Source organism: Sphaeramia orbicularis, chromosome 12 (genome assembly GCF_902148855.1).
Source record: "Sphaeramia orbicularis chromosome 12, fSphaOr1.1, whole genome shotgun sequence".
Classification (NCBI taxonomy): domain Eukaryota; kingdom Metazoa; phylum Chordata; class Actinopteri; order Kurtiformes; family Apogonidae; genus Sphaeramia; species Sphaeramia orbicularis.
In genome coordinates this window covers 41,665,523-41,737,611 of record NC_043968.1, presented here as the reverse complement: position 1 = coordinate 41,737,611, position 72,089 = coordinate 41,665,523, and the positions used below count along the sequence as shown (strand labels likewise).

General features: G+C 38.0%; 4 protein-coding genes across 13 annotated transcripts; 2 read left to right on the top strand and 2 right to left on the bottom strand.

The window, feature by feature from the left end:
- Positions 1–1,125: 1,125 nt before the first annotated feature.
- Positions 1,126–2,769, top strand: lepb (leptin b). The gene is made up of 3 exons (XM_030150094.1): positions 1,126–1,247; positions 1,504–1,648; positions 1,929–2,769. Exons 2-3 carry the CDS (start codon positions 1,505–1,507, stop codon positions 2,247–2,249), a joined length of 465 nt encoding a protein of 154 aa, XP_030005954.1. The 5' UTR covers positions 1,126–1,247; position 1,504; the 3' UTR covers positions 2,250–2,769.
- Positions 2,770–4,337: 1,568 nt separating this feature from the next.
- Positions 4,338–13,599, bottom strand: LOC115430616 (uncharacterized). 2 transcript variants are annotated; one of them, XM_030150723.1, is made up of 3 exons: positions 13,378–13,599; positions 11,899–12,542; positions 4,338–5,037 (listed from the first exon to the last, which is right to left on the bottom strand). In XM_030150723.1, exons 1-3 carry the CDS (start codon positions 13,401–13,403, stop codon positions 4,676–4,678), a joined length of 1,032 nt encoding a protein of 343 aa, XP_030006583.1. In that variant the 5' UTR covers positions 13,404–13,599; the 3' UTR covers positions 4,338–4,675. The 2 variants fall into 2 exon arrangements, with proteins under 2 accessions (XP_030006583.1, XP_030006582.1); XM_030150722.1 differs by lacking the exon at positions 13,378–13,599 and adding an exon at positions 13,246–13,336 and having other exon boundaries at positions 11,899–12,595.
- An 11,478-nt stretch (positions 13,600–25,077) lies between these two features.
- On the top strand, positions 25,078–47,350 carry prrt4b (proline rich transmembrane protein 4b). Of its 2 annotated transcripts, none has more exons than XM_030148289.1 (4): positions 25,078–25,156; positions 30,839–31,980; positions 37,164–37,307; positions 43,822–47,350. In XM_030148289.1, the coding sequence occupies exons 2-4, from the start codon at positions 30,930–30,932 to the stop codon at positions 45,885–45,887; spliced, it is 3,261 nt and encodes a 1,086-aa protein (XP_030004149.1). In that variant the 5' UTR covers positions 25,078–25,156; positions 30,839–30,929; the 3' UTR covers positions 45,888–47,350. The 2 variants fall into 2 exon arrangements, with proteins under 2 accessions (XP_030004149.1, XP_030004150.1); XM_030148290.1 differs by having other exon boundaries at positions 25,081–25,152.
- Positions 47,351–47,385: 35 nt separating this feature from the next.
- Positions 47,386–65,170, bottom strand: impdh1b (IMP (inosine 5'-monophosphate) dehydrogenase 1b). 8 transcript variants are annotated; one of them, XM_030148295.1, is made up of 16 exons: positions 65,053–65,170; positions 59,639–59,737; positions 59,404–59,484; positions 55,788–55,836; positions 54,181–54,282; positions 54,008–54,082; positions 53,671–53,877; positions 53,497–53,584; positions 53,191–53,390; positions 52,470–52,560; positions 52,224–52,319; positions 50,654–50,797; positions 50,323–50,467; positions 50,071–50,214; positions 49,887–49,970; positions 47,386–49,175 (listed from the first exon to the last, which is right to left on the bottom strand). In XM_030148295.1, the coding sequence occupies exons 1-16, from the start codon at positions 65,133–65,135 to the stop codon at positions 49,154–49,156; spliced, it is 1,710 nt and encodes a 569-aa protein (XP_030004155.1). In that variant the 5' UTR covers positions 65,136–65,170; the 3' UTR covers positions 47,386–49,153. The 8 variants fall into 8 exon arrangements, with proteins under 8 accessions (XP_030004155.1, XP_030004152.1, XP_030004153.1 ...); XM_030148292.1 differs by having other exon boundaries at positions 64,217–65,167; XM_030148293.1 differs by having other exon boundaries at positions 59,404–59,481; positions 64,217–65,167.
- Positions 65,171–72,089: the final 6,919 nt, after the last annotated feature.

Genomic DNA, 72,089 nt, shown 5'->3' with positions numbered 1-72,089 from the left:
TGAGAGAATGCAGCTAATGCTAGCAAACACTGAGATGAAAGGAACCAACTGCACACAAAAATCCTAATACAAGTAAGACATTTCATTTAATAGAGGTTTATGTAAATGTGTGTACTGATATGGTATACTCTGAAAAACATATATGTTTTTCAGTGCTTAGGCAGTGCAAAAAGAGACATCATCTACCATGAAATGAAGGTTCATGCTGCTGCATCTCTGCATTCTCCCCCAAGGGGAATTCCTTAAGGGGAAACACTGTGTTAAGTTACAAAAAGTACATTTCTGCAGAAAGTTGTAAAATGGAGATGGTGGTGGGAGGCCTTCAGACAGATTTGGAAAACACCTCTGGAAACCGCATAATCCACAAAGTGCGTTTTAGTTTCGACTTTGTACCTTTCTGTTGCTATTGTTGCCCTCAGCAACGATGAATAAAAGATACAAATGTAATTGTTACCACATTTCATAGATTTCAGTTTTGTAAAAACAAGGTGAATACATTGAAATGCACACAAAAATCATCTGTACAGCACCGCAAACTCCTTTTTTCATGTATTGTGTATTGACTAGGATTCACGTGTACATTTCAAACACCATTTCCTTTTCTAAGTGACTGCTCCTTATTACTACTATCTAACTTTATCTATACAACCTCATCTATCATAGCTACTCAAATGATGTTTTTTCCGTAGTTGAAAAGTTAAGAAGAACATCTGCAGACATGCACAGATTTCACAGGAAAACAAAACTCAGAAGACGTAGTATATGTTGAATCCAAATGAGTCAGATGCGTCTGAAGTTTTTAAGGATTTTAGTAGATAACTGATAATAATATCAGTACCAGTACGAGGGCCGTTCAATAAGTTCATAGCCTCACCCAGAAATACTGGTTGTTATAATACAGGATGTTACATTCTTTCGTGATGGGATAGTGATGCTTGAACATCGATGGACCAAGTGCATTGCTGTAAATGGAGATTATGTTGAAAAATAAAATATAAATTATCAGTCTGTGTTGTTCTGTTCTGGGTGAGGCCATGAACTTATTGAACGGCCCTCGTACTTCCCCCTGGAACTGATAAAGTTTAATAAAGTGGCATAAAATGGAGCTAGGGGAGGAGAGAGGAGGGGGATGGAGGCAAGAATTAGTCTCAGAGCAGACTATTTAAACGGGGAAAATATTCAAGAGGCTTGTGTCATCTCTCTGTCACTGGGTTTACCAGAAAACAGCCACAAATCCAAAACCACAGGTAAGACGATATCAGTGATTGTATTATATATATATACACACACACACACACACACACACACACACACACACACACACACATATAGATATAGATATATATATATATATATATATATATATATATAGATATAGATATTTATTTATTTATTTATTTATTTTTAATTAAATGCAATTATTTGCGGACCAGCAAAATAAAGTTTACCTCACTTATTTTTTCATTGTGTTATTCATTTATATAATGTATTTTTTCCCATCAGGATGTCCATCCTTCTGGCTATTCTCTACATTTCTGTTGCTTTGCCTCCCGACTGCACTGTTCTGTCCACAAATGGAGATTCCATAGACAGCATACTGACCATAGCTCAAACAACACTGGTCCACATTGAGAAACTAAGGATGACGGTATGACCATTGTCTCATGCAAGCATAGTTTAACATTTTTGCTTTTAGTGCAATGAGCCAATGTGCTTTAGGAATATGGTTTTATTGTTTTTGTTCTTTTCCATGAAAAATGGAAGATGTAACTTGTTAAATCTCTGCAGATTACTCACAACACAGTGATGTAAAATCTGGAAATGTATTCATTTTAAGTAATTGTATATGTGTATTTTTGTAACATTTTAAATCATCTCCGTCATAGCTCTTAATAACGTTAAAGTAACTCACATGTTCTTCTCTTTAGCTGCCAGTGACTCAACCTAAAGTGCCAGTGAGTCCTCCCATTAAAGGTCTAACTAGTATCACCCAATACCTTGCAGTCTTGGATAATGACCTGAAAAACCCTTCAACAGATCATCTCATCCAGATTCAGTCTGATGTCTCCAGCTTGGAGGGAAGAGTGCGCTCCCTCGCTGTTACAATGAACTGTCCCGTCCAGGACAGACCAGCACCACAGACCCATGGGAATATATTCCCTGAGACCCACTTCCATCTGACTCTGGCAAAGGCGCAGCTCTACTTGGAGAAGTTTCTCCGCAACAAGGACAAGCTTAAGGTCTGCTGAGAAGTTTACTTATATCACACATATGCTAGTTCTTACCAAAATGCACAAACAGCTCAGTGTAATCTACACTCCTATCTACAGTGTAAATTTGCACATTATTTACCTTGACTTTTGTCACTTGCTGCTGTTAAGTATTTGCCACATTATCAAAGTAGTTAAGAAAATGTATAATATGTATGAAGCAATAATTATGTTGTGGTTTAAAAATTGTTTGGCAGTGTTTACCAGTATATACTTTTATTTTCTATGCAAATATGTATATATATTTAACCTAATATATATATTTTAATCTGTTCACATTTTAAAACCTAAATAGATGAAGCATGTTTTTCTAAGCTGTGGTTATGGACACATTAGGCTGCACGATTTTAATGTATGAACGATTTTATGTGAAAATGTGTGTAAACTATATAAAAAGTATTTGTTTGAGTTGTACTGACTGACCAGAACAATACCAGCACTTTTAGTAATAAAGTATTTTTTCATACAAAAACCTGTAATAAAGAGTAAAAAATCATATGTACTGGATGTGTTTAGTGCACTTACCGTCACTGTCTGTAAATATAATAACATCAAGTGAATGTAGTATTTTATCAATTGCATGTCTGGAAAATGAAAAATATCAAATGATTCTCAAATCTAGGTAACTGCAGGGAAATAAACAATATGCAATATAGCACATGTAACGGATTTTATTTCAGAATCGCAATTTAGAATGCATTGGAAATGCAGTTTAATTTTATTAGGGTTAACCAAAATAACAAAAATGTATATTAAGTAAAAAATGTACATCAAATTACATATACTAGTGTTAATACATTATAATATGAATTATATTATATTATATTATATTATATTATATTATATTATATTATATTATATTATATTATATTATATTATATTATTGATTTTGTAATGAAAAAAGACTAAGCTGACTACTAAATATATATGTATATATAGCATTGTAGCACTTTTTGCAACGTTTCAAATAAAAATCAAAATTTTAGGTGTTGTAATTACAAAAAACACACATGGATGTAAATAACTCATGCATGTCAGCATGTCTTTGGTTAAAGATTTAGTAGGAAACATATACTTATAAAGACAGCCTCAAGATAACTGTCAAAATATGTCACACACACACACGCATTAATGCGCTAACATCATCATTCAGTTACATTGTCACACATTACACCACTGTTTAGTATAAAAACACTGAGTAATACACATACCTCAGTGCTGAAACAATATACTGTAAAGTAATAGTTTACGGTAATATGCATGACACACATACAGTAAAAAGAAAACAATTCCAAGTCAAACTCAGAGTCAGAGTCTACTCTGGCATTAACCAAGTCAATACACAAAAACATTTCAGCACAGAAGAAAATAAATAACAAAAGAACTTATGTTTTTAAAGTGTGTGTTTATTTGAGAAATTAGTGTAAAAGTGGTTCACTCTTTTGACAGAACTAGATCCATGAGACCAGATCTGTTCTGCCTTTGAGTTTAAGACAACTGAATACTAGTTAAACAGAAATCATTTCCATACAGATATGGAAAGGCAATGAATGAGTAGTACGGCACTGATATTAGCTCTGTGTCAAGGTCTGACTCAGTATATTTACTTAGTATTAATCTAAAAATTTAGAGAATGGAGAGAGGGAAATATACTTTTGTTGGGTTTAAGTCTAAGATGATCACATTTGAATTCAACGTTTCATTTAGTTTTTCTTTTTTAAACTGATGTCTCTCTTAGTTCTCTGCCATTTTCACAGAAATAATACAGGCTGTCTGAAATACTGTACCTCTATCAGCCCTTTAGCTACAAAGCGCAAACCTTAATATTTCTGCTCTGACCTGCTTTAATGCATTATGTAAATATATTAGCCTTACAGTTGACATTTGTTAATCCTAAGCATGTGATTAACATAAAATCACTGCAGCTTAATTTTTTCTGGTCACCAACAGTCCTATTTTCAGTTTAACGCAAGGAGAAAAAACCCCACAGCATTTGACAAATTTAACAATGTACTTAAGTGTTTTCATGTGCATAAACCGAACAAAATGTAGGTTGTAAAATTAAAGTTCACAATTTGTCTTTCAATGTTTTATTTCACTGAAGGTGCAAAACCAGACATTTGAGATCAGCAGTTCCAGTCTGAAATGAGCGTCACATTGCAGCTTTAAAATAGTAATATATACCGTAAGTATAATTTTAAAGATAAATACACAAGTCAAACAAGTGCTTATAAGAACAGGAAAAAACATACTCCAGAAATATCACTGAAACAAGACAAAATAAGGAAAAAGCATTCCTTTATAACTGATGCAATAACTGGATTATTTTAGGTCTATTTGAAACTTTGTGCAGCTTTAAATATTCAGTCAAATCAGGCTTTTAGTCCCTGGTGTGCAAGTACCGTTTACATTTTTGCTCTAAAGGAGGCCTTTGGTAGTGAGTTCAAGTATTTTTCCAGCGCTGACAGGTAGTCGTCCGGGTGGCATCTCATGTGGGCTGCATGGATTGACTCCTTCCACTTCCTGCTCTGTACAGCGACGCCCCTTCTCCTCCACAGGTCGATAATCTTTTCCATCATTACTGGGTCGCACAAGGCGTCATTTTCGCTGAAGTAGAATAGAGCTGGTGTGGTGATGGGACTGTTGTGGAAAATCTGAATGCTGTTTTTGTAAAAGTCAGCAGTGTGGGATTTGAAGAGCCAGAAGTAGAGCAAGGCGGTGTTTTTCACCAGCCCTTCCAAACATGGTACCAGTGTCTTACCCAGGCCTGGAGAAATAAAAAAAAAAAAAAAAAAACAGAACAGAGACATCATTTACCTATTCTATATAATACTGTATTAAAGGTGATATTTTGCATTAAAAAAAAAAAAAAAAAAAAATGGAATTATGCATTTTAAAACATTTCCCTGTGGTCTACATAAACTGTTGAGTCTGAATTCTTCATTAATTCAGCTCCACAGTTCCATCTTCAACCCTATTTCTGAGTAATGACACCAGAAAGGTTGTTTTGAGCGCTGGCCCTTTAAGTGCAAATGAGCCACTTCATGCCCCACCCCCTCCAACAACTGAACATTTTAGGTAATTGGCTCAAAGTTTGGACATATTTTCAGTATGGACTACAACTGCTGCTGCTGACAAACAATTATGTCGTACTCTGAGAAATGTTCATCTGGAGTCTTGACCTTATATGTGCAAATGTTGTGACGTAACTAGTTATAGACGCAACAAATTAAGAAGGAATTTAAATGGGTTGTAGAAATCCACTCGACTTTTGCCAAAATGAATATAAAGATAGCTTTGCAGCACCTGGAGGGTTCAAATTCAAACTTTATGAACTATTAGGGTCCAAATACAAAAATAAATGTACCAAAGACTAATTAAAGTGGGTTTAGTAAAATATGATCCCTTTAAGGCTGGACTATATGTATGTAGTACTACTACTCTCTAAAAGGTAATACTTGTAGTTGCTTAAATCAGTGATTTTCAACCTTGGGGTCGGGACCCCACGTGGGGTTGCCTGGAATTCAAACGGGGTCGCCTGAAATTTCAAGTAATTGATAAAAAATTAAAACTTACTAATACAAATTTACATTATATAGCAGTGGTTCCCAACCTTTTTTGGCTCATGACCCCATTTTAACATCATAAATTTCTGGTGACCCCAGACATTCAAAACAGACTTTTTTTTGCTAAAATTAATTTGTTTTTGATCATGTAATAGTTTGCTACACTATGTTGCAGATAAAAGTTAATTTTAGACAACATTTATACTATATAATGCAAATTTTTATAAGTTTTAATTTTTTATCAATTAGTAGAAATTTCAGGCAACCACATTTGAATTCCAGGCGACCCCACGTGGGGTCCCAACCCCAAGGTTGAAAATCACTGTTATATAGCCTAAATGTTGCCTAAAATTAACGTTTATTTGCAACATATTATAGCAAACTATTGCATGATCAAAAACTAATTAATTTTAGCCCAAAAAAACGTCTCTGTTTTAAATGTCTGGGGTCACCAGAAATTTGTTATGTTAAAATGGGGTCATGAGCTAAAAAAGGTTGGGAAGCACTGGCTTAAATCATATCAGCATACTTTACTTATTTCTCACTGTCTTGTTAATGTAACTCATGTACTTAGTACTTACTCATTTTCTCCTAAAGAAGCTAAAAACTAAGTTCATCTGAGAAAACTGGACTTGAAACTTTATGTTCACGTATTGAACACCCTCTTGAATCATACTCCAGTCCAGTCGGTGGCATTAATTTACTTCTTAAAGCACCTTTAGGGAGGTTTGTCAACTGTCAAAAATGCCACAGAAGAAGAAGACACGGGTAGTGATGTTCAATACCACAAATTTCCTTGGCGACCCAAAACCAAGTAAAATTCAAGCTGGTATCAGTGATATCAATCCGATGCTGATACTATCTAAAAAAAAAAAAAAAAAAGTGTATTTCAAATCATAATTTCATAAAGAATACAAGACATGAGGGTAATTATTGTTTAATTATTAAGAACTATTATAAAAATGAAAACTTGCAAATTAATCATCTTCTTGGCTGTTTGTGGAGCTAAAATTACTCCACACATGACTCCTTTTCCATTCTGCCATTTTTTTCCTACAGACTGAGTGAGTCAGAGTTGACTCAGAACTCACTTATCCAGGCGGAAGAAAAAGTAGTTCCCACCAATCGCGTATCATTTGGACAAGATCCCAACAGTTTAGCTACTTTTCACTGTGTTCCTGACATACATTACCTCAAATGACTGAAGGATCAAAAGTATCCATATTTTGATTTGTGAAATGATTCTAGAGTGTAAAGTTCTGGTATCGGAGATATCGGTATTTCAGTGTTGATCACTAGACACGAGGCGTTTAGTTAGTTAGTGACTGTCGATGAGCAGGAGAGGAGCACTGAAGTTTTCTAAAGCAATGTGGAAGGTAATTTTAGATGGAAATAAGCATTTGGATTCTCAGAAACCCCAGAAGTAAACAAACACATGCTACAGTGTTGTGACATTACATGCACGAACACACTGATTTGAACCACTGTTTACATGTCAGTGTTCCTTACTTGAAGTTTCACAGAGCAGTCAGGCTCCACAGGTGTGCTTAAGCTCTTCCACCACTGTGGTTGAGGGTGGAACCAGCCAGAACACCTGGTCTTTTGAAACACCATGAGTCAATGTGGCCTTGCTCATTCTAGTGTGGAAATCCTACTTATACTAAACCTTTTGGCCTCTCCTTTAGGGAAGGCCTTCCTCTCTAATATCTCATGATGAGAGCCTCTTGTGAAAAAAGAAAAATCCAAAACTAAATAGAGATCCATTCCAAGTTACATTAAAACTATTTAAATGTCCTGTTCCCTTCACTTCCTTTTCTACCTCTGTTCTTGTCTGGCTGTATAAAATTACCCATGTACTGCTTTCATGTATGTGTTGCTGTTACAGAATTTTGTTTAATAAAAAAATAACCCTGCAAACTAATCATTCTTGTTTGAGTCTTCAGTTATTTAAGTTTCTAACACTTAGATCAATTTAATTATACTTGATGTTCTTAAGTAAATTAAATAAACTTAACCAGTAGATATAAAGTAAATTGAACTTAAGACTAATGATTGTGTTTGCTTGCCTTTTTTGAGAGCAATCGGTTTTCTAGATTTGATTAAGTAAGATCAACTTGCCATATTTTTCAGTGTAGGGCTATAGTCACTGTTCATGTCCGCATCAGCATTTCAAGCTGCTAGTTTACATACGGCTGAAGCATTGCATTAGGAGGAAAAACTTTTGTTATGGAGTGAACCATGAAAAACTATATTTCCCACCTCACAGCCACCAAAACTACTGACTACTGTCATTCAAACACACTGTAAATCATTTTGCTGTAATGTTTTCTGCTTTTTCTATTGTTGCAGAGGAGAGAACAGTAATATAACATTAGTCTGAGTAACTCTGACAGTATCGAAATGCAGTTATTATTAGTTATTCTGTGCATGAACCATACACTCCTGATCAAAATTTTAAGACCAGTTGAAAAATTACAAGAATTTACATTTTTCATAGTTGGATCTTAAGAAGGTTCTAAGTAGACTTTCAAAATGCAAAAAGAAGAAATGGGAGTGAGAGAGAAAAAAAAAAACGGAGTAAGCAATTTATTGAAAACAATTAAACTGAAATAGTCTGTTCATCCGCCAATCAAAAGTTTCAGACCACAGCCTGTAAAAGCCAAAATCTGTGCAAAAATGTGCATTCAATGAAATTTTCTGTCAGGTATTCACACTGTCATGACTAGGGGTGTAAGTAAATATCGATTCTGCAATATATCGCAATATTTCATGTCACAATGCTATATCGATATTAAAAAGTACTGTATCGATATTTTTAGGTATTTATTCAAATGTAGATATTATGGAGGTTCTTTTTTTTTTGGAGGGGGGGGGTTGTTTATATTTTATTTATTATTATTTAACACTCTTTTATTAAATAATGTTAGTTCCTGTGTTGGGATTGCATAAAAATAATATTCTGATGCTAGTTCTGAACTACTAGAATATAAACATTTGAACAGGATCTTAAACTGTAATGTCTGTAAAACATAATTTAAGTTTGAACACAGGAAAATTTTGTGATATAACATTAGATCCTGTTCTGATCAAATAAAAATGTGTTTAGTATTTGTGCATATTTCTGGTGTAATTCAATTCTTCAAGGAAATAATCATTAAAAAAAAAAGAAACAAACAAAAAATTGCCTTTTTACCAGTATCATGATATATAGTGATATATCATATCGTGATCCCAGTATTGTGATTTGTATCGTATCACCAGATTTTTGCCAATACACACCCCTAGTCATGACCTCCTGATGGAAAAGGCAAAAAAAAAACTTCCTGTCTTTGAACGTGGTCGGATTGTTGAGCTGCATCAGCAAGGCCTCCGGTAACGCTGAGGTTGGACATTTTTTTTTGTTGTCTCACTCCCTTTTCTTCTTTTTGCATTTTGAAGCTCTACTTAGAACTTTCTTAAGATCCAACAGTGAAAAATGTAAATTCATGCAATTTTTCAACTGGTCTTAAAACTTTGATCAGGAGTGTATTAGACTGGTGTGGTAGAATTAATAGATGTTCCGTAGGAGGTCAGTGTCAGTATTACCTCTAACTTTAGATGGAGTTGGTTTGTAACTCACATCTGTCTCTTTTCAACTCTCAGCAAACACGTAAACTATGAGCTCATATGTTCATCCTCAGCACTCATGGAAATGTCATCCTACTCCACTCAGTGTCCACCTACAGGATTCAGTTTCAGTGACCGGACTAAGTCGACCTGATAACACCTGAGTGAGGCTGTGGCTGTGTTGACAGTGAAAACATATCCTGGTTTAGGAACGTTCAGTAAGTAAATACAGCCTTAAGACATTGGCTTTGTCTGTAGCATTCCAGCCAATCAGAGGACAGAAATAGTGTCGGTTTATTCTGTGCTGTTTTTACATTAATTGAACTAGTTTAATTTAAAAATTTTGAGCAGAGACCTCCCCTTGTCCTCAGGCTCCACTGGTCTAGATATGAACAGAACATTAGAAAGTATATTAATGGCGGTCCATATTGTTGACATAATACCGTATTGTTATATGACTACTATTGATATATCACATGAAATAATTCAGCCTCTAGTGGGATATTTCAGGTGGCCATGAGCACTTTAGTCTTTATTTTTCTAGTTTTGGGACCAAAAAGTCACGGAATTTATAATACGACACTAATTTATAAAATACTAATGTTTAGTTTGCAATAATATACATTATAAATGCTCAAGATTTACCTCAGAAACATAATACGGGTATTAAAGTTTATGTACATTAAAAATTTTGATCATTTTAACAGTATCTTTTTCGGTCATTGTTTCTAGTGTATCTATAGTTAAAATGTGTAAATCCTGCCATGTGAAATGAGTGATCAATTGAGGGGTTTCATTGCTTTATAGTAATAATAATAATAATAATAATAATAATAATATGAAGCAAAAACATAAAATATCAATATCATTTGTTGTTTCTGAGGATTTTGGGAAGCGTTGGGAAACCAATCCACTCAGCTATCTGTGAAGCAACATGCTCCTTATCTTCTGTGAATAAACAAAAATAATCTGATATGAGGTGATATGTTTGACAACATTTGGGCCTGTCTTCTTTCATTCGGGGCAATTGACTTATATGATACTGTGTATATTTCTCTTTATCTTTCTATTACATGCGTCGTATGCACTTCTGTCCTTTCTTAAATCTTTTGTGATACACATTGTACTTAATTAGCCTTTGTTTTAGTTTTGATATGATCTAATGATTATCTAACAAAAACAAAAACCTAACATAAAATACTATATAGTTGCAGGGTCAGAGCATTTGAAATATTTTTTTCATACTTTTTTTTATTGATTCTGTGTTTTTATTATTGTTTTTGTATTTCTAATATTTCTAATCTATTTCTTTCTATAAAAGTAGGTAGATAGATAGATAGATAGATAGATAGATAGATAGATAGATAGATAGATAGATAGATAGATAGATAGATAGATAGATAGATAGATAGATAGATAGATAGATAGATAGATAGATAGATAGATAGATAGATAGATAGATAGATAGATAGATAGATAATTTGTATAATAACAGACTGTTTTTCTAGTTTTTTGGGGAATATTTCTAGGCTAAAAGTATCAATTCAGTCCTATAATGTATCACTGCTTGAAAGAATAAAGAACCCAGTATAAGCCATCCCAGAGAGCAAATATTTTGGCAGTATTATGGCATACATTTGACATTTTTGGCTTTCTTTTGGCATTATGAAAACCTTTAGGCTTAACTGTGGTATGGTTAAGGTTATCCATAATAGATATGGAGGCACCAGCAATATATGGCTGAGTTACGGCATATGTGTGGTTAACCAAAAGACTGGGCAAAGAGCGGGATCAAGTATAAGGATGGTATGGCATGTTTATGGCATGCCAGAAGATTGACTAAAGAGCAGCAACATCTTATTCCATGTATGGATGTTTTTTGGTTGTTTTTTGGCATATTTCTGTAAAGCCAAAACACTGCGCAAAGAGCAGGAATTTCTACCCAGAAGAAAACCCCACTTCATTTTAAAGCATGATCAACACAAATTTTGGGTGAATGTTGGCCTCCTTTTGGCCTCTCTTTGGGTCAGTTTTGGCTACTTTATGGCTGGATTATGGGGATTTGGGGCTTTTCTGGGACAATTATGGCTATATTTTGGAAGTCCGCAATTAGTTTTGGATGAATTTTGGCTTCCTTCTGGTTTGATTTTGGCTTGCCTATTTTGGGTCATTTAGAGCCCATACATCTGCCCAGAACTTCGCCAAAATGGCATGCCACTTTTGGGCCAGATTTAAGCCATAATGAGTTTGCTATCTGGGATAGTTACCTGTTTTCTAACAAAAACTGTATGTGTGGACATCAGTATGGACATAGGCCAAGACAAAGAATTCCTGGACTCATGACAAACTGGAGCAGTGGGTCAGCTGCTGATAAATTATTTAAAGATCTGACACACATACGCCACACAAAAGTAATCTGAGCCCCAGTGGGACTGTGACTGATCACTCTCACTCACCTACTGCCATATGCTCCAGAGTACCAACCACCAAGCTGTCGTAGATGTGCCCTATCACCCTCTGAGCCAGGGCGCCGTGCTTTTTTGGATGCTGTGCGATGTGAGTGAGTATCTGAGAGAAAGTGTAGCCACCAATGGAGGAGGCATGGACAAGAACAGACCTCCGAGAGAACTGAGGTCCCTCCAGAACCTTGAGAACCTCCAACCCGTATTCAAGCCCCCACCGAGGCCATAAGAAGTGCATTACACTGCTTTGAACCACGAGGACGTCCATGTGGTGGTCCAGGTAAAGGTCCCTGTACTTAGCCACAGGCCCTGGCTGGGCACCCAGCCAGGTGAAGAGGACCAGAAGAGGAGGCGGAGCACAGGTGCAATCAGATTCATTTTGTGAGGAGAGAAGTGTGTGTGTCAATGGATCTGAAAGCAAAGGAGGGCATGAGGGATCTGCTGGAGAAGAGTGTGTGTGGGGCAGAGCTGTGGGTGAGGAGGGGGAGGCAGTGCAGTTTGGAAAGTCTTTGGCAGGGCACAGTGTGGAGGGGCTTGCAGCTGGGACAGGAGTATAATAATATGTTATCCCTTTGGTGATCCTCTTGGCTATGAACCTCTCTTCTCTGTCATGTTGATCCATGTCAGCCTTAAAGAGACTGGAACAAATAAAAGAACACAACAGAGGTGCACAATGACATACTTTACAACACATGTGGCAAAAATGCGGCCCGGGGGCCAAATCTGGCCCGCCAAAGGGTCCAGTCCGGCCCCTGGGATGAATTTGTGAAATGCAAAAATTACACTGAAGATATTAATCTATGGAGTCCAAATCATTTTAATTCAGGTTCCACATACAAATATAATCTCAAGTGGGTCAATCCAGTAAAATACTATCGAAGTAACCTGTAAATAATGACAGCTGCCAATTTTCTTGCTGTTTTAGTGTAAAAAAAAAAAAAGGAAAATTACATGAAAATGTTTACATTGGCAAACTTTCCTTTTTCAAAAAATTTGAGTAACCTCAATAAATATGAACAATCTGAAATGTCAGAAGAGATTTTAGTGAAATTTTACCAATATTCTGCCTGTTAGTAAATATTTTGTGTTTTTGTAATTGTAAAGTCAGTTGTAATGCACATGTGTAAATGATAAACTGAGGTATAATATTGTTAAAATTGCGCCTGTTTTTCTTAAGACATTTCAAGTTGTCCATGTTATTCAGATTTTTCAGGAAACGTCATAGATGTAAACACTGACATCATTAAATTTTACTTTTGTCACTGTTATGATTTGACTGGTCCGGCCCACTTCAAATCTTACTGGGGTGAATGTGGCTCCTGAACTAAAATCAAAACAACTTATTATTAAGCATTTCATTTATTTATATGATGTCCTACAGCGTTGCATCTGCCTTCGTATTTACATGCAGGTTCCGCAAACAGATGACACGCAAGCAAAAATGGAAGTAAGCCGGTGTGTGTCATACATTACCCTGTGCACAAGGCCAGATTGCCCATTCTGAGAGGCTCAAATGTGGAGGCGCGCCGCCGCTCCTCTGCTGGACTGGAAAAATGTCTTGGATCGATGAGATCGGTCACAATGTCGTCCCTTGGTGGTGAGCAAAAGCAATACGATCCTAAGCCAAGCGCCTACCTGCTTAATACCGGCTCTCTCCGCCCCACGCTTCCGTAGTCCTCTGTGAACGCGCATTGTGGTACTGCGGCTGATGCGATGCTCGCTCCCGCTAACCGGAGAAATAACACAGGCGGAAATTATTCACAAACACAGCTAAAAAAACTACAGTATCATGATCATGTCTGTTCTATAGTATTAAAGACACTTAAATACTCTATATGTTGATCGCCTGTTACAGGTTGATGCGTCAAAATTCGACTGTTTTTAAATATAATATGGTGTCAGATATTAATGTTACTATAATGAAAAATGTCACAACGACCTTCAGCTTGATCTAAATAAAGAAACAGTAGAAGGTCATGTGTGTTTACTCTGACCTATAATGACATGATTGCAGTATATTACATGTCCACCAGATGGGGATAGAGGCTCATATTACACTGCAGCAGGGGCCATGAACACCTGAACTGGCTCTTACGTGGACCAGACCAGTGAAATTATACAATAATAACCTGTAAGTAATCACAACTCTTTGATTGAGTGAAAAATTTTAAATTATAGTCTGAATATGTTTGCATAATCCTTTCACAATATAATATGAATGACCAGAACAACCATGAATAATGTAAAATTTCTTAACCATTTCATGCATGAATTATGAGAACTATAGTAAAGATTTTTTTTTTTTCTTGAATATTTTTATTCCTCTTTAGGTGTGAAAAAACAATGTGACTGAATTTTTTTTAATTAACCTATTTTTCATGGAGTTACAAAAATGTCCGCTCAGCTGGACACCGTGTCTAATTTTTTATGCAAAGACACATGTATTTAAAACGCAATATCAGATAGTGATAAACTGTGTGAAAACTATGAAATAAAAACATTTTTAATGCTGCTAATCTGATATTTTTTCACATTTTTTTCATACTATAATACCAGTTATTACTCACTTCATGCAGATAATATACAAAAAAAAAAAAAAAAAAACTTTTTGTTTCAGAAAATCTTAATTTCAGTCTAATAACAACTAGCAATTGGTATAATAGGTTTCTCAAGAACAGCAACGTTCCAGCAATGGTATGAATTGCAGTGTTTGGGATGATGCATTAGTGTCCACTGTGTTGGCTGATATAGAACTAATACAGAAAACTCATGAATATACAAGAGAACAGCTGTAGAATAGATGTCCACTGTAGTGACCAGTATGCATGAAAGGGTTAAAAGAAAAATAGGTTTGAACATTATTATGCCTCATCTTATTATTTACACATTTACAACTTACAGATCTCAGTGGATCTACAAAGGCACAGAACATTTAGTAGCTGACAGGTATCTGGAACTGAAAAATATAGCATTTTGACACCCTTGACTATTAATATCTTCTGTGTAAGTTTTGCACTTTTTGGACCGGATTAGAGCCTTTGGTGGGCTGGTTTTGGCCCACAGGCTGAACATTTGACACCCCAGTGCTACAGGATCCCCCACTGTGGGGGATCAGGTACATTTTTCCGCCAGTAGGTATATCTCACTTAGTGCTTAATGTGTGAGCTACAGAACTGGTACACAAAGTATCTACATTTGTAATATATCTGTAACACATGATACTGGGGTGGGTTATTTTGCTTAGGTATGACAAGAGAAACACCATACAAAGTACATAAAAAAGGCTTTCTTAGCTAAAGAATATTATTTTATCATCTGAAATAAACTTTTTTAATACTCAAAGACCCATACAACCAGCACTGACAAAAAGCATCCACTAATGTTAAATGTTTACTAACTTCGGAACCACAAATCCTATTAATACATATAAATAATCCAGGTATTTTCTCAGATATGACCCATTTGGACATTCAGAGGCTGCACAGTGAATGTGGAAACACCGTCATCTTCTGTAACATTGATTTACCAGCAAAACCCATGGAGTTTGACAAATGACTCTAGTTGTAGACACTTATTTTTTGTTCAATTAGTAAATCTAAAAATTAACTTTTTCTTCAGTCTTAACTGTTTTGACATAATAACCTTTGGATTCAGTCTGAGCTTGTATGAACAGTTATCTGTAAATTAAATGAACAAAAAACAAACACTGATTTTCACTGAAAAAAAAAAAAAAAAAAAAAGGCTGAAAATAATATTAGATATAAATCACTAAGGAAAGGTCAAATGTAGAGAAAAATTTATTTTCATAAAAAATAGGGTTTTAAGGTTTAATAGCATTTATGCTTATTGAATACTATCCAATTCAATCCAATCTATATTTATTTATAGAGCACTTTAAAATGTCAGGTATATATTTACCTATGTTTTGTACTTTCTGGACATGTAGTTTTGCACTTGGTTTTGAATTAATTTTGTACTGTCTTTGGATATATTTTGTTTGGTTTGTCTGACATTATACAGTATGATTTTGTTGCTAGTTGTGTATGGCTAGCCATTAAGGCTATTATTATTTAGAAGAGGGCAGGAAATATAAGATTTTCTTCATCCTGCTCCTTTTTGAGCATGGCTGTGTACATGTTTGTTTACGTGATGATTACTGAATGTTTACTGATGAAACGCACAACCATAAACAAAATAAATGAATGAATGAATGAATGAATGAATGAATGAATGAAAAACAGCCACAGGGTCAGTACAGTAAAAACAAAATAAAACAAAAAAATCCAAAAAAAAAATCCAAAAACAAAACGAAACATTATAGAATTTATAAAAGTCTTAAATTACCCCAAAACATGATAAATAAAAAACATTAAACATAATAAAATAATAAAAATATAAAACAGAATAAAATACAGAATTTACATCAGCCAACATGCATTGTTCCAAATCATTTCATTAGTACAAGTACTGCGGAATGATATGGAAAAAAAAACATACTGCAATTATTTTGACAGATATGTGATAACACTCTCATTTTATCTGAAATGTTGGATTTTGCATTTCATTTTCACTGGGAAAAAAAAAATTAAAAATGATGTGTGTTTTGCTGGGTTCATGTTCTGGAGAATCTGATTTATAATAATCTCCGTAATCCTACAAATCTTCATGTAGAATACTTTGTAGATTTTTTTATACATGAGGGAATGAATGTTACATGTTTTATATATGTGTTACCACGCATTCCCTTCCTGTCTGTCATTTTCAGATAGCTGTAGTAACATAGTGCTTTCAAATGTCATATTTTGTTTGAGACATTATAGTTTAATCCAGTATAAATCAGATTTAACTGCAGTATTGTAAGTGCAAAATGAAATAGAGTCAAAAGGGCAGATATGGGTAGAACATTGATTTTCTTGTCTGCAACTACATTTTCTCTGTTTATTCTGCCTGTACCTGTTTGTAGCCTTGACATCAATCCTGTGGGGTCAGGGAGGAAGTGGGTAAAGACTCAAATGATCACATGACGCCTATTTAATAGAAAAACTGGTTCACTCGGCACATTCATATCCAGTCATGCCTAAGGGGAGAATGTTAAAAGAGATGGATGTGTATGTCCTAATGATTTATATAGATTTGAAAGGATATTAGTGAGTGATTATATAAGCCTCTGTTCTTCATTATTATAAGCTCTCACGGCTTTTATTTAATTAATGATTCAATGATCTGTTTTGCTCTGGTTCTGTCTTCTTCCATTATATTAAATCTACCAATGGAATGTCTAAAACTGTTGGCAGGTCATAGTCCGACCTGCTCGATCATGAGGTGCTTTGCAAATCTGATGTTTACAGTTCTTTTGAAAATAAATACAGGCATGAAACTGCATTTGAGCTCTGGAAATATCTTGATCTTTCCTCTTGTCTACATCTGGACAGCTCAAGGGGAAAAATAAATGTCTTTCACCAAACTACAACAGTGGTAGGGAAAATGTGAAGTAAAACTGGTCAAGCTGTCCTACTGTTGTTTATGTTCTTTAGGCTGTTAGCTTCCTTTAACCCCTTCAAACTCAGGCCTTTACTGTGTTATTTCCCTTTGAGAGGCTGCTATTGGGAATGTGATGTTAAAATAATACATGTGCACATTTCTTTAAACTATTTTAGGAAACTTCCATCACGTTTTTAGCTAACCTTTGAGCTATGTACACAATGCAGCCAGAGACATTAATGGACAGTGAAATTTACCTTATGAGGAACAAGTTTTCCTCAAAAACAACCCGCCTTCTGTGCTTAATCTCATTACATTGCTGTTGGAGATACATGTGTGATGTTTGTGGTGCGTTCGAAAAGTCAGTACCTAAACATAGAACAAGAAAATGCTCTGTTCCCCTAAGGGTTTTGTGTAAAACAAGGTATGGAACTGCTCAGGTCCAGCTCTCGACTGGCTTACAGCAAACAACATGAACATGAACTGTCTATAAAATTATAGCACACTATAACAACAATGAACACAAACTGTATGATTGCCTCTCAGAAATATGAAAAATGTTTTCCTGACTGTCTTATAATTGAATAAGTGGATTTGTGGTGGTTAATAATCATCAAAAATATGATCTCTCGTATCTTCTAATGGCATGAATTTGATGTTTTTAAAGCTTCTCCCTTTAGAAATATGTTTTCTTTGACTGTAAAACAAATACAGAGGCATCATGGCAGTGATCTGTGTAGGTGACTGCACATACAGGCACATACAGGCGGCAATTACAGTTTTAGGTCATCGCATCCTCTCTCTTTTTCCACAGATCTTTTTTTTCCGCTGTCATTTGCACTTGCCCACATCAACACACATGTTACCTAACATTTTCCAACTCTGCTGTATTAGTTTTTTGCCTTTGGTGTCTTGGTGCCTTTTAATATACAAGACGTTTGTTTAAAATTGGTGAGTGTGTTTGAATCCCTATTAATGTTCCTGTAATAAGAGCCAATGGTTCCACCATCAAGTATTTCAGTCTGGCTGAATAATGTTGCATAATAAGCCCCCACTTTGGTTTTGTTTTGAGGAGCTTGAGTATATTAATTACTCTGAAATTAAATGAACCATTTAAACAGAAGTGGGTATTCTACAAAATAACAAATCTATACATTGAAGTAACTGAATGTATGGTCACAGTGAGCTCAAACATAATTTTATCATTTGTCACAATCGTTTTACAGGTAATCAAATAGAGAGGCGAAATCTGGAAAAGGGGTAAATGTCAGACAGATAGAAGCAAACTGATTCTTTCCTGATGTGAAATCTGATTTCACAGTTACAAAACAAGATTTTCCAGGTTAGGAAGACTTCAAATATATACTTGGAGAGTTGTAGTTAGAAACTTACATAATATCTTAATCATACGAACAAAGTTCGTCATCAAACTGGCAAAGAAAATATGTTAAAGATGCATTGATTAAACTCTTTGCCGCTTGGAGGCAGCAGAAAAAGCTTGTTTAGTGAAAACAGCTGTGTGGCGCTGCTGCTGCAAACCAGGCTGGAAAAGCAAAACAATTAGTTAAATCTCTGCTTCAAGCTAGGATAACTGCAGAGCTAAGTAATCATTGTCCTATTTTGTCCCTGTGAATAACACTATTGACATTACACACGGCCATCTGATGTATTTCCTAATGCAAAGTGAATAATAATATAATTACAGTTGGGTTTTTTTCTTTTGTTCAGACAAGGTATAGTTGAGGAAGACTGGAGTCACAGTCGAAACTGTCAAACAGGTAACATTTAAAAACTACACCTTGTCTGAACAAAAGAAAAAAGAAAAGTATAATTACATGAACAGAAGACAAAATGAACGTTATTAGCTGAATAATAATGTAGTTTGAACTCTTCCAGTTTTTGTGCGTGTCTGTAATTGTCTGAGTGACAGAAACCATCTGAGACTGTTTTCTCCTGGATCAGTGTGATTGCCTTTGAGTTCAGTCAGGCAAAAAATGTTTAAGTCTCACCAAAACATAACACTCATCCCCCCAGGCCATGGCCCTGCTGTACCCTCAACACAAGCTGAGTTCCCTCCACTCGACGCCCCTCATCTTTGACTTACGTCATCCCCTTCAACAACCCCCATCATCCCTGCTGATTTTCTATACATTTCCCCCATCAAACCCTTCTATAAGTAAAAGAAAGCCTCCATCACTCTATTTGGACCCCCTCTTCAAGGCCATCCCACCCATCTTCCCCTCTCAGCACTTCAGACCACCCCTCTATTGCTGCAGCACATACCCCCCAGCCTTTCCTTCTGCGTATTGTTTCTTCATGGCCCCTATTGTCCAGTCAAAAAGAGAAAGTTACAAGGGAGGGGAGGGATAGAAGAAAAAGAGGGGAGGAGGGGAGAATGTGCCCCCTCTGTTCTCTGGGCACGAGGGGTCCACCCACATCAGGGTGTGGAAATTCCGTTGCAGCTTCCTGCCTTTTCTCAAAGTCTTTCCCTTTTACTCCTTCACTCCTCATCTCTGTCACGTTTACACTTAGCATCATGTGCCTTAACAGATCTTCATGCACATTGTGAGATAAAATCCTGCCATGCATGTTTCCAATGGTAACATTGTTTTTTCCTCTTTTTTTTTTAAGCGTGAGAATAAGACTCCAACTATGTACTGGAAACATGCGGAAATTTGCAGTTTTACAGCTATTCATGCTCAGAGGGCACAACTAATCACAATAAACCAAGAGAATAACCATGGTCTGGAGTCTGTACATCCAGTTTTACACATTCATCATTGGTCTGAACATCTTGAAGTCATTGTTAAATGCAATGTGTTTGCAGCGCTGTCATAAGTCAGACAAACTGGCTGAATATAAACCCCACTCCTTATAATCTGCTCTTATTACTTCAGTCTGTCTTTGTGGAAAGTGAGCTCTCCATCATGTCTATAGTTCAGCATTTAACTTTTTCCTGGAAGAAGGACGAAGGAATATAGATTGTCTTACTATTTTAAGCACTGTGACATACAGTTGTGTTATGACTTGGCACCATATAAACAAAACAGAAATGAAATCTATAATGTATATAATGTATAATATTTTTTGTGTTTTGTGCAGGATTGTTTAGAATTTATTTTGACGTGCAAGATTTGTTAAGGTACTTTGAGGAACTGATATGAGACTTTGTGATTAGTAGAAAAAGATCGGGTAAGGGAGCGGGAGTATATAAGTTGTACTTCATTCCATTCCTTTTCGTGTGTGTGTGTGTGTGTGTTTTTTCCCTCGTTGTGTTTGGTTTTTTGATATTTGAAATAAAATAAAATCAATCAATAAATAAAATAAATAGATCCAGTATAAATAAATCCAGTTCCATCGTTCACTCTACTCCAAGTAAGGAGTTTGATTTGCACCCATGACATGCTTTGAGGGTGTTGCAGTGCATGTGTGAAACCTGCCATCTGAGGGCCTTTTATATCCCATCAATCTTCTTTATTGTTATGGAAAAAGCCTGGTAGATGCAGTGCTCTGATATATTAAACATGCAGTCATTGATTGTAGTTGTCACATCTACACCCCAACACACCCAAAAACATGTCATGAAAATCTAATTTAAAGCAACCATCTTTAATGTTGTGCTTGGTTTAAAATTTAACCCATAAAGACAGTGATACTTTTGTATCACCTCCCAAATAGATTTTTCTCAATATATAGCCTTTCTTAAGTGATTTATCACTATTTATTGGAAAATTATCCACTTTATTTGAAGTTTTTTCAGTGTATGTCGTGTATTTTCCTATATTTTATTCACTGATCATGTAGAAGTTCTTAAAAGCTCAGACTGAATTCAAAGGTAATTACATCAAATCAGAAAAAAATCAGGGAAAAGTTACTTTTTTAACAAAAAATATCACTGACTAAACATAAACCCAGTGCTTCCATCCACTGTCATTGATCCAACTCCATGGGTTTTACTGGTGAATCAATGTTGTAGAAGATGATGGTGTTTCCACGGTAACTACGGAGCCTCTGAATGTCCACATGGGTCATGTCTGATGACCATGAAAAGATGAAAACTGTATTTTACACCAGTTCTTTACATGTATTGATAGGATTAGTGGATCAGCAGTGATTTAACATTTTAGATCAGTAGAAGTTTAAGGTCGATGGTGTGTGTTTGAGTCTTTAGGGGTTAAGTTTACTTGAAGTACTACGCCTTTTAGGTATCCAGTATATTTTTAACACATAGTTTCATCTATCTTCTACACAACAGGTTATGCTAATTTACATGTAATCTCAGCTGCAATGTTCCTGGTAAATAAAAACGGTTTATTTTGAGTACTCGTGGTTACAAGTGCTTCATAAGATGGGTATTTTGTTGTGTGAGCGAAGGAGAGATGGATCATTAATGCAGATGATTTATCACTTGGCAGTTCTAATCAACCACATCAAATCTGTGGAAGGACTGATCTGGACACACAGTCACAAAAATAGCACAAGGACTTTTCACACATGCATGCAAACACACACATTTATAGAGAACACACTGTTTAGAAGTTCATAGAGCAGCAGCATTTTACTCTTCTGTGAAACTGAGGGCAGATGAGGATGAGGGCATTGCTTTGCATGTTAAGCATCGTGCTGTCTGTATGGATTTCTACCTCAGCCTGATGCTTATTGATTTTCTTCAAAGGTCATATTTACACCATGGTACTGCTGTTCCATATATTAAGACTTCAATTACTGACATGCAAAGTAAATTACAGACTGCAAAATTTTAAAGCAATCAGTAACCAGTATTCATGAATGCATCAATAGTCTATAGGTGCATCTTTAGGTTCTCAACCGGAAAAAGGTGGTCTGCCCTCTCCAGGGAAGACCTAGGACACGCTGGAGAGACTATGTCTTTCAGCTGGCCTGGGAACACTTCGGGGTCCCCCTGAAGAGCTGGAGGGGGTGTCTGGGGAGAGGGAAGTCTGGGCATCCCTGCTTGGACTGTTGCCTCCGCGATAAGTGGAAGAAAATGGATGGATGGATGGATCTATAGTCACACACACAAAAACGCTGATAAAAACACAGATAATGTTTTCCATAATTTAGGATTTTAAAGACCAGCTGTATGAGGAGAATAATAATTGTTTTTGCCTGCTCACTTTTTAGGAGTTTGAGGTCCTGACCTAGCAGCCACTATAAAAGACAGTAAAATGACCCTTCACCTAGTCTATATAGATGGCAGAGCTAATAAACTATTGATAGAGTCCATTGTTTTTGTTTCTTGTCCAGACAATGAAACTTTCTTTGACCTTCTTAATCTGCTATTGTCTGGCAGTTTCCGTGTGCTCGTGCCAGTAAACTGAATAGGGACAGGATAGTATGCAGCCCTACAAACATGCACACATTAGCTTCCAATGAATTCTTAAGACTCTCTTGGGAACACCAGTCTGCTTTAAAGTGTCCTTAAGACGCCAGCTTGAACTAAGAGAGGAACAAAAGTCCCTTTAACACACTGAAGTCCACTGCCATCAGTCACACTGATAACACAGGAATATGTGTGAAAGTGCATGGTACAGTCCAAAGAGGTTATCTTAAAGTAGATGTGAGGTGTGCATTCAGCCTTTCAGCAAGATACTAGACTCAATTTAAAGTCAAATGCAATAAGTAGTGAAAGGTACTCTAGAGAATAAATGATACTAGTGTGTTGACCAGTGGGGAACCATGGGTTCTAGATCCTCTGATCCAGTTCATTCCTTTAATTTATTTACTTTTTTGGTAAATTCCACTTTCAGTTGAATAACCTCTCTGTTGGCATGTCTGTTTCTGCACATGAAATTTGACACCATTACAACATGGCCCTACAGTTTATCTGTTGCTATGTAACCCACTTCAATGATGACACTATGATTCAGGGCATAGCAACATGATTGTAAGGCTATTGTATTCCAGAATTACTAATATATCTCAAAATATTAGTCCTATCAACTTGCAGTTTTTGCTTGTCTCTTCCTTGACCAAAAATACATAAGTTTACCAAATTGCAGCAGTCAGCTCTTTCTGGATTATGTGTGATGCCTGAGACACACACACAGAGTCCACTTCCCTTTTATTATATAGATTTTTTAAGAGAATAAATCATTTTATGCCTTTATCTATACACATGAATCTGCCTCAGGCACAGTTTATCATTCACCTTAGCTGTTTTAGCTTAATAACTTTGAGATCAGAGTTAATTTCTCCTCTGACATCCTCCACTGCCAAGCCTGAAGGCTGAAAATAAGAGCTCTGGAGTTATTACAATAAAATATTTTGATCTTTTTCATAAAACCATGCTTTCTACAAACATATTACAATTGTGCTCTCTTTAAACAAAAAAAACAAAAAAACAAAAACAGAAAAAAACAGTTTTTGTGTAGAGACAGAAGTGTCAAACATGTGGCTTCATCCTTTCCAGTAAATTTTAATGTAGAAGAATTGGTCAGTGTCAGTATTGTCAATATGTATTAGAATGTGGCTGTCTGAGGGTTTTGAAGGTTGAAATAAAAGAGCATGCATTTCAAATGTTAAGAATATATATCCTCTGACACCGCATCCAATTTAAATCCAATTAATTTATATGAAAACATGTCAATACGTAGCATTCAGGTAACAGAAGCCCCCCAGCTGTTTTTTTCAATAAGCTCAGCAAAGAAATAGCCTTTTATTCTGCCAAGGCAAAAGTAAAGGTAGTGACAACATCAAGGAGATTCAAGGTCAAATATGTTATTAAGGCTGTGCTGCCTGTGCTGCTAGGACTGAACTGTAAAGGGGAGGGGGTTTCATCACAGACAGGACCACCATTCAGGAAATTATGTTTCCTTAGGTTGGGAGTTCACTGATTGTTTCTATTTTTGAGACATTCCTGGGGATCATACTGTATGGGGCGAACATTAGAAGAATGTTGTGCCAAAGTTTGTGCACAACACAAACACCCTCTGATCAAACACTGTTGATGTTGTCATAAAGTCATCAAGTCTGTCACAAAAGGACTGTGAAATGTACAGACAAATGTATTAAGCAGCTCTTCAGTAAATAAACATATGTGTGCAAAAAAAGACAGATCGTATTAAAATGGATTAGTACAAAATGTCTGTAAAGGTTGTTTCCACTGGGGCCAAAAAGTGGTCCAAAAAAAGAGTTGGTAAGAAATTAAACATATTTATTACTGGTTATGCATTTCAAATTGGTTCTATCATAATCAGGTTTATTCTAAAATAAAGTGGTTTAGATAACCAGGCTAATCCCATCTGGTGTATCATAATTGATGGAACTGATGGTCACTATGAAAAATGGACCAAAGCCATAATAAAAAAGTACCCTTCACATATATATCACAAACCTAAACTGTGTTTATAGATGAAGGTTTGTACACACATAAACCAGATGTCTACATGTAATATTCAGAGTATATGTTTTCATGCACTATAGTGGTCTGTTCAACTCTGTCTCCCAGTGTCTGTAGCAGTGGGTGATCTCTGCTAATGAACAATTTGCTCAGTGAGGTGTGACCATAGGCATTGTGATGGCAGCCACGCAGTGGACGACTGATGCAGTGAGAGAGGGAGATAGAGACAAACAGAGAGAGGGAGGGAAAGGGAGAGAGAGCGAGAGAGAGAGAGAGTAGGAGGGAGGGAGGGAGAGTGGAACTGGAACCACACAGACAAACCTACACAGGCTCAGAAAGACAGTCTCTCCTGCAGCACTCACACACACACCGCTGGCTGAGGATTCTCCATCTTATTTCACACATCTGTAGGTAAGATTCTGAGATGTTTTCATCTGCCTTTTTACATAACTGTACCTCTCACTCTGTCTCTGAGCATGGATGTGTTAGTCAGCTGCTCTGTATCTAGAAACAGGGAATGTGTGGATTTGACTCCCATAAGCATGCTGTTACACGCCGACACACACACTGTATCTGCAGCTATAGATAAACACACTGACACACACATACTGTATATTTTCTTCACAAATATTAGAGGGCTTGTGGTTAATAGGAATGACTTCATACTAATTAAAAGCAAGGTTAAGGATATGAGAGGGAATTGTCCAGGGACAAATTCAGAACCAAAACAAGCAATGTGCATGTCATTGGGTGTGTGTGTGTGTGTGTGTGTGTGTGTGTGTGTGTGTGTGTGTGTGTGTGTGTGTGTGTGTGAAGCTGAGGGCTGTGTGTGCCAGTATATCAGCTGAGTACAACTGAGTAGACATGCAGCAACACACAGTTGGTGGCTTACATGAAACATGATCCATGTTGGTTGTTTCCACGTCTGCATAAGGATGAACTGAGTATAGGGAAGCACATATGTTTGTGCATCATTTGCTGGTTCAGAAATGCATGCGTGGACTGGATTGTTTGTGTTTGAATGTCTATGTGTGTGTGTGAGTGTGTGTGTGTGCATGTGTGTGTGTGTGTGTGTGTGTGTGTGTGTGTGTGTGTGAGTGTGTGTGTGTGTAACTGGCCATTTGCTTGTGTGTGCAGCACACTCCTACAAGCAGAACAGTGAAGTCCAAAAGGTGCTCAAATCCGGCGGATTAGCGAGACGTCTTTGGCTTCAGCTGTCACCATGGCAAAGGCAGCCGGTGGAACGCTTGTGTCTGAGAGCGTCCTTTATAATAAGCAGGTTCACTGCATTCATCCACTATGAGCTAACACAAGCCTTATCCTGGCATTAGTAATGTAATTCTCAAGCAAGCAGAATGTATTTTATAAGCTGTCAATGTTGGTTGTCAAAGAGGTGGAATACAAGAGACATGGGAAAACCAAAGCAATCTGTCAAAATGGAATATGAACGTTTCAAGGAATCAACAGGTTTCATATCATTCACTCTTCTGCTAACATCAGAGTTGAAGTGTCATTTCACATGGAGATAAGAACTGTCCAAAGGAAACCCCACAGATCAGAATAGCAGGCATTAATCTTGCTTGTAAATAGCCTGACTCAGACTGTTGTAAGCCTGTGGGACATACAGTACGTAACGTGCAGCGGCAGGGTTTATGATGCTGCTCATTTGGATGCGACCGGAGGTTTGGTTATTGTCAGACATGAGAGTGGCTCTCATTATGGTCAATATTACCCAGGAACTATTGACTACAGCTGCGCCATTTCTAGGTGAAGAGGTTTTAAACATAAAAATGAAGGCTGTCTCACACAAACAGAACAATATTGTACAGTTTAAAACTTGCATGCACTTTGAAGTGTGAAGAACAAAATGATTCAGAAGGTAGCTGATATGTTCTACTTTGTCTGTTCTATATATTTTGCTCTGTATATGTGGCAAGACAAGGATAGGATTATTGACGGACATCCACATGTATTAAGCTCCATAACACCTTATAAAGCCCTTCAAATATCCTGTTTTATACAGAATAAATCCCTGCTGGCTTTCAGAGTCCAATCAGATTGAATCTCAGCAGTGCTGACATCTCTGTGTAGCATCAAAGTCAGTCAGCAGAGGACAACAGGAAAAAGCCATAAGTTGACTCTAGACCTAAATGGAAGATACAGCCATGGTGTTAAAGAGGTGCAATTGAAAATACTGGCCCTATCACTCATCAAACAGCACGTAGGAGGATGCACATGTAAATACATACTCACATGCAAGTGCACGCACATCTATAACCATGGAAATATAACAGAGTATAACTAGAGTGAGTCCTTGTAAATTGTACACCCACACAGCAGACTCAGAAAAGTGTCACCCAGCGGCTAACAGCAGCCATTTGCAGGGAGGTAAATTACTCCATTATACAGGACTGTGTCATTGATCCTCAGGCTTTGCTGTGCTTATAGCAGGTTTGTTGAATGGTAACGGCATTGGCTGCAGTCAATTCATCTTTACTTATTATTCCTCTTGGTATAGAGCCTCTTCGAGCCATTCAATTATAAAATGATGCTCTCCTCTAATTTAGCCACCACTTTTCTCTGTCACCCTTCCTTGAAGAGCCCTCTTACTTTTCTTGATACACCCTTATACTTTCATTTTCCAAGACTCTATATTCCTCCATTTACCTTGTTCTCTGTCATTAGTGTTACTACATTGGCCTCAAGCATGAAAGTGACCGCAGAGAGGCTTGTAATAGCTTAATGATGCTTTGAGAATCATCTAACATAGAGAAGATACAGCAGGTTGATGGCAGATTTAAATCAAGATGGCTGATGGTCCTGAGAGAGGAGGGTGAGGGAGAACACACACACACACACACACACACACACACACATGCACACACATGCATACACATACACGCAGAACAAATTGAAAGACAGGAGTCTGTTTGGAGAGTTAATCAAAGAGGCTCTGGCAACAAACTTAGATGCGCATTAGGGAGGCTGTGGTTGAGTTTACCCTCCTGGACTAAGAATACCACAACTGAATGTCAATACGCTGTTTAGTCCATCTCTTTCTCTGTCTCCTTTATTGCCCTTGTCTCTGCTCTTTGCCCTCCTTTTCTGCTTCTCCTTCTCCTTCTCTATCTCTGCTCTATTGAGCACACTACAGTGCCAGGCCTCTTCTTTGTCAGGAGTAGTGAGACAAAACGGCAGCAAAATAATAGATGGGACTTGTAAATTCCCCACAGACACTTTTTATGGTTCCTTTCCACTTGCTCTGCTGCCTGTCAAACCAGACAATGCCTTCAGTAACAGGCATGCATTTGATGTGATAACTATTGAGACAAGAAGGTTAAAGGAACAATCTGCAACATATAATAATACCTATGGTGTGGTTTGAGATTAACGTTTGTGTTACTTTTATCACTTATTTATCTTGATTGTTGGTTTGAATGTTTTGGAGTAACAGTCCCTTATCAAAAACACAACTGATTTGTTTACATTTCAGTATACTGATAAAGTGGAACCCAGAAACATTTAATGATTCAGTATATTTTAGTTTTTACAAATAAAATACAGTTGATACCAATTTTCAGTATAAATTAGTGTTACTCTGTGACTAATAAGAGTCTATATATAAAGAAAACAGACGTCTCAACATACCATCTGCTCTGTTTCTTCACTCTAAGTGATTGTAACTGGATGTAAGCAGTCCATATTGTGCGTTATGTTGTTTTTAAAACACCAGAAATTTAATGGCACTGCAAGATATTAGATGAAAATCTTTTGCATTCCAACTGTTATTCAGTAGGCAGCATATGCATGAAACTGTAGTAGCAAAGAAAACAATCCATTATTGAATTATACAGGATAGTGGATGTAATGCAATGTAAATAAACACAGCAGATGACTTTCCCTTAACCACACTAGGTGATACTCAACAAATACTGCACTGTAATGTGAGAATGTTAGCCAAAATAAATTAAACATCTTCTCCGCTGTCTAAATAATTAATCAGTTATGCTTCAAATCTACCAGAAGGCAATCTAGGATGTGAAATAATTTGCCTCGAGGTTCACAGTTAACCCATAAAGACCCAGTGCTACTTTGATGGCACTTCCCACATGATTTTTTTCTTTATTTAACCTTTCTTAAGGGATTTATCTCCAAGTATTATAATATTATCCTCTGTATTTTGCATTCTTTCAGTGAAAATCATGTATTTTTCTATATTCAATTTACAGATCATGTAGATTTTCATAAAAACTCAGATTAAAGTTAAGGGTTATTATATCAGAAAAAAAGAAAACTGAAGAAAAAGTGACTTTTTCAGTAAAACATCTCATTAATTGAGCATAAACCAAGTGTGTCCATCCACTGTCATTGATCAAACTCCATGGGTTTTACTGGTGAATCAATGTTGTACAAGATGACAGTGTTTCCATGGTAACTACGGAGCCTCTAAACGTCCAAATGGGTCATGTCTGATGAACATGAACAGATAGATTTTAAACTGTATTTTGTAATAGTTATTCACATGTACTGATAGGATTAGTGGTTCCACAGGTATTAAACAGTTTAGATCAGTGGATGGTTTTGTTCGATGGTGGATGTTTGAATCTTTATGGGTTAATCAAAAAGTTTGATTTCAAAATAAAATGTCATCTATAGTTTTCTCATTAAAGTCAGCATTAAATAGTTTCTACCTGTAATTTCTCTTAAAATGTGTTTCAAAATTCAACAATGTGCATGTACTGTACGTAGGTGTGTGCACTTACCAGAGAACATTATGTGTGGGTGAACAAGTACACACGTGCCCTAATATACAAAATCAGATCTAAATCAACTTTGCATGCATGAAATGCGCCTGTGTGTGGGTTGACTGGTGCAGGTTTGAACACACAAGCATCTAAAAACAACCTCACCTCATTGCAAACTGATTTCATGGTGTTCAGTCAAAGTGCCAAAACTAGGGAGTGTGTGGGAAGATCTATGTTTGACCCCCCTGGTAGTCAGTTTTCATATCTCAGCGTATGATTGTGTACCCATGCTGGTAAAACTCCCTGAGGCAGAAACACAAGGGTAGATAGCAGGTCAAGTCACTGCTCTCTTGATGAGTGAGAACAGGCTCAAGACTCTTAGCCTGAACTGATTGATTGTGTGTGTTTACCAAAGAAAAGAGAACTAGAGAGTATGTATACAGAGAAAACAGGCATGGATTAGGAAGGAAAATTACTATATAAGCTTGTCAGAAAGAAGAACGGGGGCTGACAATAAAAAATAACATTTATAAAGAGAGTGTTCAGTCGGAGAGAACTTCAGTGCCAAAGCATTTTTTGTGTTTTTTGTGACACACTCCCACACATCCAGATCCTTCTCCCTCTCTGCTTTAAAGAACAAATATATTTAAGATTGAAAGACAGCGAGGCTAAAGCTGGGGGAGTTAAGCAAAGCTAGAGCATACAGGTTGTTGTTCTTGCAGGAAAAATTCCTTCGGTGCTCCAGTCTTTTCACTGAGGCAACAGGCTAGTGACTTTGAACCACTTGGAGCTTCACAAAAGAAAAGAGGTTCCTCTATTCTTATGTTGGCAACCCGGACGCTAATTCTTCACTAATCTCCCCCAGCTCTACTCACAGACATTATTTATTGACCGCTCCTCACTGAGCAGAATACATATGGATGGACATTCTTCACTTAATTGGCCAGTGAGTGAAGCCGCCCAACCCCGGCAACACAGTACGCATGTGAGCAACAGCTTGACATAAATACTGACCACCACATCTAACGGGATACCACTAATTGTGGGGTGTCCATAATACTTAAGTCCTTGTTGTGATTTGTGGTGGTTGACATATTTTCAGCCTGCTAACTTCAGCAGTTGCTTGCAATGGGTGGCATAGTTTCTATCCTTGATTTACTTTATGGTCTGGAAAAAAGTAGATGAAAATCAGGTCACACTCAGAGAAACCAAAGCCCAGCCTTCTAAAAATGTTTGATGAAAAGAAAATTCAACAGATGCAAATTCTATCAACTTTCGTCAAGTTAAAATTAGATGAGGATGAAGTCAAAGTGTGTCCCTCAGTGTCCTGTTTGCTCTTGTGTTTCAGGCCGTTTTGCGTGACAACCAGTCCGAGTTGCCTCAGGGAGCAGGAGAATGGACAACAACATGTGACCGATCCATGCACCATCTCTGACAGCATGCTTCGCCTTCACCGGACATTGGCTTTCCTCTGGTGGTGTTTTTTGCTACTTCAAAGGCAGTCAGCGGCTGATGAAGAAGCGTCCTGGGGAACTAAAGCTACGCCATCAAGAGAAACCCCACCTGAAAATAAATCCAGTTCTTACTGGTTTAATCCTCTGGCTAGGTTACCACCTTTTACCTTCAGTTTATCATCATTACGATGGGGTGGAAGCTCGAACAGTAATGAGGAGGAAGCTGCACTAACCACAACCTCCAAAGGGCTGACAGGAACAATCGATCACTTACAAGACCAGTCAGGTTCAGGAGAAGGGAGCATTTCTGAAACCTCTGAACCACCCACCACTTTGACTCAGGGGCTTTTAACAAGTGTGACAAAGATAAGAACAGAGAGACTTCCCACTGGGTCATCAAGCTCTCCACACAGCAGCATAGCGCAGAGTGACAATGATACTCTTGTTTCAGACTCCTACTCTCCCACAACAAGTTCTACCATAAACACTCTGTTCACAAAAAATACCGCCAGCACAAATGCTCCTGAGCAAAATGCAACACATACCCACACACCATTGGACACTGTGCAAGCAACCAGACCCAGCATGAGCGCCACTGCACAACACCTCCCAACGGAGCACACTGATAAAATGGAGGCAGATGATGTTTCAGAAAAGATCTCATTGACGATAGCACCAGAAACTACAGTTCCCACTGTCTTGACATGGGCAACAGCCGAGGCCACAACAGTAAACCCAGCATTGGTGGAGATTACGTTGAGCAGACACCCTTTAGGGCCTACCACTCCTTCTACTGCCTCAGAAAACACGTTTGTAACAAAAGATCAAGACTTGGGTGTTACTCTCAGTGTTGGGGAGACTACAATGATAGAAACACACCCCACTCTGAGAGAGGCTGACCTGGGCTTCTCTGAGGCCAGGTCAGGACTGGTGGAGGAACAGCAGGAGGTCATCACTACTGCAACGTGGATCGATGACAAACTGGTGCTGGAATCCACAACTGAGAGCCTAAAGGTTACCTTCCCAATAGCAGGAGGTAAGCAAAGTTAAGGAAATCAATAGTGTCTGGACTGACTCAATAGACGTGATCAATCATGAGTAGACAGGTTTTCAATGTTCAATAGGCTGTCAAAAGGCTGCATGTAGTTCTGGTTGATTGATGCTGTTTCTGATACGATAAGCAGTCAAAGGGAGCAGATTTTTATTATATTTTAAGACATTGTTAGCACCTTGTTATCCCTGAAAAATAGATACAGTAACAATGAGTGTGAGTTACTCATGTGACAACTTAAATCTACAATATTTTGACATGAGATACTATTCATTGTTAAAGCAGCAGCAAAGCACGGAGGTTAGCTTAGGCATCTGGTCTTGGCAAAAAAAAAGCAGCTCACCTTAATGGTGGTTTGCCTCAAAGTACAGCTATTAAAAAAAAGGTTGCTTGCATTGCATAACTGGATAAACCATTTAATTTAATAATATCATCAAACTCTAAAAAAACTTTAACTGTGGTTGACAGTTAAAACAGTTTACTATGTGCATTGCTGTTGTCTATTGTCTCTATCCATACATAAATTAATCTGGAGTTTCCCAGTTAGTAGCAGTACGTTGTACCACCCTATGTCAAAACGTCTTGACAATTCAGCTGTAATGAGTTTTCAAGCAGCAATTCTGTTCTGACATTGCATAAGCCATTACCTCACTGAGTGGAAGGAAAGAGTATTTGATTGATTGAATGCTACTTGGAGTTTTAGTCTCCACTATAAAAGAAAACCTTTTAGCCAAGAGATTTCTGGAGAAATGTGGAAAATTTCCTGACTTGACATTGAGGCAGTACTTCCTTCTCCTTGGCCCATCCCCCAACACCGATCGCAGTCTGGTATCTGTATGCCTAATGAGTTTTCAGAGGAACATCCTCCTCCAAGTACAGACACATTCATCATATGAGGCTAAAGGTTGAGCCACAGAATGATGAGTCGATTATTCTCAGCAGGTTGCTTAGTTTTGCTAGCTGTAAGGCAATACCATGATGTTGAAATAATGTACATGTATTAGAATTTGTAATATTCTCCTGCAAGACAGAGTTATATTCAACTAGTGCATTTAGAGTAGCTTCCATTTAACTCCAGCACAAGTACTATCAATGTGTGGTAGCAGTGATTTTTGAATTGTTATGATTAATGCATCATCAAGCAAAACAAGTTTATGTTATAATCTAATCATTCTTACAATGCATTATCTATTCAGTGCGAAAAACCCTCCTTTAAAAACATTTTTTTTTAGCTTAGTTCCTTCCAATGTTCTTCTCAGAAAAAATGACTTACAGTTTGTGCTTTTCAACCAAACTGGCTCCTGTATCTTTTACGGTACAGTTCAATTTGCTCAGCTGATAGATGCTGTGTTTTGTCTGCAGTGCTCAGTGTTATGTCTGCACTTGTTCTCGGGTGTGCACAGTGTGGCTGCATACAGAGATGAGGGCTTGGCCTGGGTGGGGAGGGCTGCTTTGGCTGTGTATCAGTATTCTAAGCGCACACTCAGCGAAACCACCACCTCTCCTTTGGGACCATCCGCTCACCAGTTGCTGTTCACGGATGCTGAGCATGCTTCTCGCCATTTAGTCCCTTCCATATCACCCTCCCTGGTACCCTCCTCCTTTTGCAATCTTTTTGCCACTGCACAAACACAAATCCATGTCGTTTTTTTTTTTTTTTTTTTTTTCCATGGACAGAGATTTCAGGCATGGCTGCCCACAAGGTTGAAAATGTCCTGAAAGATCAGAGAAGATCCTGGTCACACTAAAGAGATGGAAAACCAAGGGTATAGGATGTTTTACACCCTCAGTCTCCTTGATATAATATTCCAGTGGCTAAATGACATACATACCTCAAAAAGGACAAAGAACAAGGCAAGAAAATGAAAGCACAGCACCCCTACATTATCATACATTATCCCTGTGTGAGCTTTGCATCGGTCCACAGTTTGCATGAATGCTGCATAGAGTGAGTCATTTCAAACAAATCGTTGGGTTTTTGTTGATACAGAGACCTTGTGGCATTGCCCTTGAGAAGACAGTCAGGTAAAAAACTGCATGTGTGTCAAATCCTCTACACAGGGACACTCTAACATTTAATACCAAGGACGGTTATGAGAACAGAGTTGATAAAAAGAGGCATACAAGGGGAAAATAATGTGGAGGTTTAGAGTGATGAGATGTGGGGGTAAAAATACAGGTTTTCTAAGCATATCAGATAGCTACTGCTGTAATTTTTCTTCCAGAAAGCCCTATTTTATCCTGCTCTATTTCCCCTCCTCCCATCTTTCCCATTACTGAAAGCTGCACTAATAGACTGTGGCGAAACAAGGCCCATAACACACTGTATTAATACCTGCAAGGATGTATTGTTTCAGTGATCCACATACCAAAGTGCAACCACTGATAGATTAATTGATTATGGAAATGTTTGTACACAGAGAGCATGTGACATGCATCTTAAATAACCTTGTGCAAAATTTAGAAAGAAAAAGACTTCTAAAAATACCTGTAAATAGAGCACAGTATGATGACAGTAGTTAATCTTATAATGACTCCTTAAAAAAGTAATAGAAGAAAAAATAGATGAAACTAAGCAGCAGTCATGCTAAATAAAACAAAAGTAACTGACTGCTAAAAATGCACATCTATGCTAGTATAAATATGATTAATACTCTGTGAACCACCATGAATGTGCTATAAATCCCTTAGTAACTATGAGCCAAATTAGAAACATGATGCAATTTCATGCAAGTATGTTAAAAAAATTCAAGTCATTACATCATCATAATGTGTTGAATTGTGAGAATCCAGCTCAACACAAAGCAATTCTTTCATTGTGTTTGATAAAAACCTCTGCATACATTATCTCCCAAAGTCACTCCAGGCTTTAACACACACAACACAGAGTGTAATGGAGTGCAGCGTTATCTTTTGTTTATTACTTCTGAAAGCCTTGGATAAGAAGGAGCTTCAAAAACTCCATAATGGGCAGACGGGCAGACAGTGTGTATATATATCTATATCTATATCTATAGATAGATAGATAGATAGATAGATAGATAGATAGATAGATAGATAGATAGATAGATAGATAGATAGATAGATAGATAGATAGATAGATAGATAGATAGATAGATAGATAGATAGATAGATAGATAGATAGATAGATAAAAATAAAGATTGGACACTGTGAGCTGTCCAAAATGAAAACAGCGTGTTTCAGTAACATTTTCCTCATCCAGCTCAGCTCGTTGTTTTGCTCTGTCAGCAGCATCTCTTTAAATAGCTGGTCATCAGTACTTTTGCTTGTGATGTGCTAAGGAGATGTGTTCCTCTTCTAAATGTGAGTCACTGATTAAACCACTTTGTCCTTACAGTATGTCTCATTTGTAGCAGTTCTTTGTAACTGAATCTAATGTAACAGTCACATCAGTGTGTCTGTACTGAAGATTTAAGATGCTGCAATGATCCAGATGCAATAAACATCCTTAGTTTTCAATTCACTCCATACACTTAACAAAATGTAGCTTAATTAGGATCCACTGTAAAAATGTAACATATTGACATACCTTTAAATTTATTGACATTCTACTTCAAAAGTATTTGTATACTGCATGGAATCAGACTTGCAAACAAATGATTATACATTGTTAAATATTCAGTGTATTTAACAATCTCTATTCATGATGTATAATCATAACAGAAATGATTATATGCTGCTGAATACTGAACAATATCTAATCATTTCTGTATTTCAATACTGAAAGGCAATTGTTTCCCAAAGAAAAGAAAACATTTAGGTGTTACTTTGAAAAAAATAAAAACAAAATAAAACTACAAATTTGACCACTCAAAAAATACAGTAAAAAAATGTTTACAGCAGACCTTTATGTAAAAAACAGCCCTTTTTAATAGATTTCTGAGCTCAAAGTAATAAACTCAAAGAAAACAACACAAATACAAAACTAAATGTGTTCACATTTACTTTATAAAACAAATAAAATGAGTTTGTAAATGTTAAAAGTCTCTATGCATTTCTATTTTGTAGCAACAATGGAAATACAGTCAGGAAATTGAGGGAAACAGAGGGTCATCAATCACATTGACATGATTGATGTCGTTCATTGACATTACACGCCACTTGTTGACCATGTGATTACTGGACACACCAATAATCTATTTAAGTCCACTGAGTGTCGGTTATGGTGGGATTATTTCTGTCACTCATTACTTTCCATCTCTTCTGAAACTGCAGCGTGGACATCAACAATGCAGTGAAATCAGAAGCACGCTGTGCTTCAGAGACTTTTAAAACATACAACTCAAGTCAAGCTTTGTGTGAACCTAGATTATAAAGAGCTGTTGTAGCTTCTGTGTAGAAACTTCTGAGCCATTAAGGATTTTTTTTCTGAATTACTATTTCTCCCACAAGTCCTATGACATACACTGTTTTAATATTCATTCTGAAGCAATAAACCGACACACGACTGGCATCCCTTTCTTCATAACTCACTCCTTCCCAAAGGGTTTGCACACTCAATATTCCCCCAAATCTCTGCTGGTTCATCATTCATTTATAACTGCTGTACTGTTTCATAAAACACACAATTCCTGGGTAGAGGGCTGACTTTGAAAACATATTTTGAGGATGTACCAAAAAGGAAAGAAAATGATGTGGTTGTATCATGCATTCATTACTTTCTGCTTCTTCCTGTCACTTTCTTTTTTGTTCTTTATTCTATGTCATTTCCTTATTTATTTCCACACTGTGATTGCACAAGAGGTCTGAATCCACGATGTACCCAATAGGCCTCCACTGCCCCTACTCACACACACACACACACACACACACACACACACACACACACACACACACACACAAAGGGCTGTCAATTTAATTAGACTACAGAGAACCAGACTACTGTGCTATGGATGACTGAGTACAACTATGTGGATGATAAAGGCCGATCCATTTGACAGAACTGGGTTAAAAAATACAGTCTTTCCATTTTCTGTAGTGTAAAGTCCTAGATGTGTGCAGAGACCACAGAGGGTTAAACTTTGCTTTGGGAGGCTCCAGATTACCGTTTGCTAATCTGTTTTTCTCAGACTTCTTTGGAGCTACGACGTTGTGCACTTTAATTGTATTCATGATCACTCAGGTTAAACTGCATGTGTCTTCCCAGAGCTGCCAGCTAAAGAGGATCAGGAGGATGAGACTGAGGAAGGTGTGGTTCCCTCAGCAGCAGACGAGGATGGAGAGACGAGGTTGACAAATATTTTAACACCATCTGCCAAGCTGATAACAACATCCCTGCTGCGGAGCACAAGTAAGCCAGCACACTATTTAAGATGTAAACAAACACTCACAGAAACTTTCTATTTAAACATGAGTTGTTGTTTTTTTCTGTGACAAAGATAGTGAAGAGGACTATGTGCTTTTTGCTTCATAAGCTCTTCCTCTTCCATAAAAATTGTTGTTTCAGTACCTGTAAACCTGAATGAGGATGAAGAGTAACAATTATCCTGCATCCTTTGGCTGAAGGCAGCAATTGCTTCCAAAGGGAGAGGAGAACAATTCAGTCAAGCTGTGCTTTTGGATCAATTTTAAAACCTTCTCTGAAGCTACATGAAAATACATAGATAAACAAACTATTCTCTGTACTGTAACTCAAAGTAATAATGACTTTTTCCACAATATCTGCCTTAACCCTTTATAGGGCACTCACAGAAATACTCGGAAATTTTAAATTTCAATCATAGTGTGTTACTGGAGGAAATAACAAGACATTATTACTTTTGTCAATACATTCTAAATTTGTTATTGATATGTATAAAATATATATATATAAAATATATATATAAATATATATATAAAATCAAGGTCAGTGAAGTTACTGTATTTGGTTCCTTAGCCATACGTGGCAAAAAAAAAAAAAATTCCAAGAAGTGAATTAATAAAAAAAAAAAAAACAACAAGAAAAACCAAAGTGGTTCATGAATTGCGCACAGATAACACGCCACGTTTAATTGGTGTGTTATCTGTACGCATTAGAAGCTTTCACTATGTATATTTACGCTGCATAAAACAGCACGCCATTAGTGTGATTAGCAGCTAGCGCATTGACACGCTATCAAATGGCGTTAAATAACACGCAAAAGGATAAAAATGCGTGCATATAGCATGCCAAATGCAATAAACTGGCGTCACATACAACACAGTTTTATGAGATCAGTGTGAGAAAACATATGTAAGGTGAAAGGAACATGTATTTTTGAACATTTAAAAACATCAGTGCTAATCCAGTCACCTGTCTACATCCACATTATTCCTTTGAACATCATTCCTTACATTAGTACCATTACTTTATGGTACCTAACAAAGCAGGTACACTCACTGTTCATGCAGAGGTGGACCTTACAGACCCTGTAGACCACATTGGATCTGAGATTGTTGACTCACTGTCCTCACTGTAACGGTTGCTGTCACTGTCTTGTAATGTATGTAGAAATTACCAAAAATAGTCACTTGCCCGATAAAGGGTTAAAAAAAAAAAACAGCAGAGACACAATATCCACCAATAGACTGTATCTCAAATTTAATCATAGGCTCTTTAAATCATGAATACCTGATTAGAGATTCAATGTGCAAGTCCATCCACATCTGAGCATGAAAATATGATGTAATATCAACCTACAAAATGTCATACATATATATTAACTGATCATTATTCAACTGATTTCTGATAAAAAAGCTGATTAAAAAAAGATCCACATGTATCCCAGTTCACAGGAGCAGATGTAACCCACATTACCTCGACCAGAATAGCAGATGTTGTCATGTGAATTGTAAAAATAGATCCGTCAAATGTGCCACTTGCTGATGACGGGGACACTAAGGGGCTCTCTGGTTTCGTGTGTGATGAGGGTGTGACTATAACAATAAATATGTCCACCCTTCAGCAAAAAAACACACACATGCTTTGCTCTGGTTACTTTAATGGGCCCACAGAAGGTGTTTTTGCATCATGCTCACAGCCTCAGCATTACATTTCCCAACATACATACAAGTAGCTCGTCCTCAGTATGGGGGGGCTGAGCACCATGAGCTCAGACTAAATTGGTTTTTCTGAGGTGAGCCAAATTGAAAATGAAGGCAATCAGATTAAAAGTACATCGAGCTCCCAGTTTTACGACACACAATCAACACGCAGCCAATTAAAGAAGAGAGTGGAGTTGTGTTTCATTTAACACCAGAAGAAGCCTGTAGAGGTTAAAGCACCTTGGGGATAAAACCCTTAGAGGAACGAAACAATACAAATACGCCCAGTGAATCCTTTTACACTGTTAATAGCATGGGTCAGCAACCTTTACTGTCTAAAGAGCCATTTTAGAACTGAAATAGAAGAAAAAACTGTCTGGAGCCAAAAGATATCCCTATATGTTTTACCTCAAAGGTGTGACTGTTTAGGATTAGTTTGTACAGAATATGTCAAGGATAAATCAAAGTTTCTGTGCATTAAATTTACAGAACTACAAAGAAATTACAGAACTACACTGAAGAAACCTGGCATTTGTCGTTATTGTGTTTGTGCAGCAAAAATCGACTGGTATATGAAAAAAATGGAGTAAACAGATGAATACCTTCATTGTCATGTCTACTTTTACTACTACTAGAACTATTTTTTAATTCAGAATGACTTTATGACTGTGACACTAACAAAATATGTAAAAAAAAAAAAGTGTTATACATTTCCATATATTGTTTATTTTTTATTGTTCATTCGCATGTATACAAGACAATAAAAACACAATAATAATAACAGTAAAAGACATGCCGGGGAAGCCAAAAACCAAAGTGGTTTATTGTGGGCCTCCCCAAAGACTTGAAATAAAAAAAAGTATTTGCAGTGTCTAATAATGATATATAATCATAAGTAGACAAAATTAATTAAAAGAAGGAAATAAGTCAAAAACAAGTATAACAAAAAAAAAACTAAATACATCGTAAGCAGTGCACGTAGAAATAAATAAGAATCAACAAAACTATGAAACGAAATTCAGAATGAAACTAATAAGTTATCTAACTAAGAAAAATATTTTATATTTTTTGACAAAGCCACATGGAGCTACTTGAAAAAGGCCCAAGAGCCAAATATGGCCCCAGAGCCACAGGTTGCCTACCCCTAGTTTACAGGAAACCATTCTTGACAAAAAGTTACCCATGGAGCTGAATGGGAAACACTTTCATTCTCAAGATGACATTTATAAGTTAATAAGCAAAAGTGATATGCCAGTTATTACGCTTTTACTTTTATTCAGTTCCTGTTCTTAGCAATGAGGGGCTTTTTCCTACTGGAATGTGTCAGATGACAGGGCAGCATACAGTGAACCGTGACGCTTTGATCCATCCTTGTACTGCCGTCACCACATACCTAACCCTGTCCATTCTGCTCAGCTAGGCCAGCAGCTCAGATGTAACATTCACTGACATGAGCTAGACAGCAAAACATGTTGCTAATTCAGCCACCGGTCACGTTTTTTCCACCCTGCCTGACTCGTGGCGTCCAAACCATCACCCTGTAAAAGCAAACAAACGGACAGACGAGTCACTGGCAAAACAGCGGGTTGAACCCCACCTTCGCTATCAGTGGCCCCCACAGTCAGAGAGCCTGCAGCTGTGTGTTTGTTTTACACTCCAGACAGATTTCCTGCACTGGTGCTGTGTGTTATGATAGGATGTCATCACAGTCAACAAAACAGATTCATTTAAGCTTTGATGTATTTCATGAGCCGGTTTTACACTGATAATGTCATGATTTCAACAAAACTAGACACAATTAATCCCCAGTTTCTCAACACAACACCAGAGAACCAATGAAAGCATTTTTTCTGTTATGTTGAGTTTGACCTAAAAAGTAATCACACCATTTCCAATGAAAATTTGAATTGAATTTGGAGGTGTTTTTTTACATCATGTAAAGAATAGCAAAAACAAAACTTACGAACAAGAGGAGAAAAATATATACATATTTGCAGACACTGAAAAGGATTAGTGCAGTGGTTCCCAACCTTTTTTGGCTCCTGACCCCATTTTAACATCACAAATTTCTGGTGACCCCAGACATTCAAAATGGAGATCTTTTTTTTTGTTGCAAAAATTAATATGTTTTTGATCATGTAATAGTTTGTTATACTATGTTACAAATAAACATTAATTTTAGACGACATTTAGTCTATATAATGTATATTATTATGGACGGAGGCAGAAAAGCCAGGTGTAGATTACTGCACAAAGTGAGAATTTTATTTTCCTTGGTCAGGATATGTACAGTCAGTCCAGCTTGGATTTACAAGGCTGACAATTAATACTGAACAAACAATAACTCAAACTATGAATTATTATGAATTTATTATTTATCATAAAATTATTATGAAAGAGCTGCAGCATCTGAAACCGACCACAATGAACATTTGAAAGATAAACAGTACCACAGTGCTTCAGTTTCAGCTTCACAGTTTGTCATGTCTGTTATGGATTGGGATTATCTCTCTCAACTCATCGTATATTTTTTGTTAGTAAGTTTTTATTTTTTCTTATCAATTACTAGAAATTTCAGGCAACCCCATTTGAATTCCAGGTGACCCCACGTGGGGTCCCGATCCCAAGGTTGAAAAACACTGCATTAGTGAAAGAAATGAATTGCTTTGTCTGATAAATATTGGGAGAAATTGCCATTCTTTTGTATTTACATATTAATATAATGGAACTGCACAAGTGCTTTCAGAAAATCCTGTAATATATATATATGGATGTACCTATTATACTTGCCAAAGAGGACAGAAGCAGTTAAAGTTTCATTCAAGCTTAACAGTGTACCTGTATTTTTATTCATGTGAAGGACATGATTAGATGTAGCTTAACCATCTGAAATAAAACTGCTGTGTACAACTAAGAGACGCACCAGCCGAGAGCCGTTGAGTCATATTTCCTATAGCTTCACATTTTCATCACAATGTCGAACTGTGATTCAGCTTCAGTTAAGAGATTAAAGAGGAAAAATGATAGACTTTGTCAACAACAAAGTAAAGGAGGTGTCATTGTTGATGCTGAGCACTTGTGAAAATCCCCTGCAGTATGAACTAATACAGACACAAACTGCACAGGGAACATCCACCTAAATTAGAAAAAATTGAGGCTATTTGCATTTCAGCATTAAGGCAGCAAATTTAGAGCACTAAATGCTGACATACAATGCCTACCATTACAGACTATCCCCCTTAAACTGCAGAACTACACGTTAAAGATGATGGAGGAAGCATATGTTGAATAAGGATATTTCTGGAAGAAGAAGAGCTACAAAAACATAAAGCAGGGGAGGAAATTTGTGAAATTCATGGCAGTCTAAGAGAAGAGTTTAATGTAGAAAACCATCCCAGTGTAAAAATAACAAACCCACCTATGGGAGTTTCCCCTTTTTTTTTTTTTTTTGTTTCTGAGGAGGGTGTTGAAGGGAAACCATAAACAAAAGAGTGAATTAGGGGACCAGGGCAGGGTGGGATGGGAAACACAAAAATAAGCCTATAAAGGACAGATGAGAAGAACTTAAAAAAAAAAAAAAAAATGCTCTGCCACATGTATTCCTCCTTACGTTTTAAGTAAGAAATAAAATTGTATCTTCAATCTATACGCAGAGATTCAGAGGTTTTGCAGTGCTGACGTTTGCACACACGAGGTCTTAAACTGGCACATAACAGTACTGCTAAATGTAATGTGTTCTCCAGGCATTGCTAACCATATTTAAACCTCTTTTAACTGTTTTGGACAAGCATCACAGTCATTCTTTTAACTGTATTTGGGGACATTTTTCACACACAATCATGCTCTTAGATGCAAGCAAACTCTTCATTAAACCAGCCTCTTGTGTTATTACGGTACAGTCAGGTTATCCTGCTCATTTGTCTTTATGGAGGACTGATGGTCTAAGGGCACAAGATGATTGATAAGTCTGTGTGTCTGCATAATGAAAAAGATTAGAAGCTGTTTTCCCTCTCTAGCATTTGATTACCTTTTGTTCAATTATAATAAGGCTTGGGAGCTGCTATTATTAGATTAAAGGTCTCAGTACTGTATGTTTCTTTCTGTTGTGAAAAGACAGCACGCACACAGTTGTAGTCATGTTTTATGGAAAAGAACAAGCATCGTGATGTGTGGATAACTGATGTAGAGACAAAAAAACTGAAAAATGTGCTTCTGTTTACCCATGTGTAAGGTATTTACATGTACACTGTTTAAGTCATATGCCACTGACTGAACTGCACAAACAGTGTAATGTGTTTTGCAGCTGGTGTCTCGCTGACGTTCATACAAACACACATTTGCAGTTATTCTCTAATTTCCAAAGTTAAACCACTTTGAAACAGCCTTTTCCTTCACAGTGCTAAAACATGTCCAACACAATCATAATTAAACTGTACTTGCATGGAAACTCCAGATGGCTTACGTAATCCAAGAGAAATTGGCTTTGTGGTTTTGAGTGGCCTGATCGCTCTCTCTCTTAGACACACACTTCCCCTGCTGCCTTGTTTCTGGGTCCAGCCCAGTTTGAAGTTGCCTTCTTACAGGCTTTTGAACAGGATTAGCCTATTAGCAGTAAAACATGCTTTCAACATCATGGATGTGAGCCAAGCTATCTTCTTGAACTAGTAGTTTCAACATTATTAAATTGTTTCCTTGTATTCTAATGAGAGGATGATTAAAGTGAAAGTAGGCAGTTTGTTTTTTGTTCTCTGCCATCAGTGATACAAAGCATATTAGAACTGAAATTCTGTTTTTCCCCACAGAAACTCCCCATATTCAGATGACCACCGAAGACTGGATAACAAACCCAGTGGACAGTGACATCACCTTCCTTCCAGACTGTAATAAAGAACACTTTGGGATCTGCAACAACACGGACACCTGGGACACTACAACTGCCTTGGATGTGAGAACCACGCTAAACAACACTGCCATGAATCAATCAAACAATCCCTTTCTGATCCCAGCTCCACCTATGTTGGTCCCCCTGTACACTGACTGGAACAGTGCCATGGCAGCCTGGGGCATGGCCTGGGAGGTCCATGTATACGGCCTTGGTTGCATCTTTGCTATGCTAACACTGGCCTCAGCACTCAACCTGCTCTGTCTACCCCTTCGATGCCCCTCTGGATGTGGCTACTTTGCTTTGGTCAGCCTGTTCCTCCTAGCTGCCGGTTGTACCAGGTCATTTTCACTCCTGTACGATGCCTATGGCCATCAGGACCGCTTACCCTCCACAGAGGCCTCACTGATGCTCTATGAGGCACCGTTTCCTTGTCTGACTGCAGCATTTGGTCTAGTTTTTCTTCTGCTCTCCATGCGCTCAAGAATGCAACTCTCCTACTCTGCCTTTCAGAGACCCTGCTTCCTGGCCTGCCTGGTTGTACTGCACTTTGCTGCTGCATTCGGTCCAGTGACATTACTCAAGTTTTACCAGCAAAAGGCTCCCCTTTGCCTCTTTCTTTCACTGATCTCTCGTGGAGCTTTTGTTGTCCTAGCAACATTCCTGTCAGCTGCCTATTTTGTGTTCTACATCTATGTCCGGGCGGATTCAAAGCACATCTACCACCTGAACAACACATCTCCAACACCTGCTGAGCGTTACAATCGTTGCCCCTTTGCGGAGAGCCGTGACTGGGATCGTGCAGCTGTCACCGTTTGTATCTCAGCATTGTTTTCTTTAGCATGTGCAGGACTGCAGTTATATGCCATGCTTAATGCTATGGGTGTTGCTGGAGGAGAGGAGGTCTTCCACCCTTGGCCATGGTGGGCTTTTCAGTTTAGCTGCAGACTGTGTGAGTTAGGGGTTTGTCTCACCTTAGCCTTGGTGGTGGCACAACCAGTCTACTGCTCTGACCACCTTCCAGCTGCTGGGAGCTGCTGGACTGAATTGCTGTCATCCAAGTCACCCATCCTGCCTGGAAGCTACCAGTGGACCATGAGTCAGCAGGAAAAGCTTGCCATTGTGGACACAGTTGGGCTTGGAGAGACAGAAAGCCTCCCCCTTTACACTCTAATGGATGAGAGGCTTGGAAGCAGCCTGAATGGCCTTGATCTGCTCTACCACAGCAACCGGGCCTTAGCGTATCGAGACCTGGACTTAGATTTAGACTTACGGGGTTTAGAAAAACATGAGAATGGAGGAGGTGGTGAACCATCGGGTGGATCTTCTTTTACCAGCGACTCCACTACAGACCTGCATCCACCCTCACCCATCAACTTGCGTCGCAGCATAGATGAGGCACTCTTCAGTGAGGCCCTCTTTCCCATGAGCCTGTTTGGTCCTGCTAGATCTATTCACTGTAGTGACCACTCCATAAACAACCATTGTACACTTCCCAGCAATGGCTTCTGTGATCCTCTCTCAGTTGACTCTGGCCTTTATCGGACCTCTTCCTGTGTGGAGATGGCCCCTAAACCCCAGCCTGTGAGCACTAAATCTAAAGGAGAGACTGTTGTGGGTGCCCCTCCATCTCCTTCCCTCTCCTCCTCCTCCACCTGTTCATCCCCTGAACGTTGGAGGGGAAGCTCCTCCTCCTCCTCCCTCTACCGAACCTCTCTCGGTGGCTCCTCTCTGGTTCTCTGCCCGAGCCCAGAGAGACACGCTCAGCAGGCTCTCCAACAAGGAGGCACAGGTCAGCCATCATGCTCCTCCCGCCAGGGTTTTGCTGATCCACAGCAACACTATCACACACTGGGTGCAGCTTCACAGGAAAGCCTAGACCTCGACATGTCGTCTGAGGCTGACCGATCCGTGCAGGAGGAGTTCATCAGTGTTTGTAGACAAATCGATGCTTTGAGCATCTGTAGTGAGACTATTGATTTATAAAGGACAGTCTGGTCAAACAAGGGTAATACTGAGGACTTATTAAGAAGACTGGCTGCTCTGTGCAGCATGTAAACAGCTTACTTGATAGCCTATTTGATAGAACATGGTGGCACCAGAGGTTTTCATTATGTGACGTTCACATCTTAATGAACATCTGAAGAAGGCAAGTTAAAGCTGAAAGGGCTGGGGTGGGAGAGGTGGGAGGGCAGTGGTTTCGGATGTTCTGAAAATAAATGGTCAGCTCTTGAAATTTGGCCTGGACAGTTTCAATTGTTAACAGTAACCATTTGTATGGGGTTGATAGTCAAAAATCACTGTTGTTTTTTCAAGTATAATTCACAGTCTGTTTTGTAACAGCTGAAAAAGATGGTAAATCAAAACTTTACCAGTGCAAACGCAAATTAAAAATTACATGATAATGGTGCCAAAAGAGCAAAAATCCAATCTTCCAAAGCTTTATGGCAATGAATTCTGTTTCATATGTCACACATGCAAATGTAAACTTAGATTAAGATAACCTTTGGTGTATATCAAAAAAAAAAAAAAACATAGCTGCCTGTTATTTGGAGGCTTGATAAGCTTTCATTTATGGTCAATACTGAATGTTTATGAGGGTCCAAGTGCCAAGAATGTCAAGAGCCAAAAGGTAATTTGTAACTTTTACATGTTTGATAATGGTTGCTGAAGTTTGATACAGTCAAAAGTACAGTAACATTTTACTGAGTTGAGAAAAAGCAGGAATTTATTTGTACAAATGTTTTTATTGCATTCCAACATTCCAATATATAGTACTGTGACTGAATTAAGCACTTATTAAATACTACTGAAGTCATATGCTCTCAAATTTACCAGAGTAATATTGTTATTAAATTCCATGTTGAATGGGATGAAGTTGTGTTTGTTCAAGTTTAAAATCTACATACAGTAAGCCACTCATTTTACTTGGTTATGGCGCTGTAGTGCCCTCTGCTGGTAAAATGGACAAATACGCTAACCTGTCACTACTGTTCATTATGTTGTGCTGTTAAGAAATAACTAAGACAACTATAACAGACTTACTAATTTATTTATGTTCAAACATAACTTTGCTCTCACATTGTTTAATAAAGTTTGTTTTGTAACATTTGGCTTTTCTTTTTTTTTTTTTTTTATACTTAAAGATTCTCACTGATACCCCGAAATGTGACTATAACTCAAGACAGTAGCCCATAGATACTTTGATTTATTTATTATTCTTTAACATACTGAACAGCAAAAGCAACTTTTGTGTTGAGTGTTTTACTGTAAACATGATCTAAATTTACTCAAAATCTCTACTGAATCTTTTGTGTCCATCTAAAAAGCATTTGCTGATCATTTTATTTTTTAATACATGGGTTCAGAAGTTACCAGTGTGTTTTGGTAACTGTGGCTGCGTTACGATACACTATGGCTAAAAGAGAAAATGTAAAATACAAAAAAAAACTGTAAACATAATATGACTATATTTGTGCTTTTCAGATGGACTAACAGGACACAGCAGACAATAACCGAACAAGTAACAGTTAAAAACCTGAATTCTCTCTTTAGGTGGGTAAGTGAAAACAAGCAGCAGTCCAACTTAATATAGGAATATATTTCTCCATATAATTTCATGTACAGTTTCTTGATTTCTTGCAATTCTGGCCCATTGCAAGAGTTTTGCTAGTCAAGTGAACCCTGTGAAGGGTAAAGTACATTAGAATGTCAGAGAATGCAACTCAACTCTTACTATCAAGAACATTAAAAATAAAAAGAAAGAAAACATCAAATTAAAAGGACATCCAGTATGAAAATGTTAAAAAAGTCTACACAGACATAAGCCAAATTATAAACAAATACATCTATTCGGTTTCAAAGTAAGACAAAGGAGGCAAGAAAGTGTATAACATTATGCATTTCAATGCATTTTCACTGAGCTGTTCCGTGCAGCTTTAATCCATCCTCATTTCAAGGCATACGTTTGGTAAAGATGAAAGATATCAAAAATGAAATAAACCTATCACAGAGACTCTATGTCACACAGAGCGCAAGTGTTAACAAGGGACAAGATACAAAGCAACTTGTTGCGGCAATTTTGGTTTTGAAGTTACAAAAGTGTCAAAGGAAGTGTATATACACTTGGCAGTACGTATGCAATTACAATAAAGCAGAATATAAATACAGCCATGTTGTGGCTTTGTGAAAAAAAACATGCATATCAAAAACCCTTCATGCTCAATTCAAAGCCCCCAGGTCTATACACGTTAGATATAAAGTTTATTTTTCCATCTAAAAGAGGTCAAATTACGGGCAAAGAAATCAGTCTTGATTGGTACATTATATATATTGTTCATCATTTCTAAACAACATTCCTGATCTTCTGCGTTTGGTCCCTTCTGTGCTTAACACAAACACTATGCACTGAGATGGGACTAATTATTTGGCTCAAGATGCGTTTGAAGGGGAAATGAAAGTCCACAGCACCCAAGACTGTGGGTCTGAGTTCAGTCTACTGATTGTGGGTGACAACAGGGTAAGAGTCATGACCTGTATCACGTACTTCAGGATCCACAATAAAGAAGTAAACAATATTAGATGCTAATCATTATCAAGTAGCTCATAGCTTTATGACTGAAAATAAAGGCTAAAATTGCCACATCGTGTACTCACTACAAGTTTTGTCTTGCTTTTCTGCACAAATGCACTGGTGTGTTTCTGTGTTTCAGGACTGGGATGTGTATGGTTTCCAACAGGGACCACTTTTGTCCTATCAGATACTGATGGGATCTAGATCTGCACCAGTTGTTTTAGACTTAATATGACGAGGACAAAAACGATGTACCTTCTCTTACATCCAACCACGTATTTGTAACTATATCACACACAATGACACTACCCTGACCTTATCACACACTCACACACACATATGTTTCATTCTCTCGCTGTCAACACACACACACAGAATTGGGATTAGCTGCATACTCAAGATTCATGTGTATGTTATTTTGAAAACCCTGATGCACCGCTTCTTGAGTGCAATGTCCCAGGTGTTCAGAGAGTGTCAGTATGAAGATTCTCACTTCAATGCGATGCTTCTTTCCTTCCCAAAGCAGCTGGTCGGGATCAGAGAGAGCAACGGTGGATATGATGCGGAGGAGGACACAGAGGGAGTATTGGGGAGGTATGTTTGTTAGCAGAACTTCAACATTTGGTCACTGTTAGTTTGGGCACATCATGCACTGTTCATCTACACTCCGTCCACTCATTCAGTACAGCCGCTTCTCGTAACTGTGGAGGTGAGAAAAGAGGAAATAAATAAATAAATCAGCCTTTGAGACTTGTTTAAACCACTACTGTGGTCTACAAACCTGCTAAAATTAACTCCTTTTGCTCACAAGGATTCAGTCACCTGAACCAGTTTTTACTCCTGTTTACTGACTGAAAATGGGAGTATTGCAGCATCACGACCTCATACCAAGTAAATACTGGAGCCATGTTGTTTCCTAGCAACATAATGTTGAAGTTATCTTGGGACAACAAAAAGAAAGTTACGTCATCTTTTTGCTGCTTTAACTCTGCCATACATTAATTTCACACATCAGCCCAAGTTCAGAATTTTACAAAAGGATTAAAATGGACACAGATACAGTTTTATGTATAGATCCTGAATGTGAATGCCACTGCTGCAACTGCTATGTATGTGTGAATGTTCATGTTTGGTTCAATTTTTACCAATATTTACATTAGGCCTGTATCCATATACAAACAGTATGGTGTAATATTGACCTACATATTTGTGGAATATACAATTCAAAGTGTGTTGAGAAACAGGCCTTTCCACGTGGTCATTTTATATCAGCTATTTTGTCATTTTGCAGAAAAAGTTTTGTATTCCGTCGTGCAAAAGAAAAGCTATATTAGAGGATATGATGAGATTCTGGTCATAGTGATCATGGTTTAGTGGGGAAAAAACATTTTTGTGTGCATTTCTGTACTTACGAGTGGAGTCCGTGAACTCCTCCCTCCACTTGTGCTGACATGGTCCGCTTCTCAAACTTCAGCTCTCCAGAGTACATCATTGAGCTGCCGAAAATAAAAATAAAAAGAGATGAAATGTGACCAAATGTACCGTGATGAGTTAATCTACATATGTATGAGGAACCCACAAACACACAATACTCACCGGAGGACAGAGAGACTTTTTGCTCCGATGTCCTGGCAGCCATGTTGGATTCCAGCTATCAGGTAAGGTACAAACTTGTGGATGGAGCCCTTGTCCTGGACTGAACCCGACACACCCTGGGCCACTTTCACTTTGTCTCCCTCACTGTATTAAAATATCACTTAATCAATATTACTTCAACAGGATCACAAACTGCAGAAAATGCACATTGAATTTGGCTTCCAACCCTCTTACTCTGCAAATTGAACATACCTAAAATAGCGTTTCTGGCTGCTGGTGCTCTTTTCCATTGCATCCAGGGAGCCCATACCACGGTACTTTTTCAGTCGTACCCCGTCTGAAAAGAAGTACTCCCCTGGAGCCTCAGTGGTTGCCGCTAGCAACGAACCCATCATCACTAGAATTGGAAACAAGGGAGTTATTTCTTTGCTCTCAAGTCACCCAATCTTCAGTGTGATAAAAAAATACTTATGACTAAGTCTTATTTTCAATTAAAACAATTACCAAACTGCAACAGAAAATAATGCATTTGCAAAACTTTCTATTTCCGGCATTTTGTGTGTCACCATCTGTGATGTCTTACCAGTTGATGCCCCAAGAGACAGAGCCTTCACCACATGTCCCACAGTCTGAATGCCACCATCAGCAATGACCGGCACACCAAAACGCCTGGCGTACTCTGCTACCTTGTACACCGAGGTCCCCTGGGGCCTCCCGCATGCCATGACTGGAAGACAGAGAAAACACATCTGACATGAATTGCTGTGGAAATAAATCACACAATGTACTGAAAACCTGGATTAACTCTTTCGGTGCCAGACAGTTAAGGGGCCAACAAGCCTTAAAAGTGCCACAGATTTTGGCCGCTTTTCAGTATTTCGCATCGTTTTTATAATATTTGAAGAATCCTGCAGGAAACCGCTCGGTAACATCCGACCGATTGCTAATTAGATTCAAAACGCACCGGATGCAGCCGATTCATTATTGATCGTAATTTGCATAATTCATAATAATAATAATAATAATAATAATCTTTATTTATATAGCACTTTTCATACATTAAAAACTGTAGCACAAAGTGCTTTACATATCAGTTTAAAAATCAGTACCGCCCCCCACCCACACCCACACACACACACATATACATGCAAACCCACAAGCTCACACATACTTAAGAAGACTGACTGAGCACGGGTAGACCAGAACAAAAATGTACAAGTAAAAGTAAACATCAATTTAGGAGGCGTTGTCTCAGGGAGCCTTCCGCACCAGGATGCAGCCGCCGACCCCGGCGACCAGGCACCAGCAACACAGCCCCGCATCCCAACTAGTGGGAGAGGGCCAACTGGGACCCCCACCCACCAGAAAGGAGCGGACCCCAGTGAGAGAAGGCGCCACAGCCCCCGGAGTTCACAGCTGCCCCCTGGCATGGAGGGCTCCCTCTGATGAAACACTGGAGAATAAGAAACATTAAAAAGATATAAAAATATTATTCGGTCGAGTGACCTCAAATTCCCATCTGATTGGTCTCAAAAGGGGGACACAGAAAGAACGTCATCGAAATGTGAGAAAGAAATGGGGGTGGATGGTTTGTTTGTACACAAATGTGGCATGTTCTCCAAAGCCGATCTGATCGGCCCGTGGCACTTTAAAGGTTGTATTCGTAAAGCCGATTTAATCAGCCCATGGCACTGAAAGAGTTAAACAGGAACTCAAAGCATCTTTTTACAGGTAAGAGACATTTTTAAGTTTATGTCCTTTAGCTGAAACCCTGCCTCTTTTATTCTTGATAAACATGACCCAGTCTGAGCATGAGAGGCCAGTCCCCATGGCAACGTAGAACAGGGCCATGCCAGATCACCATGACAACTAGGAGCGGTCTCAAGGTATTTGTTACCACTAGCAACTGATAGGCTTTTTTTCTCAGTGTACCTCACAGACAGAACAGGTTGACCAGGGGTTCATGATATAGCCTTTTTAAGTCTTATTATTGTGTCCTGTTTATAATAATAATTATTATTATTATTATAATATCCTGTATACATACACAGTTTACACTTCTTCTGTGACCCTGCTTTCTCAGTAATCAGTGAGAAGGAGGAACTATGCTGTTACTATGGAGATATAATCAGGGATGTAACAACAGTGAGTACCTTCCTGTGTGATGCAGATGGAGCCACAGCCCATGCCGACTCTCAGAGCATCCACTCCAGCATCAATCAGGTTCTTTGCCTGAGCTGCTGTAACCACTGTGGAATGGAAATTTAAATAACTGTCAGGATTTGTGTATAAACTGTTACATTTTGTTGACATTATATAATTTCTTCACATGTGCGCATATATATAGAGAACAGGTAACACCACTTTACAGAAGTGTTCCTGTTTCCAAACAGACTCACCATTTCCTCCCGCCACTTGTAGGTCTGGGTACTTCTGTTTAATATAATTTATCATGTTGATTTGATACACAGAGTTGCCTTGTGAAGAATCCTGGAAAGGCAAAAAAAAAAAAAAGTTGAAGTACAATGACTTCAGACCCAAAGATGCTGTTTTCATCAATACAACAGGCCAAGATATGTATAATGAGAACATAGTAAAAAAGCAATATCTAGCTTTGACTCAGACAGGGTTCCTACAGATTTCTACAGGTTAAATCTCAGACCTTTTTAAGACTACTTAGAACAGAATTTAATGGCCATTTCATGGCCATACTGGCACAAATTCATGACTCCTAGAATTTAGGAAAATGTATTTTTCATTCCAACGCCTTGATTGCCATTATTTCAAGACATTCCTGACTGGGGCTGCAAAATTAGCAATAATTGGCTCCTAATTTCAATAAAAATTGTCAGGTTGGAACGGGTGGAACTGAGTCGACTAACGTTACTTTCTTTACTGCTTGGGCATTTAACAGACACATTTGAACACAACACAGCCAACATGTTTATAGCAACATAACTTAAGACCTACCTTATCAAATTTAATACCTTTTAAAGACTTTTTAAGGCATTAAATGGAGATTTGTGAATTCAAGACTTTTAAGACTTTTTAAGACCCCACGGAAACCCTGCTCACACAAATGCCCATGATAACATAGATATTGTGAGTACAAACACTCACCAGTACAACAACATCCACTCCCGCCTGAACCAGCAGGTCCAGCCTGTATTTGTCGTCCTCCCGAGTGCCAATAGCAGCACCACACAGCAGTTGTTTACGTGAGTCTTTGGAGGCTAAGGGGTAGTCCCTGTTCTTTTTCAGATCTGTCCTGGCAATAATGGCCACCAGCTCATCATTATCATTTACAATGGGGAGCTTGCCTGGTTACAGAGACAGAAATGTGAATTCAAAATGGGAACCCATCAGACCAAAACGTAATTGATGCTCAGCCAAAATGTTATCAATACCACATCAACTTCTGTTCACCTTTCTTGCTGCGCTGCAGTATATCATTGGCTTCTTTCAGAGTGACACCAGCTGGAGCCACAACTAGCTCCTCCCTCTTCGTCATAGCCTGCAAGACAACAGCACAATTAGAAAGTACAAAACATAGTAATGAACACCATCTTAAAACCATACAAGTTTGTTTTCTTTACACACTTCCTCAAGAGGTCTGTCATGGTCTTTCTCAGAGAGGAAGTCGATATCTCTTGAGGTGACGATGCCCACAAGCTTGCTGCCCATCTTGCCCGTCTCTGTGACAGGAATGCCAGAGAAACCATGTCGTACCTTGGCCTCAAACACATCCCCAACTGTGTGGCGTGGACTCATCACAACTGGATCTGTGATAAAGCCCTGCTCAAATCTCTGGTACCAAGACATGCAAAAAATTCAGAATTAGTAAACAACCACCAGAAACCTTCTGAACTTATTGAAACCTCATTCTATGACAGAAAATATTATTGTTATTATTGTTATTATTATTATTGCTACTTACCTTAACCTTTCGGACCTCATTTGCTTGGAATTCTGGTGTGCAGTTGTGGTGAATGATGCCAATTCCTCCCATCAGCTTCCATATTAAAGGGAAACAGTATGTGAATTTTACCATTTCAAGATTCTTTGAGTTCTTTCTAAGTTTTTTACTACTTAGGAAAATAAGTGTCTTACCGCCATAGCAATTGCCATAGCCGACTCTGTAACAGTGTCCATAGGAGAGGAGATGAGAGGGGTCTTCAATGTGATCTTCCTGGTCAGTGCTGATGTCAAATCCTGAGAGACAAATTTCAGGAGATGTTTTTGTTGCATCCAATATATCATCCACCAGGGGGCATACTTGGCTAGACTGATCTACTGCACAGTGGTATTTTCATGAGATTAATGGCTCTGAATCCCTTTCTTGGAAAGGATGTAACCTTATCGGACAAAGGTCAATATGCCCAGTTCAAGCATAAAAAACGTAAAAGCTGAGAGATGACTGCTTACTAACTGTTAAACTAAAACTGACATGCAAAGCAACATTAAATGAACTCTGTGGTACCTTGTGGTGCAGTGTGTCCTCTTACGGATTGAAACTTGACACAACTTGGAAAAATGTAAATGAGCTATAAATCTGTGTCTTGGAAGAATGGATTTAACCTTTGCTGTAAGCAGATTCCTACAACAGCCGGAACCTGACCAGCTGCCTTCAGCTGGTTGTGTGAAAATAATGACATTCTCTGCACATGGGAAACCAACACATGAGTTCTTCGCTTTGCCAAAGCTTTCCTCCTTATCTAGGACAGACATAAACTACAGAAGCTGTGGGGATGCTTTTCTCAAGAGTTCATGGCGAAGGCAAGAGAAATCACCTAACACCTCCTCTCAATTTAGTTAGCACAACTGCACTCACCTGCCAAATTCAACTGAGAGATAGCAAAGCACATTACAGGAATATCACAACCCCAAAAAATTTCCCACAACAGCTTCTTGTGCACATGAGCTATGATATTACACTTGAAGTCTGTCCTGCAGGGTTACAGCCATAACATGAGCTATTCCAGTGAAAACTGGGAGTAAAGCCAAATGTGGACGCATTATTGCAGCTTGAATAGGCTCACTGTCCAGGAAAAACTAGGACACACCAAGACTGTGTGGAGACAATTAACCCATGACAACATGATGAGTCAGACAAGCATCTAACATAGTGACACGAGTGCACCCTTTAAATATGTAGGAAATAGGGATAGATTAAAGCTATCAATTCAATTAAACCCCCATCCAACCACTCCCCCGAGACGAACCGAGCAGAAGAGAGAGATTTCATCTAAAGCCTGAGATTAACCCTCCTGTCATCTGTTGAGTGGGGTGGACGCTCAACTGACCAGACAGATGTAAACACAAGGGTGATGGAGCAGCCAGTGGGCAACCACATTAGACAAAAATAGTAGTGTAGCAGTAAAGAAATGATCCAGACAGTTTTAAAAAGGGAGGAGGAAGAAAATACTATTTTTGTGAGAGGTGCAATTATAAAATTAAGTCTGGAATGTCAAGGGTTGAGCTGCAGTATAATATGACTGATGGTTAAGAAAGTGGCTCTGCTAGAAATGTTTCATCTGCTGACAGTGCCACATCATTTATTACTCTCAATCAGACATTGTGGAAGTACATTACAGTTCTGAGGCAGAGGAAAGTAGATGAACCATCTCTGATGGGACAGCTACTAAAGACGATGTTCTGAAAACAGACAAACTTTTTTTGTAGTCTCAAATGTGTTTGCTGTGCATGAGTTTACTCACCACTTCATCTGAGGTAAAGTCAATGAAGCCAGGTAAAATCAGGAAGTCACTGAAAGACAAAAAGAAGAACACTTTAGCGTTAATACTCACCCACACCAAATCAACTGCCAGTTCCTTATGTGTAAAGCAACATAAATTATCTTTTTGTAAAATTCTGCAATCATCAAGCAAGACTATAATCATGTTCCTATATTATAAGCAGATCACAGCAAGAGGTGAATTGAAAACAATAAAACGCAAGTCAATTGAAATGGGTGAACCCCAGTAATGTGAAGTGTTTTTCATATGAACGAAAGCCACGTGTAACAAATGGCCATATTTCTTTCATCTCCTCTTTTCAACTAATACAAAATGAGTGTTTGAGGTCTGGTATCTATTGTCGGATACCCTCTTCATGTTTCTAAACACTGAAAAGTAGCACAGTGTTTCACAGTGGCTGAGTATAGACACAGAGTGTAGCAAAGCTTGTGCTGTGTATAAACACAATGAAACAGAATGAGGTAAGGAGGAGCAAGAGCTAGACACAGGAATGATGGGATTGTTTTTAAACCAAAGTCTGTATGTATTTAGTGGTTTTACAGATGGGTGTGAAAACAGACTATAATATACAGGAAAAAATGAAGAATAAAGGAAGCTTTGTACCAACAGGATGCTGGAAGGAACTAAATCTGTTGGGTGAAATGCATTAAAACAGGCAGTAAAGGTGGACATAACAGGGTTCTTCTCCTCTGCTGCCTCAGAGGGGGGATGGGGAAAAGGAAGGTCTTAAATAGATGCACTCAGTGGGCACTGCATAGGAGGAGTCTTGGGTGTTTCTCTTCATTTCAGAGTCCAAATACCCACAAATGTCAACATGGGGACATGCAGGAAGTCTAACACACATCTGCTAGCATTTAGCTGGACCCGCAAACCTCAGCTGTACCAAACAGCTTCGCCTACTGACTCAGGATCAGCACTACGCTGAAGCTCATTGTGTTGGCCTTGGAATCTAAAGACAACACTCTGTTGGTTTTGCCTCATTATGGTTTACATTTGACTGTTAAATGTAGACAAATGCATGTCTAGCTAGAGTGTTTCAAACTATTACCAAAGGCCACAACTGCTCTTTGCTTGCCTATACGGATTCCTAGTGCTGTGAACAAAGAGCCTACAGCAATGTACACCCACACCTACCAACTTCAAAGTGTCTGGATATAGATCATACAGGTGTGAAAACGTAGCAGCAAGTTTAACAATGTGCATCAACCTGTGCATCTGACTTGCGTCATTTTATTTGTGAACGGTGCCAAAGCTGTCTACAGCACACCTATTATTAAATTACAACTAGATGATTCAGTCTGGTTTTTCCTACGTGTAATAAAGCCACAACTATAAAGCTTACCTGTAACATGACAAACAAATTACCAAAGTAATCAACTGAAGCTTACGTCAGTCAACAAACGTAACCAATTTAAAGTCATTTTGAGACTGTGACACTTTTTTTTTTTTTTTGAAGATGAGACACCCCTTGGTTTCAGGATAATTAAAAGGAACATTTAATGCTCAGCACACAGTGTGGGGACTGTGTGGACTGACAACAAATGTAGAAAGATCCCATACATTAACTGCAGGCTGCAGCATTCAAATCTACTGTTGTGCGTAGTTGACACTACAGTTTCATTTAAAGCTGTAAGAGTCTAGGGATCAGAACTTGAAAACACACACCATCCTTGTGCAGCTCTCACCTCTCAGTTCAAATAAAAAGACTAAATATAAACACAGATGACCTGACACCAGTTCATGCTGTTATGAAAGAAAAAAAAAAAAATTACCCCCACCCCCACCCCCACACACACTTCCTGTCTGAAAACACCTGTAATTAACCAAAGGCTGTATCATTGATCTATTATTTCTTTTCTCTTTGTTTGTTTTCCATTGTAGGAATCTTGATAGAAATACAAATTTCATGAATGTCTGAATAATGTTTTACCAGCATTCTCTCTTTTACAGTGCTGATCAAAAGAATTATGCAACCATTTGGATTGTTGTGTTAGCAAAGTGACCACATGAATGCATTTCTCAGTCTCACTGTTTGTACAACTTGAATATACAGGAAATATATGAACAGCATTAAAAAACAAAAATACATTTCAGAAAAAATACGAACAAAAACTATATGGGATGATCAGGACAGAGTAAAGACAAAAAGAATTACAAACCAAAAAAGATTACTCAAAAAAACTTTCTGACAGTTGACCAAAAAGACTTCAAGATGTACTGAATCCAAAAGGAAGCCACATTGAACTTTGCCTGTACAAGCCTTTTAGTTCTCTTTTAATACACATAAAAATATGCGATACACATATTTCCTGTATTATCGTGCTGTGCCTTAATAAAGAGACTCAGAAATAAAGATCATTACAAACCTGCACAGTGCTGTATCTTCTACAACGTCTACAAGAAGAGTAAAAAAATTCAGTACATACTGAAACAGCTAAAAGCTTTCAGATGTGTACCTTTTTGCCATTGTCAAGTTGAGTTCTAAGACTTTAAGAGACAAATGTACTGTATCCTTAAAGGACCCCATCCACTGAAAGTCCTCCTGCCATTCACATGATGTCAATTAAGACCATCATGCGCTGAACCTTTGCTTCAGCCGTGTTGCACTTCATTACAGCCAAGCAAAGTTATTCAATCACGTTTTAAGTACTCAAACATTTAGTTCAATTTAATTAGCGTCTGTGAAGCAGTAGTAGTATTTTAGGTTAGATTGGAGTAACAGAATTTGTAGTTCACAAAAAACATTTCCATTTTTTATAAACTTAAAAAAATGAATGTTAGATATTTGTAACTACTTTCCAACCATTCATTTTTAATTACAATTCTGTCCAAAAAATAAGTCATTGTAGGCTCAGGGAACACACAGATGGCATGATGAGCATTGACTGTAATGGTTGTGGCAAACACATTAAAGAGATAAAGCAATTGTGCTAGGTTCAGTTGGAAATTTTTGAGGTTAAGTGGAACACATAGTAAGTGGAAGTGACATGCTTGTCAGTGACAAAGAACCATTAAAATTAGTTTGTGTGAAGTTCTGATTCTTTTTATGAGTTCAAGAAAAGAGGATTTACATAGATTTTAAAAAATAAAAGCATTCCATTCATAATGCATGGTAAGTTCACTAACAAGCATCCCATTTTTGTCAACAGAATGCTTACCAGAGGTGAGTGAGGTTATGTAAGAAGTGAGAAAGTTTAATGATTAGTAGTTTTATTAAAGCTGCTGTTTTTGCAAAAAAAAAAAAAAAAAAGTGCATGAGCTGTGTTGTATGGAGTGGTGAAAATACAAGACAGATGATGCACTTTGATGGTTAGTTAAGTTCATAATGCAGTTGAAAACCCCTGGAAGCAAATTTCATCCCCATGACCAGGATCAGGTTGAGCAGTCCAACAAGCCATTTATTTACTATCTTCATTCATGCATTTTCAAAGTATCACAATGGTAGTTTTCAGTCAAAGTAAAGTACCTTTAGAAGGACAATCATTTGCTTCCCCCTCATAAATGATCTATCTTAAGAGATAGAGGATTTTTAACAGCACGCTTTCAAAACTGTTTTGAAGACGACTGGTTTACTCACTTGTAAGTCAACCCATCTCCTTTAGAGCATAGCTCTTCAGCCGTATGACCATCGGAGACAACACACTGTTGGTCAGATCTGCTGGTTCAAAATGCGTTTACCATTACAAAGCACTGGTGTGTACACTTCACTCACCATTGCGAACTGGTGAGTTTGTTTTTTTCTTTTCTTTTAATAAGGTGACCTTACTTTGAATGAATTATTATGTTGAACTTTGTGATGCAGAGAAACTTACTTGTAGGTGAGTCCATCTCCAATAGAGAAAAGTTGCTGAGCCGACAATCCATCTTCAGGGACGTAGCCTGTACCACCACTGATTAAGTAATCTGCCATGCTGTTAAAAGACAAAAAGTGGCGATTTCAATCAGCTGTGCTGCCTGACCACTGATAGAGATGTTTCACCACAGCCAATAAATGGTGTTCTGCAGGAACACCAGTCTAGACATCCACTTTGCAGACAGTGCTTTAGTGACCTTCTCACGGAAGACATAACCATAGCAACATCAACATCCTTCATCCAGCCTGAGGTCAGTGCGCGTGCGTGGCAGGTGCAAGATGTAACCACAAAAACAAAACAGTCAATAATCCTGTGATAAACGTACAACATTGCTATTCATATTATCACATACAAACAAAAGAGAAAAACAGGCACATGAAGGTCAAAATATAATAATCTTAAAACCACATACATACATATTTGTGCGTGTATATATATGTCACTTGTCGTGTTTTGTGTTGGTGAATGAAAGATATAATGTTCCCAACATGGATCAAGCGGACCACGAAAGGGCAATCAATACATAAATAAATAAATAACGGTCACGTCACAGCTACCCCGATGTGACCGTCTAAGAAGCAAAACATGGCCGGGTGACCCACTAACATACAACTGAACAACTGCACCCAAGTGTTTCTGTTAAACAGTACACCTTGATAAGGTAGTTTACGCACATTTATCAAACACGAACCAAAAAAACGACAACGTTCCCTCAAAAGTAGCATCATCTCCACGTTAGCATCTGTCCTGCTGACCTACATTACATTATCAGATGCTAGCAAACATTAGCTGCTAGACAGTTAGCAAATCACAACGTTGTGTGTCTGCCATTGTTGTTTATACCAGAAAGGATGTATTTACGGAGTGTGTTCCTGTGGATGGGATATTTATATTTATATTTGCAATACAGTTTATATCCACGATAGCATTATAGGTTTATCAGTTCATATGTCAAATGTACCAAACTATACGTTTAATTTATTTATTTAAGAATTGCTCACTGATAATACAACTTAATTAACGTAAATCGTGTGAAAATAAAAACTGAAAATGTATTAGTGTTAGTTTGAGGATTTGGAAAATGGTGGAAAATATGCCGAATTAAGTCATGTCTCCTGGTCAAAACAGTACAAAAAAAAAAAAAAAAAGCTTTCAGTTTCAGCACGACCAAAAGAGGAAATAGACATGCCTTTGTTTTCACTTAACTAAACCACAACTAATACCGTTTGAACCTTATAATACAGTTACTAATACCTGTATTATTAACAGACTATGGTTTGTAAAGTCACTGTGCTGTTGAAACCGGTTGGCAACATGGCTGGCACTAATCCAACTTCCAGTCATGTAAGATTAAATGATTGTAAAGCAAGTTACATTAAATCCCTGTATCAATCACAGAACATAAATGAATCTAATAGTGTTTTAGAAACACACATTTAATCTCTGTACGTTAAACCTCAGACACATCTCAGCTCAGATGTTACACGTCTCACTCCAATTTAGACTTGATTGAAATTCTTTGCTGCCAAAAAAAAAAAAAAAAAAAAAAAACAGGGATGGGCTCCACTTTGCCGGCGACACGTCATAACAACCACGAACCGGCACAGATGTGTAAATAAACCATTAACTAACAAACAAGCGACTGAACTTTTAGTAGACATGTCTACAATACGTTATACTTAGACATGTGGGAGCCACCGTTAGCATTTAGCATTAGCATGTGATTGCAAAGGTTTGAACTGTCAAGAACGCTACAGCGATGCTATCATGAGGTTTGTAGTTGCAGCACACACAAGATAGTTGTTTCAGACGATGTAAGCTCCACGTCAAGTGTCAACTCCATACCGTTTTAGTCTTTACCGTGTAACATTAGCTAGCTACCTTACAGAGCTGATGCCCACGTTGGCCAGAAGAGAGCAACTTTCCACGTCAGGTCAATGGCGACGACAGATGAGAAATTTCATTCACCTAAAACAACAGACTAGGTGAAAGCTGGATCACTCGTGGCTCCTAGATGTAAAAGTACTGGTGGTCAGTACAGTCAATGAGAAGTGATTGCCTGTCGCTGTGTGCAGACAGTGCGTGTTGGTGTTATACTACCAGCAGCGTCACATCCCTTCTCTCAGAGGCGGGTTTAACTGTCTGCGTCCTGAAAAACGTGAAATCAGCGCTGTTAGCGAAAAGAAAAGGTATGACAAATAGATGTCCGGGTTATTTGTTATAGTAATCCAAGACGGAGCAGTTTTATGTCTGTTGATGCTGTGCAAGTTCTGTAGATCAACCAAAAGAAGTTAGTTTGACATTTTCTTTCAGTTTTATTACTAGTGGGTTTAATTTAACGGAAAGACAAATGTTTAGAGTCTATAATAAGTTTTATTGTTCATGATATACCCTCATGGTGTTTAATGAGCATATCTGATGCTTTGGTAACTGTTAGTTTTGCAGGATTCAGTGGTAATTCCTCCTTACAGTATGTGTGCATGGTTTGTTAGCACTTTATCACATGAAATAATGATTCATGTGGTCAAGCAGCTTTCTAAAACTGTTGGATAGATAGATAGATAGATAGATAGATAGATAGATAGATAGATAGATAGATAGATAGATAGATAGATAGATAGATAGATAGATAGATAGATAGATATTGATTGATTGCCCTCCACTATCATGACTTCTGTTCTCTGAAAAAATGAGATGCAGTACTTCTTCAATAAGCTATCCTGTCACATGTAAATGTTCTAAATTAGATCAGTTGTACTTGAATTCCAGCCAAATACCTTTAATTCACATTATACAATGACCACATGACCTTAACCTTTTGTGTAAGTCAGGTAAGACATGCAGGCTTCTGTAGTAGCTTCTCACTTTAAAGTCTGAAACATGTTATTTAGTGTTCACCTCATCATAAAACTTAACATAGATTCACAATTTCTGAGGGTGTTTTCTTTGGTAATTGTGCATGATACATACATGTGCATGACATGGTTATGAGTAATGTACCATTAGGCATAATGCGCACTGAGAAAAACAGCAACTTTCCAATATGTAAATTCTGTTTTAAGATATACCATTAACTAGTCAGAATGACTTTTGATTAAATGAGGACAAATCTTATTTGGTTAACCATTGAGGTTTGTTCACAAAGCACTGGTTATTTTATGAATAGATTCAAGAAACATTATACTAAAAGGTGCAAAATTGCTTACTTTATTCCCCCATGTATAGTGTACATTGGGGGATTGGTGTCAGTCACCAAGTAGAGAAACATTAAACCACACAACCACACTTGTGGACTTGCTGGCATGTAGTGGAACGCACGTGCACAGTCACATTTCCTGAAGGACAGCTTTATGATCTTTTCGTCATGGAGTCACCTTCTTAAATACTTGGCAGAAGGTGCTGACAGCTTTTCCATAGGGCCCCTCATGGAATATTGCTGTGCTACATATTTTAACACATTAATTGCTATTTTTGCTTGAATTAACAGATAATTTTCCCTGCAGTATCAGTCAAACATTGTTGACGACAGAATAGGTAAGACAAATACAGAGCCATCAGTTGTCTCAGGTTATGATTCAGATGTTTTGAATCACTGCTTAGAAGTGATGTGTTGTATTTAGTTCTCATTTCAGACGTGACATTTCAGATAATAGATACAGTAGAGAACTGCTCTGTAACCCAATATGCTTCCTAGTACTCCCTGGTTCTGTATTAAACTTCAGTGAGAGTTATTTGCCAAGGTGACTCAGGGAGGTCCATTTCACACTCTGTTTGTGTCTAATTAAATGTGGGTCAATGCTAATATAGGTCAGTGGTTCCTTTATGTACTATAGCTATTCTGAGCACTTGATTCACCCTTGTTTATTTTCCCTGTAGCATGCTGCCGACTTTTGCCTTGATGGTACATCACAGAGTCGCTGGTGTGCACCGAGGGTAGAAGAGCCACATTAAAAATAGTACCTGACATCTTCAGATAAACCATTCTGCTGTTTTACCATCTGCACCTAAGCCCTCAATATTTTAGCTTAGAGGGACTTCAAACACCCAATAAATGAAGTGTGTCATCAAAAGCAAAACACTGAACCTCAAGGACATTTGCAAACTGATCTAAATGCAAGTCCGAGTGGACATGTAAACTGATACAGCGCCATGATATTAATTTACATATGCTGCCTTATAAGTTGCAGTTAGTGAAAGTTACTTGAAAGTATGAAAAGTACCATCTTTTTACTTTATTTACCTGTGTTGGGAGGAAGGGTAGTAGTTATTGTTGCTTTCTATAAAATGTGATTTGTTGTTTTTAGATTTATAAAGTGTCTGTTCATGACCACAAATGTTCCTCTACATACCATTTCTAAAAAATGTCATATATTTTGTAGAGCTCAGTGCTTCTTGCTAAGAAAATACTCTGTGAAAAGGCAAATATGCAAGTCAGAATTTAAAGTTCATGGCAAGGTCAAGGGTGACAGTCATGTGTTAAATGCCATGACACACTGAAGGTGAAACATGCCATGAATACTTTTCAGAGTAACTCACCTCTCAGGGCCCAGACCAGCCTGGATGCGTGTGGCACTGTATCTCTGCGCTGCTGTTTCATGTCCATGGCCATGCAGAACTGGCCGAATATAATGCTCCCCTTCTTGAGATGAAGCAATGGGACGTTTGGTCTGAGTGTCTCCTACAATTCTTCGATAGTCCACCTGCTGGCTGTCCCTTCCTGCATCTTCCCCAAAATGTTCATAACCATACCCCTCCATTATTGGTCCAAGGTCTTCAGGTCCACTGGCCTCACTGCTGCCCTTTAGCCTTGTTTTGCAGCCTCTCAACAGTTGCTGGCTTTTGTACTGAATTTATTGAGTTGTTGAGATATCCAACAACTCAGGTTACATTTGGTCCAAACAGAAGGCACAGGTTTCTTGATACAAAACTTGAGTTTAACAAAAGCTTAGGAATTATAATTTGCAGAACAACTGTAAACTCTCAATTTGTTTTACAAATATTCTAATCTCAATTCCAGTGTCTGTTTACTCTGCAGCCCATCAGACTAGATTTGAAGCTACACAAAATGTTCCCACAGAGAAAAAAAAACAGAAAAAAGAAGCATGTCAGGCTACTCCGTCTGTCTCTGCACAGGATGCACCTGTCTTCAAAAAGGCACCAGCCACCTCTAGGCGTGTCAATAGAGGGCGTCACCTAGGAGATTCTCCCACTGAGAGGGTGTCGCCGTGGAAATGATGCCAGCAGCAGAGCGTTGCCGTTGTTACGGAAAGGCTGTCGAGCTGATGTCTTCAAAATCTTTGAGGGGATTTTCTATAATGAAGGCGGAGGGTATTGGAGAGGGAGAAGAGAGCACAGCACTATAGTATACTTACATGTGGGATAAAGCAGTCATTGCCCTGGGCATTTTTCCACAAGTTAAATGGCATGAGTGGTACTGACCAGCTGAGTGCCCCATGAAGCTCTCTGTATATCTTGCTCCCCCTCTATCTACAGGCTAATCCTGCTTTCTACTGGTGGCAGCGCGTCACTTTCACAAAGAGGATTTCAGAATTAGAATGAACAGAACTAGAGACAGGCTCAAAAAGAGAGCAGCATATTTTATAACATAAACAGCAAAATCATCACTGTGAGCTTTATATTTGTCTCAGTGGGTTCTTAAAAATAAATATGTACAGTTAACAGTTTTTGAAATATTCTCCAATATTCTCCATCATTTTTATGATTCTGGTTGTGCATTACAAATTTAGCTTGCCACAGTAAGACCCCTGGGTGTATTTGGATAACATTTATAACATGGGCCTTATAGACAGAGGCCATTTTAGTGTCCAGCACACAGCTAATTAAACCTGGAATAAGTCTGGAACCATTTCACATGCTAAACTTGCCATGACCAAAGGTTCGATTCACAATTTGCACCAAAATGTCAGAGTATTATAAAATCACTTTAGATCGTTTCAAAACCTTTCCTTTGAATATTCTTAGGCATCACAAGAATATTCCTTGATGGGTTAAATGTTCATTTTTACATATAATTCCACTTGAATATTTAAAAGACCAAATTAGGCATAAACATTTCCTTTAGTGTCTGTGTACATGCAGCATCAGAGTGTACATGTTGACAAATTCATTCTTGTTTGATTTGTGTGAAAGTTTTGTGTAGTTCAGCGAGTGGAAAGGACTTCACACCCCCATGCATGTTACTCTTCTCAAAGGGATCACCTCCAGGTGACTGACTGTTTGTGACAGTTGGTGAGATGTTAAGATGGAAAATCCTCTTAGCCTGTCCTCTGAGGATCTAGTAAGTTTCCCCACTTATACAACACACCACTCACACACTGAACACATGCTAACAGAGCCCCCTCACCCACAGAGAGAAGGCACTAGAAAACCAAACAGAAAAGTGACACATTCTTTTAATGTTTGACCTGTGCGTTAATTAAAGTGAGAGTCACATGCAGAAGAAAGAGGAGAACCCTGCTCATAATTTAACATGACTGTGTCCTCAGGTTGTGCACGGTCCCTCTTCTCATTAAGTAACATTTATCATAATGAATATCATGTGCACAGTGCAGGCACTTATTGAGTGGCTGAGACAAATCAGAGTCATAAGAGTAACACAAGGCTTCCCAGTGCTCTTTATATATGTGTGTGTCTGTGTGACAATGACTGACCTCTGAAAATGAAATTTGTCAGATGATGTGACTCTACAGCAGTAATTTACCACACTGTATTTATCATCATTATCATGGGTCATTCATCCTAATCTGTCTTACTGTTTTTATTTCTCGAATCTATTTTATCCTGTCATCATTATATCAAGGATTATTGCCATTTTCTTTGGAAATAAGATTGAATTTGCTTTCCTTACCCTGTTATGTAGAGGACATAGCATAAAAAAGGAGTGAGACAGGACACTTTTCTTCATTTTATATAAGTCAAGCTGAAATTGAGATTTAATTTTAAAGATATGCAGTGTACGTACCAGTATGATCTCACCAGTTATGAGGAGGAAGACTGAACTTGTGGAAAAATGTATATGGTGTTTTTGGCCCAGAAGAGAGACATGTTAAGCCTGTTAAATCCATGCAATGTCATCATGATTAGTCAGTTTGAAGGAAGACAAGATATATGGGTTGGAGTGCTCAAGGTATACATTTAAAGTTACACTGAGAAAATAAAAAAAAATACTTACTTGTTCAGAGAAATGTTTGAAAATACAAATATAATTTTGTGTTTGCAGACTTAATTGTCCTATTTCCTACCTCTGTAATCATGATGCATTTCTTTTTTATTATTATTATTATTATTAGTAGTAGTAGTAGTAGTAGTAGTAGTAGTAGTAGTAGTAGTAGTGGTAGTAACAGGAGTAGTAATAGTAATTTTTTTTTTTTTTACTTTTCCTACATTTATTAAACAACAACAAATAACACTGACATCAGGAGATGCTTTATGGTAACCTCTCAACTGTCAAGCACTGCCATCTAGTGGAAGGAGCCTATTAGAATGATAATTTCCTGAGTAGAGGATTTTGCTGTGTTCATGTTCTTGAAGTTGCACAATTGTGTTTTATCAGTAGCCATGTTTCCTCTCTGTTTCCGTTTCAAAAAGTATCAGATGTGTGTAAACAGAACCACTGGCTTAATTTAAGTTGATGTGGATGGAGATGAAATATCTGGTAGACTGTGAAACATGGAGAACATCAACTTCAAGTCCCAAACGGTAAAACTGGTTACATAACTCTGTTTTTTTTTTTTTTTTTTTAAGGCAGGAAATCATACAACTCCAGAGAGGAGCCGTTGTGACTAATGCAACAATTCACAGATAGATATATTTATGCTGTTGAAATATGCTGTTTCATCTATGTTAACATGCCTTGGCAGTTTAGACCATTCAGTGACCAAATGTCTGATGAATTACTCCCCTTTTGGTGAACTTCATGGATGTCCATTTGGGATGGAATTTCTTGTCAACTCATGCCAAGCCTCAGGAGGAAGGGAAATTTCTCTATGAAAGATACAACAGTAGCATTATAATTCTTCACTTATTTTCATGAATGTGTTTTTTTGTTCTAACAGTCTGGAATGCCCACTTTGGCATTATAATCAATTGGAAATCCCTAGGTTTCACATGTTTTTAGTTGAAATATTACAGATCATTTAACAAGTTTATACAGTGTGTTTCTTGACTGACAAGCAAGTTTGAGCAAGTCCACCAAAGGTACATCTGTGGGAGTGTGTGGGTTTGGGGAAAAAGTATGTGTCATATCTTATCTTGAACTGTGAGTCACTGAAAACATATGATGAGTTTGATGTTGTTCAGCACTTTCTTTTGTCTTTAAATGTCACCCTCCCATAGTTTTTCTACTTACAATCAGTGGACATCAGAGAAGATATGGAGCATTATAGCAACAGCGTTTAGACCAAAAGATGCCAATGAAATAATTTTGACACGTAACTTCAAAATCTAATGTGATATTAGTGATGTTGAAATAGGATGAAAGATGGGATTAAAAACCAAAAGTGACTGTAGTAAAAACAGGATGCCATTGTCTCTATTTGAATGAGTTTGTACACATAAAGACTGGTGGCTTATGTTGTGAATAATGCTGAGAAAAACAGAAATAATATGGTTAGACAGTATAGTTGTCATTATTCTAGAAGACAAGGAAGAGTTAAATCTGCTCACATTCTTGCAACTGTGTGGCTACTACCCCCAGGCAACATGAAGCACACGGCACAAGAGACAAAAGCAGGGGCTTAGCTTGAACATAAACACATCATTGTCTTACCGACAAATCTAAATTAAGGTGGGAAAATGTGACTGTCATCTCCTTTTTCACTGTTTTAGATGTAATTTTTTAGAGGCTTTGTTAAGAACAGGATAAGATAGCCAATGTTCTGAGTACAACCTGATGTTAATGCTTATAATTAACCTGGGAGTCTTATTTATTTATTTATTTTTCCATTCAAATGAATCATACTACCAAACATGAACCCAACTTGCCCTTGTAATTCTAGATAGGGTATATGGATATATATAACCTAGTTGAACCAGGCCACTGCATGGGAAACAGAGACCACATAATGAACTCTCTGCTGAATGGCAAATCTTGTACTAAAAGCTCCCAGATGGAACAGTTATTGTTGCACATAATGAAGTGATCAACTGTGTCAAAGTGCAGACAAGTCCAAAACACCATGAGAATCAAGCTGTGTTTCTCAAATGTTCATCTGTACAATAGCAGAATGCAGCCAGGACAAGTCTGTCAACAAGACAATAACAACCCATGCCCTTGATAAACACATCACCATGGACTGAAGACACATCAAGACTAGGGTCTTCTTTATTGTTACAGCCCCTGGGGTCCTCCTGGGGGTGCTATATATAGTATTATCAACTTCTTGTTTTCTAACAGGCACCTGATGGGGAAATCAGGAACACCTGTGGCACCCAGGAGTTCCTGTCCTTAAATAGTCTGCCTGCAGAACTCACTTTTTCTCTGCTTGCTGCCCTCACAGGTCTTTGGTTCTTCAGCCCTTAGTTTGGTTATGTTGCTTTAATGTTTTGTCCTGTTCTGCACTTTTCAACACTCACATTAACACATGTTCACTCATGCACACCTACACTACTGACATTACTGATGACTCATTTACATTCTGTAATATACTTTAGTTTGTCTTTTCCTAGTTATTTGGCCTAATTTGGTTTAATTTGGCTTAATTTGGCTCCTAAACTTTGGAATGATCTGCCTCTCCATATCAGACAGGCCTCCTCTCTGTCTGTTTTTAAATCCCTTCTTAAAACCCATCTTTTCTCCTTGGCTTTTGAAACCATGTGAGATGTTTGAAGGTGCTATATTTATTCTATTGTTTTTATTTGATTGTGGTTTTATTGTTCTTATTTACCTATTTACTTATTTATTTATTTTTGTTGTTTTTAATTGTATGGCTTTTTAATCTGTTCTTGTATTTTATTCTTTTATTTGAGTTTTATTTATTCTTCTGTATAACACTTTTCTTTTTTTGTACAGTTTCTATGTCTTTAAATCCATTTCTGTATTTTATTCTTCTATTTTGGTTTTAATTATGCTTCTGTACAGCACTTTGGTCCACTGTGGTTGTTTTAAAGTGCTTTACAAATAAAATTGGATCAGATTGATTTAATAAAGCATCTTTGTGTTAAACTTCATTTATGGTGTGTTCCCCTTCTTTGTTGTGACCTTCCACCCAGGTCATAACACTTACACAGATCACCTCAGATGACCCACTGTGCAAGCTGCCCTCGAAGGAAAATATGTGGTCACAAGGTTTTATGAACTTGGTTGTGAAAAGGCAGGTCTGACTGCAAGATAAAATTACAGGTTTTCTGAAGCAGCTGACATTACAGCTTTAGTTTTGCAAGAAAGGCAAGGCATAGTGGTGAAAATATTCTAAATATAGTCTACATTGCACACATGTAATATGGTGTGTAGTGCTGTGCATTGCTAAACTTCTGTCTCACTACCATTCCCTTCTCTCACTAGTTATTTCTTTTACAAATAACCTAAATCTTTGAAATATGAAAATTTTGGAAACCTTAAACCTTAACGTTTTCAATGTCTAAAATTTGTTTAGGTTGTTTATATGGTACAACAAATTTAAAACAAAATTAGGCTTTTAGACAGACCTGAAATATGTGGAGGTGATCACATACAAAGATGAGTTATCTGCATATCTGTCTGTTAGACTGATCCCATGGACCTAGTTGGGTATTTGGATTTGTTAAACCAAGAAAATTACAGATTATATGGTTGAAATATTATGCCTATTTAGAAGAACATCCTTCTGAGGACGGTTTGAAGGCAATCCACTGACTGAGAAACACAGTTTACAGGATGCAAACTGAAGCAATTTGTTACTTATACTTTTTATGACACCTAGGACGATTACAATTGTCAATGTCGTTGTACCTGTACAATGTCAATAAAGACATTCTTCTATTCTAAAGTAAATATGGGCTTTGGGGCTGAATAATCTCAGAACGTCAGTGTATTGACTCAGCTGTTTTACTCTGTACTATGTAAACTTCAGTTAGGATGAGCTGGTCCCAATAGAAAGGACAAACCCTACATAAACTAAGGAAGTGGTAAAATATTAAACTACCCTAGATAGCAAATATTTTGGCAGTATTATGGCATACATTGGACATTTTTGGCTTTCTTGTGGCATTATGAAAACCTCTAGGCTTAACTGTGGTATGATTAAGGTTCTCCATAATAGATATGGAGGCACCAGCAATATATGGCTGAGTTCTGGCATATGTGTGGTTAACCAAAAGACTGGGCAAAGAGCAGGATCAAGTATAAGGATGGTATGGCATGTTTATGGCAAGCCAGAAGATTGACTAATGAGCGGCAACATCTTATTCCATATATGGATGTTTTTTGGTTGTGTTTTGGCATATTTCTGTAAAGCCAAAACACTGCTCAAAGAGTGGGAATTTCTACCCGGAAGAAAACCCCACTTCATTTTAAAAGCATGATCGACACAAATTTTGGGTGAATTTTGGCGTCTCTTTGGGTCAGTTTTGGCTACTTTTTGGCTGGATTATGGGGATTTGGGGCTTTTCTGGGACAGTTATGGCTATATTTTGGAAGTCTGCAATTACTTTTGGATGAATTTTGGCTTCCTTCTGGTTTGATTTTGGCTTGTCTGTTTTGGGTCATTTAGGGCCCATACATCCACCCAGAACTTTTCCAAAATGGCATGCCAGTTTTGGGCCAGATTTAAGCCATAATGATTTTGCTATCTGGGTTAACTCAGCTGTTTTACTCTGTACTATGTAAACTTCAGATTGGATGAGCTGGTCCCAACAGAAAGGACAAACCCTACATAAACTAAGAAAATGGTCAAATATTAAACTACACGTAAAGGGGGGGGGAAAATCAAGTCTTTGGAAATTCCTGCCGACCCCGGAGGGCTTCAGCTCATTCACCGTAAAGACTCAGGAAACCACCTCCCACTAAGATGATGTCAGGGTGCGTAATGCGTAATACGACAAAACGCGGCTGGTTCTGTCTCAGACGCACACGAACAGCTGCTGTCGGATCAAGTCCTCGAAGGTGTAGAGCTCCAAAAACATATAGTAAACAGAAAGTAAGAAGACACAACGGACTGCTGAACAACTGTCGGCGGATATCCTTGGAACCACAGTGTTTACTGTTGGAAACAACTTCAGCCTCCAGCGCATCGAGGGGGAGAAACAGGACGAAGAACGCACGGAACCGAACCTGGTATGTGGTCTACAAACCCACGGTAGAATGTCTTGTACTGTACAGACTGAAAGGATTCAGAAAGTCGAGTCATTTTGATCTTTGCAGCCTTCATGTCTCCTTTTTCACTTCCGAAACCATGTGCTCCATTACAGTACA

Coding starts and splice junctions, on each gene's coding strand:
- lepb (XM_030150094.1), top strand. CDS start 1,505: ATGTCCATCCTTCTGGCTATTCTCTACATTTCTGTTGCTTTGCCTCCC. Junction 1,649..1,928: donor TTGAGAAACTAAGGATGACG/GTATGACCATTG, acceptor TCTTCTCTTTAG/CTGCCAGTGACTCAACCTAA.
- LOC115430616 (XM_030150722.1), bottom strand. Junction 5,038..11,898: donor TCTGGAGCATATGGCAGTAG/GTGAGTGAGAGT, acceptor TTATTTCTCCAG/GCCTGGGTAAGACACTGGTA.
- prrt4b (XM_030148289.1), top strand. CDS start 30,930: ATGCTTCGCCTTCACCGGACATTGGCTTTCCTCTGGTGGTGTTTTTTG. Junction 31,981..37,163: donor TACCTTCCCAATAGCAGGAG/GTAAGCAAAGTT, acceptor GTGTCTTCCCAG/AGCTGCCAGCTAAAGAGGAT. Junction 37,308..43,821: donor ATCCCTGCTGCGGAGCACAA/GTAAGCCAGCAC, acceptor TTTTCCCCACAG/AAACTCCCCATATTCAGATG.
- impdh1b (XM_030148292.1), bottom strand. CDS start 64,437: ATGGAGGGGTATGGTTATGAACATTTTGGGGAAGATGCAGGAAGGGAC. Junction 59,738..64,216: donor GCTGGTCTGGGCCCTGAGAG/GTGAGTTACTCT, acceptor GTCTTTTAACAG/CATGGCAGATTACTTAATCA. Junction 53,878..54,007: donor ATGAGGTCCGAAAGGTTAAG/GTAAGTAGCAAT, acceptor TCTTGGTACCAG/AGATTTGAGCAGGGCTTTAT.